At 36.9% G+C, this 72089-nt stretch overlaps 1 pseudogene across 1 annotated transcript; it reads left to right on the top strand.

Annotated features, from left to right (window-relative positions):
* The first annotated feature begins 7538 nt into the window (after positions 1-7538).
* LOC308440393 (cAMP-dependent protein kinase catalytic subunit PRKX-like) lies at positions 7539-12456 on the top strand (annotated as a pseudogene). The gene is made up of 3 exons: positions 7539-7565; positions 10015-10256; positions 11905-12456. The product of its transcript is annotated as a cAMP-dependent protein kinase catalytic subunit PRKX-like (transcript).
* Positions 12457-72089: the final 59633 nt, after the last annotated feature.

The following is a 72089-nucleotide window of genomic DNA, read 5'->3' on the forward strand; positions in this document are numbered from 1 at the left end:
TTCCAGTTTAGCACCTAGTCTTCACTCTAGAGTTTGCCAACTTCTGCTTGGCTAAGCTTGTTTTGTGGTGCTGTTATAATATGCTGACTTGTCTCTGAGTGATTACTGCATAGCATATGGTCTTCTAACAGACCATTCTTCTCTATTCAGACCACTCTCTGGTTCAATGGCAATTTCATTATAAGTCTTTAATTTCTTCTTCACTACCATATAATTGTAGTGACTGGACCTATTCCATACAAAGAATTAAGGGTTTCCAAGAATGAAAACTACATAAAAATTCTCCTGTTCCCAGGAAGGCATAGTACTATACACTCCATAAAAACAAATGAACCGAGATGACAGAAGGGCCAGGGATGGAAAGACTTTGCAAGAAGCAGCACACGAAATCCCCTGCAGTCACTTGGAAGTCCCCACCCATCTGTTCTTTATTCTAGTTGCGACATCTTGATGAAAATAGTGAAATAAAATCTCTATTAAAAAAAAAAACAAACATAGAGATTGCTTTTTAATTAGATTTCTATAAGGATTCTCAAACATCATAAATCCTCTCCTATTAAAGCTATGTTGAATATGAAGCATAATTTATTCTTAGGTGGGAATAACTTTTATCTTTGGGGCTGTTTTGCGACTTTATTTTATGTCTGCTGAGATGGACATATCCTAATCTACAAGAATTGTCATGAAATTTTCTACTTAGAGCTATTACATCCTGCTCTACTTTATAAGTCCAGTTTTTACAAAAGATTCAGATGATTATCTATATCTATCTATATCTATATCTATATCTATATCTATATCTATATCTATATCATCTATATCTATATCTATATCTACATCTACATCTACATCTACATCTTCATCTTCATCTACATCTACATATTCATCTACAACTACATCTACATCTTCATCTTCATCTACATCTTCATCTACATCTATATCATCATGTACATCTACATCTTCATTTTCATCTACATCTACCTCTTCATCTATATGTATATATATATAAAATAAATGTAGAGGAAGAGGTACATGTTCAGGTATAGATATAGATAACAAGATCCTATATGATGCAGTTTTGACCTCCTTGTGTTTCCTACCTTTGCTATAGCATAACTGGTTTGTTAAACCCACCAATTTAAATTTTACAAAGCTTGAGTTTCTTTGTGGATCAAGGATATGAATCTTATATTTTTCCTATCATGGGAATTTTTATTAAATTACAGGATAATATAAAATGTAAACATAATATAAAAAATGGTTTACTGTCCTCAGATTGTTCAGTCTAACATTTATTTAGTACATACTGCTGCATCTAGCACTATTAAAACCTATGATAAATTCTAAATTATGCAGGACACAGTTTCTGACCTGGCTGAATCGCTTTGGGAGACTAAGTATATAAACAGAAAACAGAAGTGTTCGATTAAATTTCTAAATATGTGAGACAGACCATGGATAGCAATAGAAGAGACAAGAGACTAATGTATGTTCTTATGGAGGAATGATGGCTATGTTTGTGTTACAAAATGATATTGATTTAAGCTGGCAGTGAGGCTTGCTGATGGTGTCTGCCCAGGCAGTTGAATCATGCAGAGAACCATATGTCAAATAAGGCCCGTGTAAGGAATGCTCTGGCTGTCTGCAGTAAGCCTTTGTCACAGACAAAGTTACTTTAAAGAGTTCAAACTAGAGTTCAAAACCATTTTGTTAATTTTTTTTCCCACAAGACTTTTAAACTAGTGTCTTATATCTACCACCTTATTTCACTTTATCACCAGTTTAAAGGTCATTTTAAGTCTCAGTGGATGAGGAAAACTAAGGTAGGAAAAGACAATTGAAATCTGAGTGTTCTGAGACACAGATCTTCAAATATACCTATGTAAGTGTTTAGAAAGTCCATGCTTTATGCTTTTCAGAATGAATGTGGAGGACATATCCACAGGGACATACACATACACACACACACACACACACACACACACACACACAGAGAGAGAGAGAGAGAGAGAGAGAGAGAGAGAGAGAGAGAGAGAGAGAGAGAGAGGGAGAGAGAGATCCCCCTAAGCATTAGATCTCCTGGGAGCTTCAATAGCTCTTCCAATCTTCCTGCAGGATGGGGAAACTGACTTTTTTTTCATGAGTGTGTTCTGATGTGAGGGGAGCAACAATAGAACAACATAAGAGTCTTAATTTTTTACAGGAGACTTTTAGATAAATCATTTTTTTGCCAAGATTACAAAAATTATAAGAAGAAAAAGAGCTTATTCCATGAGAAGAAAATATTCTGTATCAAGGACATGAGATTTTAAAAGCCCAGAGTTAATATTTTAAAAGTATACCTGAAAGACATTTGAGTTAAGACTCATCTGCCTGCAGGGGACATGCTATATGTCTTAATTCCCGTGAAAGATAAAAATAGACATTTTCCTGGCAATGCCTAATGTAAACTTTGACTTTAGTTATTCATTTCAGCAAATTGGGCTATATCATTGCTAGGTGTCCTAAAAGCCTCAGAGTTGGTTGTACTTTGTGCAGTCTCATCAGTGGATAACACTTTGGTCCACTGTATATTTAAAATTCATTTAATGAGAAAACCTGTAATGATTACATTAGTTAAAATGTTATGGAGATAAATCTTAAAAAACAGAAGTAAACATTGGAAAATGATTTCCAGATAAATAAATCAATAATGAGGATGATGCCTTTTATTTCTTGGGATTACAGGGAACATGGAATGGCTAGCACATTCCTGGGAACATGATACAAAGAAATGAGAAGGAGGAGTAATTGGATAAAAATAAACTGACTGGGCACTTGTGAGGTTTCCCATGGTCTGTTTGTCCAGTGCGGCTCCAGCCAACATTGGTGTATCCAACTGTGCAGGGTTTGTGTGGAACACTCTTTCAGCAGATGGTCAAGAAGGGCACATGTGGGGAGAAGCCATGGTGACCCACATAGCCAAAAGCTTCTGAGAATGCAAAACAAATCTGTCATATAGACATTTGGGAGAAAAGTCACAAATTGCTTGACAGAAAGCCCTAAACATTTATGCAGTTATTGAGTAAGAAACTTCAATGCAACACAAGGAGGAAAAACTAAACTCTAGGAAATACAAAAAAAAAAAAAAAAAAAAAAAAAAAATCTTGTAATAAAGCCAAAAGAAGATATCCACATAAATCCACATATAACAACAAAATAACAGGAAACAACAATCAGTATTTCTTGATATTACTAAACACCAATAGACTCAATTCCTGATAGACTAATAGACTACATACACAAACAGGACCCAAAATTTAGCTGGATACAGCAAACACATCTCAGTGACAAAGACAGACACTAACTCAGAATAAGAGCCTGGGAAACAAATTTTAAAGCCAATGATCCCAAGAAGCAAGCTGGAGTAGCCATTCTAATATTGAATAAAATTAACTTTCAACCAAAATTTATCAAAATATCTGGAAGGACACTTCGTACTCATCAAAGGAAAAAAAATCTATCAACATAAACTCTCAATTGTGGACATCTATGATCCAAATGAAGTGCACCCACATTCATAATAAAACAAGCAAAAAAAAAAAAAAACTTTACTAAAGCTCAAAGCATACATTGTACCACACAAAATAATAGTGGGAGACTTCAGCACCCCACTCTCATCAAGGGCAAAGTATGGAAGCAGAAACTGAACAGAGATACAATGAAACTAACAAAGTTATTAACCAAATATATTTGACAGATATCTATTGAACATTTCATCCTAAAATAAAAGAATATGCCTTCTTCTTAGCACCTCATGGTATCTTCTCCAAAACTGACTATATAATCAGTCACAAAATAGGCCTCAACAAATAAAAAAAAAAATTGAAAAATTCCCAGGCATCCTGTCAGATCACCATAAACTAAAGTTGGTCTTCAACAGTGACAAAAACAAAAAGAAAATGACATATACATGGAAGTTGAACAATGCTTTACTCAATGATAACTTGGTCAAGAATAATATAAAGAAGGAAATTAAAGACATTTTAGAATTTAATGAAAATGAAGGCACAAAATATCTAAACCTATGGGACACAATGAAAGCAGTGCTAAGAGGAAAACAAAGGGCTTTGAGTGCATACAAAAAACAAAACAAAATAAACAAAAACAAACAAACAATCTAATAAACAAACAAAAAAAGAGAGTATACACCAGCAGCTTGACAGTACACCTGAATGCACAAGAACATAAAGAATCAAATAAATACAAGACAGGTAGAGGACAGCAAACATTCAAACTCAGAGACAAAATCAACTAAGTAGAAACAAAAAGAACTATACAAAAAATTAACAAAACTAAGAGCTGGTTCTTTGAAAAAAATTAACAAGATATACAGTCCCCTAGCCAGACTAACCAGAGGGCACAGGGACATTATCCAAATGAAGAAAATCAAAAATGAAAAGGGAGACATAATAATAGAAAACTAAAAAAAAAAAATCATCAGATTTTACTACAAAAGACTATATTCAACAAAACTGGTAAACGTGGATGAAATGGAACATTTTCTAGTCAAATACTGGGAATGAAAGTTAAATTAGGAAAAAAATAAACTAACTAAACTGTCCCATCACCCCTAAAGAAATAGAAGCATTCATCAAAAGTCTCCCAATCAAAAAAGCCCCGGACCAGACAGGTTCAGTACAAAATTCTATCGGACCTTTAAAGAAGATCTAATACTAATATTTTCAAGCAATTTAACAAAATAGAAAGAGAAAAAAAACTACCTAATTTGTCCTATGATGCCACAATTACGCTTATACTTAAACAACACAAAGACTGAACAAAGAAAAAGAACTTTAGACCAATCTAACTTATGAACATCGATGCAAAAATACTCAGTAAAATTTTTGCACACTGAATCCAAGAACACATCAAGACAATCATCCATTATGATCAAGTAGACTTCATCTTGGGAATACAGAGATGGTTCAACATAAGGAAATCCATCAACATAATCCACTATATAAACAAATTAAAAAAAAAAAAAACCCTACATGATCATCTCATTAGATGCTGAGAAAGCATTTGACTAAATTCAATACCCCTTCATGTTAAAAGTCTTGGAAAGATTGGGAACTCAAGGCTCATAACTAACTTATTAAAATGATATACAGCAAACCAGTAGCCATCATTAAACTAGAGAGAAACATGAAGCAATCCCACTCAAATCAGAAACTAGACAAGGCTGCCCACACTCTCCTTACCTATTCAATATAGTAATCAATGTCCTAGCCAGACACATTAGCTAAAATAAAGTGGTCAAAGGGATAAAAATTGGAAAGGAAGAAGTCAGGCAGGTAGCATAATGGAATAAAATTGAAGACCCAGAAAATATCTCATACATCTATGGTTACTTGATATTTGACAAAGGAGCTAAAAGCATCCAGTGGAAAAAAGCATTTTCAAGAAATGGTGCTGGTTCAACTTGAGGTCAGCATGTAGAATATCGCAAATTGATTCATTCTTATCACCTTGTACAAAGCTCAAGTCCAAGTAGATCAAGGACCTCTACATAACCCCCTAAACACTGAAGTTAATAGAAGAGAAAGTGGGGAAAATCCTCAAACTCACTGATACAGGGAAAAATTTCCTTAACAAAAAACTAATTGCTTATGTTCTATGTGCAGGAATTGACAAATGGGACCTCATAAAATTGAAAAGCTTCTGTAAGGCAAAGGACATTTTTAATAGGACAAAATGGAAAACAACAGATTAGGAAAAATATTTAGCAATCCTACATTCAATAGAGGGACTATATCCAACATGTACAAAGAACTCAATAAGTTATACCCAAGAGAAACAAATAACCCTATTTAAAAATGGGAGACTAAGCTAGACAAAGAATTCTCAACTGAAGAATATTGAATGGATGAGAAGCACCTAAAGTAATGTTCAACATCCTTAGTCATCCAAAAAATGCAAATCAAAACAACTCTGAGATTCTACCTCAAACAGGTCAGGATCAGAATGGCTAAGATCAAAAACTCAGGTGATAGCAGAGCCTGGCAAAGATGTGGAGAAAGAGGAACACTCCTTTATTGTTTGTGGGATTGCAAGCTGGTACAACTACTTTGGAAATCAGATTGGCAGTTCCTATGAAAATTGGACATAGTACTACCTGAGGACCCAGCTATACCATTCCTGGACATATACCCAAATGATGTTTCAACGTATAACAAAGACTATGTTCATAGTAGCCTTATTTATAATAGCCAGAAGCTGAAAAAATACCAGATGTCTTTCAACAGAGGAATGGATACAGAAAATATAGTACATTTACACAATAGAGTACTACCTAGCTACTAAAAATTATGAAATTCTTAAGCAAATGGATGGAACTAGAAAATATTATCCTGAGTGAGGTAACCCAGCCACAAAAGAAGACACATGGAAAGCAATCACTGATTATTGGCTAATAGCCCCAAAACGCGAATTACCCATGACAGAATCCACAGACCTCATGAAGCTCAAAAATTTGGAAGACCAAAGAGGGAATGCTTCACTCCTTTTTAAGTGAGGCAACAAAATACTCAAGGCATACTCAGTACAGATAAAAGGTTTGGAGCAGAGACTGAAGGAAAGGCTATCCAGAGATGGGTCTTCATCTGATATACTATCATCAAACCCAGACAATATTGTGGATGCCAAAAAGTGCATGCTAACAAGTGCCTGATATGGCTGTCTCCTGAGAGGATCTGCCAGAACCTGAAAAATACAGAGTTGAATGCTCATAACCAACCCTTGTACTGAAAATGGAGGCCCCAACTGAACAGTCAGAAAAAAAAAAAAAACCTGAAGGAGCCAAGGAGGTTTGCAACCCCATAGGAAGAACAAGAATATCAACCAACTAGAACCCCAGAGCTCCCAGAGACTAAACCACCAACCAAAGAGTACACAAGGAGGGACCCATGGTTTCAGCAACACATGTACCAGAAAATGGCCTTGTCAGGCATCAAACAGAGGAGAGATCCTTGTCCCTGTGAAGGCTCAATACGCCAGTGTAGGGGAATATGGGGGGCAGAGGTAGATGACAGGAAGTGGGTGAATGGGGGAACACTCTCATAGAGGCAGGGGAAAGAGGGAAGGGATATGGGGATTCCAGAGGGGAAACTGGAAAAAGGGATAACATTTGAAATGTAAGTAAAGAAAATATCTAAAAAAAGAATATAAAATAAAAAAGGAGTCTTCAAATATACTGCCTAGTTAGCAATAAATTCCCTGATTAAAAATAATTGAACAGAATACTTTTGATAGTTCCATCAGTGACTACATACATCTTAATTTTGTGCTAAAAGTTTCTTTAATAATACGAAAGACAAATATTTAGAACATTGTTAGCAACTATACTTGTTTAATAAGATGACAGTTAAAGGTTTTTCTCTAAGATCCTGAATTTTATGGACTGTAGGGTGTTAGCTCCTTTTCTAGTACCAGGGCATATTTACCTCTTGTTGAGCTTGTCTGAAGTCCAAGTAGAGAGTTGTTGGTGACACCAAAGAATGCATGCCACTAGTGTATCCACACAGGTAAGTGCAATCTTCATCTCTCACCAAGAAACGTTCTCCTGTTCTCCTTGCAACAGAGGGAAATTTTATAGAAAACCACAATGAATCAAATTCAAAACTTCTAGAGGTTAGACATACTCATGCATCAACAAAACTTCTATAGCTAAAGATCAGAAATATTGTATACCAGGGGCCACAAAAAATCCTCCAGATTCTAAGAGGTAATGGAACAGGAGATTGCTGTGAGACTATATATTCTAAAAAGGTTAGAAGCTCGAATCTTTTGGTATCACCAAAATGATTGCTTAAATATAAGCTGGACCAAAATGACACCAATGGACATGCTAATATGGATAGGAGAAAGCCCGCATGGCCTCAATCCCAGAATTCTTAGAATAAGAGGAAGGGTCTTATCCAGTGAAGAGCACATCAACTAGTTATCCAATACCAAATGAGTGGCTCAAAAAATATACATTCAAGTAACATTGTACAGATGGGGCAGGGTGTACTTATGTACTTAGGCACACACACACACACACACATACCCCCCACACACATACACACACATACATACACACACACCCACACACAAAAATGTTTAGATTTACATTTAAGAACAATCGATGAAAAAGAGCCAATGAACATAAAGAGGAGCAGGAAACAGTATATAAAAGAAACAAGAAAGACTACTGTGAGATTTTGGAGAGGGGAGAGGGGAAATTGTTTAATTTTATTATAATATCAAATAATACAAGGAATGAAATGTGTATGGTGACACACACCTTTATTCTTATCACCCATGTGGCAATGCAGGTAGATTTTTGAGATTTTGAGGCTCTATGTAGTGAGTTCCAGTACACCAGATTTATGTAGAGAGATCCGGTCTTAATAATTATGGATTAATTGTAATAAAAAACCAATAATACACAAGAAGGGATGCTTTTTGTTTTTACAATGAGTTCTATACTGAGACAATTAGATGAAAGATGAAGGGTTTTCTTTTCCTGTATGCACCTGAGAATTATTCTTATATCAACTAAACCTTTAGAATTTAAAACCCAAAGTAAAATGCTGTGTGCCATTTCTGGTTGAACATTTCATAAATAAAAATTCCAAATTTAGAAATATCCTGAGAATCAACGAACCACATGGAGAGTATTCTATTTCATGAGTCCTTATTCAATATATAATGTTACTAAGAGTCTGTTGAAAATACAGCCCTTAACTTTGATTTGTTGTGGTTTTCTATAATGATCGCCATCTCTTGCAAGAAGTACTTTCCTTGGTAAGAGATTGGTAATTCCCTTGGTAAGGACTGCAGTTATCTGGGTGGATGCAGTAGAGGCATGCATTCCTTAGTGTCACCAAAAAAACTGTCTAATTAGACTTCAGACAAGATCAACAAAATTGAAATTTTAAAAGAACCTTTGTATATGGGTTTTCCTTATTTCTCTTGGTATGCAGCTATCTGAATATATATCCATATCTTTATACACACACATCACTGTTCATGTGTTTATTTTGGATTATAATTTTTCTATCATTTACTAAACTGCCATCTGGAACTTTGTGAGGGAAAAGCTAATAAGTGAAGGAAGGAAAGAAGCAAGGAAAGAAAGAAGAATACTTCAATTAAGGGAGAGTATACCGAAAGCAAATCAGTGACTGGAGGGAATCTTCCCATGACAGAAAAGAGAAATATAGTGTTGTAAGAAATAAAGGAGAAGTAAAAGGATTAAATTGAAGGGAATGAGAGGGCAGGGTAGAGGAGGGGATATAGTAGGGGAGTTCTAACACTAAAGACCTTTAAAAAGCATATGGAATCCTACTGTTCAAAGAGCTTGCTCAAATATATACATATATAAAAGGGACCCAAGCAGAAGCAACATATAATAGGGGAGAAACCTCCACTGGCAGGAATGGGTTACATCCTGTTGACTAATCACCCAAAAGGTAGCCTAAATACAAACCAGACTTCACAGGCTATTGACAAAGATCTTTGTAATCTTCATAAAGTGATGGTTAGATCCTATTGCTGAAGATAAGAACTTTTTTATGTTGCTGACCATGGAGAAATTAAGCTGTAGTCTACCTAAAGCTTCACTCCCTACTGACTAACATTTGTGGACCTGGGAGGTACTTTGCATACTACCAAAGAAGAGAGACAGTCATCAGTATCACCCAGATACAAACCCTGTGATGTAAAACAGTGACCATCCTTTAAGATATACCGGGGCAAATGTTTGGGGAGTAACCAAACAATTTTTCATTTTAATTTCATTTACAGCCCACTCCATACAATGAAACCAAGTGTCTAAGTGACCAAGAGCCTAGGGTCAAATAAGCCATGAGGTAATGTTACTATTCTGCTCAAGGAAATGTAACATTAAAATGACTCCTAGTGACCTAGTGTCATACCTATAGACAAGGGCACCATTCAAGTAGCATTAGAAGTTTCTTCTTGAAGTAGGTAGTAACTCACAGAGATCTACAACTAGAGAATGTGCACTCAGCAAAAGTCTTTGAGGCATCTGATCTAAATGAGTGGTCTTCATCCAGTGATTCTGCCCAAGGCTCAGAAAATTACATGAAAGAGGTTGATAGATTTCAACAGCAAAAAGTGGTGGATGACTCCAGTGACATGGTGTCATACAGCCACGACAGGGCTCATGTACATGAGATAGAGTGTGGACATGCACAGGAGCTGTATAGGTACAAACCAGACAAAAGTCCAACATAGAGAAGTGGACACCAAATCCCAACCCTAACTAAGAAGTTATTTTCAATGTAAACATCCTGGGAGATTGAAAATCAGTTTATCAAAACCACTTCTTACAATGTTTAGGAGTTAGCTAATAAAACTGGCTCTGTGATTTTGTTTTTTGAGCTTCCTTTGCTGTTTTTATAGGTAAGGTTTTATTGTCTCATTGTTTATGTATTTGTCATTTATTAGGTTTAGCCTGTTTTGAAAGAGAAAGAGAAATATAGCATGATTTCTGGTAGGTAAAATCTTGGAGGAGTGGGGACAAAGGAGAATATGATCAAAATCAATTTTATTTAAAATTTAAAAACTTTAAGTAAAATTAATAAATCCTATGAAAAATGAATAGTCAATGTTTTAACATTTTGCCTGTAAATTTGTGTCCTAAAGTAATTTTAAGACAAGGTATTCTAAGACATATAGCAACCCAGCCCTTTTTAAGACACACACACACACACACACACACACACACACACACACACACATACACACACACACACACACACACACACACACACACAGAGAGAGAGAGAGAGAGAGAGAGAGAGAGAGACATTATATATCCCACTCCTTCTCACCCCAAGCCCATATTTTTTTCTTTTTAATACATTTACATTCCAGTGAAAGGCAAATAATGGCAGGGTTGACTAATAATATGTTGGTGGCTACTTCTGCCTTCCTGTGTAGTCTTACTGTGTGCTAGTCTTAGCTGGTGCTTCACACTATCCGTTGCTAAAATAAAAGGATATAGTAAGTAGGAGCACTTAGCAAAGTTATGAATTTGTAAAATCATCTCAGGAGTAATTTGATTTCAAACATTTTTTTTTTTTTTTTTTTTTTTTTTTTTTTTACCATTCACTCATCTCTCTGCTGATCTTTTTACTCTTTATTTGTGGGTTTGACAGGCTCCTAAGCAGGCTCCAGGCCGGAGTCATTACCTGTTGCTCCATTTTTGTTTTTTATATTTGTGGAGACTTTCACTGGACTCCTTTGCTTTTCACTTTATTTATGGGTCCTGAATAGTCTAACTTGATCCATGGCTTCACCTTGCCCAGGCTCCTAGGAGAAGAAAATCAGGTTTTCAGGTCCAACCGTGAGTTAGCACTCTGCTCTCTAACCAGGACTGTTACCTTTATCCTAAGGAAATTCACCCTTCTTTCCTAATTTGTTTTTCAAAGACAGTGTTCGTTTTTTTCTATAACAAACACTGTTCTTACATTTTTTATGAGCATCTCAGATATATTAATCACTGTCATTTATATCTGCCTGTTAAACACAATTTTGTATTGATTCTTTGTGAGTTTCACACTATCCACCCCAGTCCTGCTCATGTTCCTGTCCCCTCCTATCTGCCCGTTCCCCTTGCAACACCTCCCCCCAGTTACAAAACCATACACATAAACGAACAAACACACAAACAAACAAACAACAACAACAAAACCAAAGCATGTCACTGTGGAAGCTGTAGTTTGTCACAGTGTGCCACAGTAGATTCCTCTGTCCAGACGTCCTCCCTTGCAAATATTCATTGGGATGAGTCATTAGTCCTGCTCAAGATTTCTGGCTTCTTTGATCTCATCAATATTGGATCCTCACCAGGATTCCTCCTGCTTATCCCAGTTGCCTTTTGTCAAGGAGATCTTTTATTTGTGGATCAGCAGGACTGGAGGACAGGACGCGGTCTCTCTGCAGGACACCAGAATTCCTCGCCCCGGAAGTCATTCAGAGCAAAGGGTATGGAAGGATTGTGGACTGGTGGGCACGGGGCATCCTTATATTCGAGATGCTGTCTGGATTCCCCCCGTTTTTCGATGACAACCCGTTTGGCATTTACCAGAAAATCTTTGCGTGCAAAATCGATTTCCTAGACAACTGGATTTCACCTCCAAGGACCTCATCAAGAAGCTGTTGGTGGTGGACAGGACCCGGCGCCTGGGCAGCATGAAGAACAGGGCAGAAGACATCAAGCGGCACCGGTGGTTCTGAGGTGTGGAGTGGGAGTCTGTGCCACAGAGAAAACTGAAGCCACCCATTATGCCTAAGCTATCCGGTGATGGCGACACCTCCAACTTTGAAACTTACGCAGGGGGTGAGTTGGACAAGACACCGTCTGTGTCTGACAAAGACCTGGAGACGTTCAAAAACTTCTGAGGATAAGAACTCATGTCCGCAAGAAGCATGAACCGCACAGATGATCGGGACCATTTTATTGTTGTATGTTTCAGTCTCTTGCTGTGAAAATAGAAGGTTTTGGTGTGTGTCTTCAAGTTTCTGCAAGGTTCACACATCATCCTCGGGACCCAGCCAGCCTCATTTCAAGCACTGGAAATCTGCGTGGTGAAAACTTCGAAAAAACTGCTAAATTTTAGGTTTTCTCCTTCTTTGTGAATCTTGTGTTTGTGTTGTGAATTTGGATTGTTTGTTTATTTGTTTGTTTTTCTACTGAACTTTTAAAGTTTGATTTTGACACATGTGATTATAACTGTTAGTGCGTATGTGCACAGGAATTGTGCAAACTGGAAGTTTTGACACTTTGCTGTGCCTGTAACATGTACATTTTTCAAAGCTTTCTGAAAAATCTGTCACCTTGCAGGCACAAAATCCAAAAACACCTGGTGAGATATATGCATTTTTAAAAATGTCTTTCTTTGCTGCATTTTGAAAAAAAGAAAGGAAAGAAGAAGAAGAAGAAGAAGAAGAAGAAGAAGAAGAAGAAGAAGAAGAAGAAGAAGGAGAAGGAGAAGGAGAAGGAGAAGGAGAAGGAGAAGGAGAAGGAGAAGGAGAAGGAGAAGGAGAAGAAGAAGAAGAAGAAGAAAAAGAAAAAGAAAAAGAAGAAGAAAGGAATACTGAAAAGATTGAAAGGAAAAAAAGAGAGAGTAAATCTAATCTCCACTATTCTATGTAAGGTCCTGTTCTGGGCCATTCTGAAAACCACCATGAAGTATGGGTCATGTTTTCAGTCACCAGTCCACAGCATCCTGACCTCCCCATCCAGTAAAGCCCAGCCTCCCTGGTAGACACTGCATCTGCATCAGTCAATAGGTTCCAGGTGAATCCTCACTGAGGTGGTGAAGCATTGGCTCAGAACAAGGAAGGTTTGTAAAGTTTTCCTCTAAAAAGCCAGGTGATAAACCTTTTTTTATGAGCGCCATAAACATCTCCATTGCAAATACTCAATGCAAAATGCAGGCTAATAATATGGCTCAGTGGCAAAAAGCATCAACCCCTGGCTCAATCCTCCCCCCCCCACACACACAAACGAGATGCAATGGTGTGTGCATCTGTAATTCCTGCTCTCCTATGGCAAGATGAGAGGTGGAGACAGGAGGATCATCAAGAAGTTTGCTGGCTAGCTAGCTTGGAATACACACTGTAACAGAAAAAGGAGAGACTCTATTCTAAAATAAGTAATAATAGAACAAACCCTCCCAAAATGTTCTTTGGCCTCTACACACATACTAAATTTAAATTTAGTTTTTTTTTTTTAAGTGCTAAAGTAGTTGTATGAATGGGTATGGCTGTATGCTAATAAAGCTAATAAATACATAAAAATACTATTAATACCATACTTTCTCTGACTGTCTAATGTTGATTGTTAAGTATTTTTGGTTATCAGAGTCTTTCTTCCAATTATAAGAAAATATATATTTATTCCATTTTTCTTCTTAAATACAAGCAATTAAGGGTCAAATACAGGCAGTAATTGTTAAATTTTTTTCCTTGAAAATGGGAACCTCTCACCTTTAGATTCACAGACAGCTATTATCATTTCTCACATGATGGTGTCATGAGTAATTGACGCAGTCTGTGGTAATAATTGCACATACTTTCCTCCAATCTCGGAATATCAAGTCTTTGCACCAAATGAACTTATAATTACTGTAATAAAATAGAAAACAATGAAAGGCTCTATGTACTCATTTATCTTTGATAGGCCTGTGATATTTCATACGGGCTCGCTCAGAAGAAGATGAATGAACCTGACAAAGTAAAAGACAGGAGCTGATAACTGGTGTCTCCATGTTCATTTCTGCTCATTGAAGTCAGTGCAGGAGGAGATTCGGATCCGAGGAAATTCTATAAATAGCTGCTTAACTTGTGGTTAGAAAGACGAGTGCCTTGAGATTATAATGGGAATAATGAAGAGAATGCATGAGAGAATATTTGGTGCAAGCAATAAGAACTGTTAATGATTCTTTTCTTTTTTGGAGATTGAGGAAGCCAAGGTGCTACTTTGTATCTCAGACTAAACTACAATCTGTAATGCTCCTGCTTTATGCTGAGACTACAGGAGTCTGTCAGCACAAGCTTCTGTCAGTTGAAAACGCAAAAAAAAAAAAAAAAAAAAAAAAAAACCAAAAACATTCAAGTAAACATATTGATAGGTTCTTTAAAATCACTTCACTGTAGTGCAGGGCTAATTATCTTTAGACTTATCAATAAACATTTATTTATAATTGGTTCTTATAATGTATGAAGTATATTATGTACAAGATTTCTAATATATATATAAATTACATATATATATTAGAAATATATATTCTAATATATAAAAATACTTATAGTTATATTTAGTCTTAATTACAAATAATTTGGAAATAGTAGTATTTTAAACAACACCATGCCTAATTATAGTTTAATTTTCATAATTTAACATTGAATTTCCCTTTTCTGTTCTTGCATCTATTGTATTTACTTAAGGTGTCCTATAATAATCCTTTTTTCTGTTTTTATAGAATTGCTGTGGCTCCTGTAAGTTAACAGTTCTAGAGTCTAGGAGAAAATGTGTGAGTGTGTTTATGATTGAGTATGTATTTCAATGTGTTTGAGAATGTGTAGATGTGCATGTGTGAGAATGCATTCATGTTAATGTGTGTGTATGAGTGTGGATAGGTATATGTGAGTACATGTCTGTGAGGGTGGATGAATATATGTATGAGTGAGTTTGAGTGTGTATGAGAATACATCTAAGTATGGATGAGTGTATGTGAGTTTGTGTTTGATCATGTGTAAATTATTTGGAGTGTGTGTCTTTAAAAATCTTGTATTTTTAAGGGTGTGTGTTAGTGTATAAATGTGTATGAATGAGTCAATATGTTTGTGACATCTAAATATACTAACTATAAGTGAACATGTATACCACAAATATTATTTTCACTGTGGACCAAGTAAATCTATGAATAAAAGAAATTTGATTCAAAATTGAAATTATATAGCAAGTGTGATGAAATTCGCACAGAAAGCATGAAGTAAATATGCTCACATACACTGATTTTCTTCTTAGATTGGAGCTTAAGAATCATAATAATGTGCTTGCAAAACGTTTCTAATAGTGGATTAAGTCAGATCTTTAAAATTTGATAAGACTGTTAATATTTGATTAAATGAACCTTAAAAATTAGCAACCTAATTCACACCTCGGTGACTCTTGGAACATTAAGAAAAATATCATGCAGTTAATGATACAAAGTAAGTAAATGGAAGCCTTGTTAAAAGATAGCTTTACTTATTTGAAGATAGATATGAGAATTTTTAACTATTAAAAAGATTCTTAAATCAAAAAATTAAAAAATAAATTATGGTGCAAAAGAAACTCATTTCACTTTGAACTCTTATAAATAAAAATTTAACAGCTGAACAGAACATTACACTCAGCTATTATTCTGCTGCTAAAGTCACATGTCTCAGATCCCTAGATATTTGGTGTCTCAGGCCCATTTATTCATTGCCACCTATAGTAATTGCTGAAATAATCAAAGAGAAGATCCAATAGAACAAAGCTCTTTTTAAATTCATCAGCCTCCCTTTACTGTGAAGACTTCACAAGTTAATCCTACAGTATAAAATAAGGATGATAAAGATACCCATTTTGTTTATTAAATGAAAGTTTTGACTTTAAAAGCTACCTGACACACACACACACACACACACACACACACACACACAATGCATAAAATACTCCTTCTCCTTTGGATATATACTAGAGTAATAATACTCTTTTATAAATGGACTTAACGGGAAAGAGATTTGGTATGGAAGCACCTAAATTTGAATGTCCCAAACCCATGCTAAACATGTAACAGAAACATTTTGATCAGTGCTCCTGGGAGATATAGAATCTATGTACAGAATCCCTGGAGGCTCAAAGGCCAGCTAGCTTGATATGAAAAGAAGAAACAGACCATTTCAAATATGTAAAAAGTGAAGACACACACACACTCACAGGACTGCAGTCGTAAATGAGCATGCATAGCCATCACATGCAAGATTTATTTTATTTTTGAGACTAGATCTCACTCTGTAACCCTGGCTAGCCTGGACTTTGCTATGTAGACCATTCCTGCTGTCAATTCAGAGATGTCTGCCTGCATCTGCCTCTCCAGGTCTGGGGTTAAAGGAATGCACAACTACACTTGGTACATGAAGATTTTAAAAGAGCTCTCTTGCTCCTGCACTCTTGCTCTCTTTCTCTCTTAGTTATCCCCCTCTTATTCCTCCCTTCCCCTTCCCTTCCCTCTTCTCCTCCACATGCTCATGGTCAGCCTCTCTCTCTCTCTCTCTCTCTCTCTCTCTCTCTCTCTCTCTGCCTTAACTCCCCCATGACCTGAGTAAACACTATTCCATACTGAGAGAGAGAGAGAGAGAGAGAGAGAGAGAGAGAGAGAGAGAGAGAGAGAGAGAGAGAGAGAGAGAGAGAGGGAGAGGGAGAGAGAGAGAGAGAAGATTTTAAAGAGAAAATGTTTTCTTAGGAGGCAGATTGAAGAGATAAAACATATGCATATATAATGACATAGAAAAACATGTTATATAGAATATTTACCAGCTAGATTTCTTTTTCATTATTTTTATAAAATAGTCTCTGAATTTGCATTTTAAATGTTATCTCCTCCCCCCATGAAGGTGCTCCCTCTCCCACCCACCCACTCCCACCTCAGAGCATTGGTATTCTCTTACACTGAGTAAATGAGCCTTTACCAGACCATTATGGCATCTTCATTTGTGGATAGCGTCTACTTCGCTCACTTTCATACAGACACAAGTCTGCCATAAAACTTAATCCATGAGGATTGAATGGATTATTTGGACTTTTGTTCTTCCTGTGACTCTACTAGCCCTCTGACACTGCTCCAATCTGAGGAACAGTCAAAACATAGCCTAGGGATTAGAGTTAACAAAATGAATGCACACTGAGAGACACTAGTGTAAGGTTTGCTGAGTTTTCCAACTGAAGATTTGCAGAACTGTTGCAGTCCCTAATTTTAGTTATGCCATAAGCACATGTAGTAGGGATGAGGTTTGCAGAGTCATGAGGTAGAATTGAAGAAGACAGTGCTACAGGGTGGGGAGAAAGTGTGAGGAGGGTGAAGAGTCAAAGGAAGAGGTCATATTTGTGAAAGCAGATGAGTATCCAGAATGAGCACACATACATTATGTCAAATATATTTAAACAAGTTTGAGTTGAGTGCCTTCACTTCTTGACAAGAGCCTTTTTTATTACCTAAGCTTTAACAACTGCCATAGGAGATTTAGAAGCAACATAGTTCCTAATGTTCCAATGTTAAAGGGAACCTAATCCAGAGGCTCTGCACTTAAATAGTTATAAAGGTTTAATATTTCTAGGCTTTTAAGGTTTGACTCATTGCATTTAGAAAAGAAAATCTGTTAGTGTTTCAATAGTACTTTCATAAGACAGCTTTTCTGTCATATTACGTCTACATATAAACCCCACAAGGTTTTCCATTATTACATTTTCATTATTGGTTTCCTAAACACTGTTCATTAAGTCTTGATTGAAGATCACCTGACTTGATCTGAATTATGAATTTCTACCTGGTCTCCGAGTGAAGTATATATAATGTCATATGAATACTTGTCTGTCTGTTTCTAAGACAAATTCTGCATTAAATCTGCTAAATTTCAAGTTTCATGAACTTAACAAAGAAGTGACAGTGGCCATCATCAATTTAAAAAAATATTTTACTTTTAAGTTTGGTTTTGAATGTTTTCCTTCCTGCATACATAAGCAGCTTGCATGTGCCTGGTGCCCACAAAAGACCGAGGTGGTGTTGAGTCACCTGAACTGGAGTTACAGAAAGAAATCCATCACCTTGTGGGTTCTCATGGCATAATTCCTGATCCTTCTCTCCAGACTAAGCACTTTACTTATTTAGTTAAACATCCATGAGAAATCAGGTGAGATAATTTGCTGGAATAACAGAGCCCCAGAGGTCAGTGTCTTACCCTTGGCTTGTCCTTATTGGCTTCAAGTTTTGTCACCTGTGCTGATTATGACTATGTATAGATTTCAGTCCTTATAAGGATACATGTTAGAGTAGATTAGGCCCCATTTTAATATCATTACTCTTAGGGCAGATCCTATTGTGAAGCCCAGCACAGTCAAAGCGCAAAGCTTAGTTAATTCTCTGGCTCATCCTTTATCTGTTCAGCTCTTCCTCACACTTTGAGCTCATTGCTTTATTCCAAAGATCTTCATATGTCAGTTTCTGCTTCTTTATGCACATTATAACGTTTCACCTTCTGTTCTATGCATCTTCCTTATCATCTACTACCCAAACACAAGCATACCTTCTGCTCTCTCTTGCTGTGCCTTTCTTTCTGCCTTAGGCAGAATAAATTAGCCTGTCTTTATTACTATTTGAGTGTCCGACTTGACACAAAGAGGTGGCAAATTTTGAATCTGAATTTCTTTGAAGAAAAGAAGAATCACGTTGTAATCAAGATCTGATCCTGCAATCTTCCCAGACTCACAATGGATCAACTAGCCCTGCTACATGACACTGATTTTGTGCTAAAGACCACATATGAAAGACACAGAACTGGTTTAGTAAATGCTCATTGCTGTGACTCATTACTGAAAGAGTCAACCGAGAAGGAACTCTTGATTCCGTTTCAAATGTTTTAGTCAATAGTTGTTAGAATCAATTGTTGTGGGCCTAAAAGATAACATTTCAGTAAGTGTATGTGTTTCTTGACACCAGGGAGCAGAGAGAGAGACAGATGAAACCAAAGACAAGGCACTCTTCAAATACAGTTTTGCAGTGATCAACTTGTTTCAACCAGTTCACACATTGTAAAGTTTCCATTATCTCCCAGAATCTTGTAACTACTGATGAATCAAGGTTTATCTGTGAAAATGTGGGAAACCCATCTTCAAATCATAACCAAACAGGCCACAGTTGAGGCTGCCATTATTTTGTGATATATTTTAAACTTTATGTTTGCCAGATAATTGCTATGATGTAATTCATGCAAGGATCACTATTTTGAAAAATGTGTGTCATCAGTTAATGAGACTAAGATGCACACAACTCACAGAATAAACCTAATCCTGATGGAAAAGTTATTTTATTTAAACTAGTGAACAGTGGGGTCAACAGCATTAAGTTTATTACAAGAGACAGCAAGATTACTTCAGAATTCTAAGGATTAATGACATAGAAATTTATAAACATATTTCTTAAGGACACCGTTTATATCATTATTTTGAACATTTTATTTTCCTTTAGGTTTTATAGTCTTTCAAACAATCCCTGATTTTCATTCTAGTGGGAGTGTATCTTGATGATGGTGGTAGCACCCACCATAGGAATAGTCAGTAATAGTGCTGACTTTCACTATGCTGGTGTCTTTTACAGGGAATGCAGTCCTCTTAACCTATGTTGTTATTTGAGGCGTATAATTATGAACATTAATTATGTTAATTTATCCTCATTTTATGAGTAAAGAAACTAAATTACAACTCTTGAGATTAATAATGGGCTCAAGTTCAAGCCCAATAATGGGCTGAAGGTAGCACCTTCAGAAGCTATTTTTTTTCATGTGAATTTTGACTCTTAGAGTCAGTGCTCTTGGAACTGTAACAGAAATTATCAGGCAAATTACAGAACACTTTCTATAATGTTAAATTGGACTTAAGCAGCCAGCAGTAAACAGTTGCAGGAAAAGATTCCCCTGACTTTTCCTGCTTCCTCTTTATATCAGGATTGGTTCAGAGTAGAAATTACTATGTACTCCTGAGGATGTAGGGCATGGCCCCAGTTAATGAGTGGTTTCTGTCAATATGCTAGAGACTTTGAAGTACCTGGACTCCACTTAAATCATTAATAGCATCCAACAGTCAAAAAACCTGGTGATCTTTAATTAACCTTTTCATTACAGTTTCATATGTGGGACACAATGCCAACTTCAGGGAATCCATTTAGCATGGTAATATGCTATGCCAACAGGAGAGATCGAGCAACTTTCAGAATAAATTATTTCCTGAGTAGTCAAGTTTTTCTGCCTGAAGATTGCTTTAAGCTCAATATACCATCAGCAATTCTGCAGCCACCTCTTCCACTTGCAAGAAGCTGAATGTAATAAGTTATGGCTTCCACTTTATCCCAGGGGCATCTACACTGATAAGTAAGAATTTTTCTGCAATCAATGTACTATTGTTTTAGTAAATAGGTAGATAATCATCATGGTATCTGCCTGTTAATGCACATACAAGCACACTCACACACACACACCTTATACATATATAGGCTTGGTGTGTGTGTGTGTGTGTGTGTGTGTGTGTGTGTACTTACTCATCTATAGGAAATAATATCCCTATACAATAATGAATTTAGAATATATATTTAAAATGTCTCTTGAAATGTATTTTGAAGTCATATTTCAAAGTTGTTGAGGTTTGGTCTTTTGTTATAGATTGTAATGCTAAATTCCATACCTGAAAGTCTAGAACTATGAGTGACTTCATGTGTTTCCAAGCTTTGGTGGTTGTAAAAACTTTATTCCTTGATTTAAAGCTGTTGGTTAAATTAAATTGGCCGCAGCCAGTTATTGGAGGGATTACAAGTAGGTGGGTTTGGAGTGACCTGGTTAAAAGAGGAGACACCAAAGGCAAAAGGGAGAAATTAAAATGGACGGGAAACTGCTTTGAGGGGAGAGAACCATGAAGACATGGCCAGGAGAAACAGCAAATAACTGTGGTACACCACTATGGAAGTAACCAGGCCTGCATTTAGAAGATTAGATTGGGGTAACCCTGAGTAATTGTTAAATCTAAAAATAAAATAAATAACCCTAGTCTGAGTCTCATTTAATTTGTAGGCTAGTCGTGGATTTTCTTAAATTGTTTGTCCTACACAATGTCTTAAAAGAATCACTAATTTTTATGTTATATATAGAAAAAGATCAAGTAAGCATACACAGGAAGAAACAATAGTCTATCATTGATATTTAGAGCTCAATATACATACAGTGAAAGCCAAGACATTGTGGTTTCATCTTCAACTTTCCTTTGGTTCTTTTGTTTTCTCTATTTTATCGTTCTTCTTTTTGCTTCTAAGTTTTGTTTTTCTCACAAAAGATAAAAATGTAAAGAAGTGTGTAGAATTCTACTCTTCTGGCACACAGGTCCATGTGTGGTGTGCAGATATGTGCTCCTTGCCTTGGAGTGCTATGTAGACTCTTCTGCAGTCAGTTTTTGCTTTCAGTTTAATTTCCTGACCTGATCTTAAAGAAGCTACCCAAAGATGTTGAACTATTTTATTTTACTATTCACTGCATGATTACTAATCCTGAAAAAAAATGGTAGAGCAGAAGCTAGCTACATGTGAATATTTGCAGTGTGTATAATCTAGTTTCACAATCAGTTTTCAGATGGATTAATTCTGAATATTTTGTTGTCTAAGTAAATGAATATGTGTGTAAAGTCTATTCTCTCTAACTTAACTGATTATATGAGCCATTATTTCTGGTCATATGATTGGAAGATATTGATCACTTTTTATTTTGAATTTATTGAGACAATGTCATATGTTGAGCTTACATGCTCTTTGTTCCAGCTACTGGGTAGTGAAAACAGATATTAACGGTCCAATCTACTCTGCTGATAGAACTTTCCAGATATCCAAGAGAAGGATTTATTATCTAACATTAAAATGAGGAACTCCCCTAGAGCTCAAGCAACTAAAATTATTTTTACAACATATAAACCAACCAACCAACAAGAAATTCCAAGCATGCTGATTGACAGATGATAACACGTCTTCTTATAGATCTTTAGCTACAAGATCTGAAGCTTAGACAATAGCAGAAAGAGGTGCACATACTACAAAGAATTTGATGGGAATTGGGTTAGCCAAATTCTGCCCCTGAAGACACGGCTTCAGGGAAATATCATGAATAGTTTTAATATTCAGGCTAAAAACCCAGTTTCTGCTTTTTCCTTTTCTGCAAGTTATACCACTTAATTCTGTGATTCAAAAAATTTTAGCCATAGGCTTAGGTAGCCTAAGCCCATAATATTTGAATGATGCTTTACTAATTTTCTAGAACTGAGAATGTCATAAAAACATTGTGTAAAGCAAAGTGGCCAATGAATAGGCAAAAAGAACACATGCTTCGCTAAGAAACAATTCATCACCCATAGCAATAGCTAAGCAGATAGTAAGGATCCTGTGAGAAAGAACAAATCCTGAGTCTCATGCTGGGTTATTACTTCATGCATTATTCATCTGATGACATCATCTGGATAACATCATTGTTTGCATGATTTTACCACTACCTATATCTCATAATTTTTGTCTGCCTCTTTCCTCTACTTCATCAGACTCATACTGCTCCCTGGAAAGATAGTAGCCAGTATGGTAGGATATTGATGATTGAAACAGGTACACAGAGTTAACATTTCAATTAGTGCTAGAGAAAATTGCCAGTTTTTGAGAGGAGAGTCTCGTGGAACACCCTGCCTTATTGCATTCAACACAAGTGTACACATGCTGCAAGTTCTACAAAACAGCGCATAATGCAGTGAAACAAACAAAAAACATTCTTTGAAGCTTTGGTTAATTTTAAGTTTGTTTAAAGGTGTAATTAAATATTACTGCTTTCTTCTGTACACATAAGGTAGGATGGCATGAATGAAAATAGTCCCCAGAGTCTTACATGTTTGAGTACTTAGTCCAGTCAGTAGAACTGCTTAGGGTTGGGAAATGTGGTCTTTTTTTTTTTTTTTAACGACTTTATTTTGCAAAAAAAGGATAAATGTAAGGATTTTAAACATTTTTTGCTTAAAATTATACATTTTTGTCAGTACTGTTTTTTCAGACATTAAAATAAATTTTACATAAAACCATGTGAATATATTTTTTAGTCAGTACTTGATTTTTTTCAAGGGCTTGACAGTATGCATTGAAAACCTACTAGTTGCAATAAGCATAAAGTACATGCAAAACAAAACGCAACATGGAAATAGTCAAAGTCTTCTTGTTTTGTGAATATATGTATATTTTTTGTTTTCTTTATTTCTTGGACTTCATACAGTCTGTGAGTTGTTTCTGGGGGAGTGAAAGCCTCTGGGGTTAGCATCCCACTATCAGTGACTTCATATTATGTCTGTTCTTTTGTGACTGGGTTATCTCACTCAGGATGATCTTCTCTAGATGCAGCCATTTTCTTAAGAATTTGGTTAAGTCATTGTTTCTGGTGGCTGAGTAGTATTCCATTGTGTATATGTACCACAATTTTTGTATCCATTCGTCTTCTGAAGGACATCTGGGTTCCTTCCAGCTTCTGGCTATTATAAATAGAGCCGCTATGGACATTGTGGTGCATATATCTTTGTTGTGTATTAAAGTGTCTCTGGGGTATATGCCCAGAAGTGGAATAGCTGGGTCTTCAGGTAGTACTATATCCAATTTTCTGAGGTATCGCCAGACAGATTTCCAGAGTGGTTGTATTAGCTTGCAACCCCACCAACAGTGGAGAAGTGTTCCTCTTTCTCCACAGCCTCGCCAGCATCTGCTGTCATCTGAGTTTTGGATCTTGGCCAATCTGACTGGTGTGAGGTGGAATCTTAGGGTTGTTTTGATTTACATTTCCCTGATGGCTAAGGATGTCGACCACTTCCTCAGATGTTTTTCGGACATTTGGTGTTCCTCAACTGAAAATGATTTGTTTAGCTCTGTACCCCATTTTTATAGGGTTATTTTATTCTCTGGTGTCTAGCTTTTTGAGTTCCTTGTACACCTTAGATATTAGGCCTCTATCTGATGTGGTGTTGGTAAAGATCTTTTCCCATTCTGTTGGTTGCCGTTTTGTTTTCTTGACGATGTCCTTAGCCTTACAGAAACTTTGCAATCTCATTAAGTCCCATTTGTTAATCTTTGACCTTAGAGCTTGAGCCATTGGTGTTTTGTTCAGGAAATTTTCTCCTGTGCCTATGTGTTCTAAGGTTTTCCCTACTTTCTCATCTAATCGTTTCAGTGTATCTGGTTTAATGTGGAGATCTTTAATCCACTTAAACTTGAGCTTTGTACAAGGAGATAAGAACGGGTCTATTTTCATTCTTTTGCATGTTGAGTGCCAGTTGGACCAGCACCATTTGTTGAATAGGCTGTCCTTTTTCCATTGAATGTTTACTGCTTCTTTGTCAAAAATCAGGTGACCATATATATGAGGGCTCATTTCTGGATCTTCTATTCTATTCCATTGATCCACCTGCCTATTTCTGTACCAGTACCATGCAGTTTTCAGTACAATTGCCTTGTAATATAGCTTGAGGTCAGGGATAGTGATTTCCACAGATGTTTTTTTTGTTGTTGAGGATGGATTTCGCTATTCTAGGTCTTTTGTTATTCCATATGAAATTGCACATTGATCTTTCCAATTCCATGAAGAACTGGGTTGGAATTTTGATGGGGATTGCATTGAATCTGTAGATTGCTTTTGGTAGGATGGCCATTTTTAAGATGTTGATCTTTCCAATCCATGAGCTTGGGAGATCTTTCCATTTTCTGAGATCCTCCTCAACTTCTTTCTTTAGAGGTTTGAAGTTCTTGTCATACAGGTCCTTCACTTGCTTAGGTAGAGTCACACCAAGGTATTTCATAGTTTTTGTAATGATTGTGAAGGGTACCTTTTCCCTAATTTCTTTCTCCACATGTTTGTCCTTTGAGTATAGGAAGGCTACTGATTTGTTTGAGTTGATTTTGTATCCAGCCACTTTGCTGAACTTGTTTATCAGCTGTAGGAGTTCTCTGGTGAAATTTTTGGGGTCACTCAAGTACACTATCATGTCATCGGCAAAGAGTGATGTTTTTATCTCTTCCTTTCCGATTTGTATCCCCTTGATCTCTTTTTGCTGTCTAATTGCTCCAGCCAGGACTTCCAGTACTATGTTGAATAGGTAAGCAGAGAGTGGGCAGCCTTGTCGAGTCCCTGATTTTAGTGGGATTGCTTCAAGTTTCTCGCCATTAAGTTTGATGTTGGCTGTTGGTTTGCTGTATATTGCTTTTATTATGTTTAAATATGGGCCTCGGATTCCTGTTCTTTCCAGGACTTTTAACATGAAGGGGTGTTGGATTTTGTCGAATGCTTTCTCAGTGTCTAGTGAGATGACCAAGTGATTTTGGTCTTTAAGTTTGTTTATATGGTGGATTACATTGATGGATTTCCTTATGTTAAACCATCCCTGCATCCCAGGGATGAAGCCTACTTGGTCATGATGAATGATGGTTTTGATGTGTTCTTGGATTCAGTTTGCAAGGATTTTGTTGAGTATTTTTGCATCAATGTTCATAAGTGAGGTTGGTCTGAAGTTCTCTTTCCTTGTAGGGTCTTTGTGTGCCTTAGGTATGAGGGTTATTGTAGCCTCAAAAAATGAGTTGGGTAATATTCCATCTGATTCTATCTTTTGGAATAGTTTGGCGAATATTCGTGTTATATCCCCAATAAATGTCTGATAAAATTCTGCACTGAACCCTTCTGGACCTGGGCTTTTTTTGGTTGGGATGCTTTTGATGACTTCTTCTATTTCTTTAGGTGTTATAGGGTTATTTAGATGATTTACTTGGTCCTGGTTAAACTTTGGGACCTTGTATCTGTCTAGAAATTCATCCATTTCTTCCAGATTTTCGAATTTTGTGGAGTATAAGTTTTTGTAGTAGGATCTGATGATTTCTTGAATTTCCTTAGTTTCAGTTGTTATGTCACCACTTTCCTTTCTGATTTTGTTAATTTGGATACTCTCTCTTTGCCCTTTAGTTAGTCTGGCTAGGGGTTTATCAATCTTGTTGATTTTCTCAAAGAACCAACTCTTTGTTTTGTTGATTTTTTCAATGGTTCTTTTTGTTTCTATTTGGTCTATTTCTGCCCTAATTTTGATTATTTCTTGCCGTCTACTCTTTTTGGGTATATCTGCTTCCTTTTGTTCTAGGGCTTTTAGCTGTGCTGTCAGGTTTCTGATGTGAGCTCTCCCCAGTTTCTTTTTGGAAGCACTTAGGGCTCTGAGTTTTCCTCTCAATACTGCTTTCATTGCATCCCATAGGTTTGGGTATGTTGTGTTATCGTTTTGGTTGAATTCCAGAAAGTCCTTAATTTCTTCCTTTATTACTTCTTTAACCCTGCTATCCTTTAACAGAGTGTTGTTTAGTTTCCATGTGTATGTGGGCATTTTGTTTTCTTTGTTGTTGTTAAAGACCAGCCGTAGACCATGGTGATCTCAGAGGATGCATGGGAGTATTTCAATCTTCTTATATCGATGAAGGCTCGTTCTGTGTCCAATTATGTGGTCAATTTTCGAGATGGTTCCATGGGGTGGTGAGAAGAAGGTGTATTCTTTTACTTTAGGATAGTATGTTCTGTATATATCTATTAATTCTAGTTGGTTCAAAGTCTCTGCTAGTTTTGCAGTGTCCTTGTTCAGTTTCTGTTTCCCTAATCTGTCCATTGGTGAGAGTGGGGTATTAATGTCTCCCACTATTATTGTGTGGGGTGAAATGTATTTTTTGAGCTTTAGTAGAGTTTCTTTTATGAATGTGGGTGATTTTTTATTTGGAGCATATATGTTAAGGATTGAGAGTTCCTCCTGACAGATTTCCCTGGTAATGAGTAAAAAGTGTCCTTCTTTATCTTTTTTGATAACTTTTGATATTCGATATTAGAATAGCCACTCCAGCTTGCTTCTTGGAGCTGTTTGCTTGGAAGTTTTTTTCCCACCCTTTTACTCTGAGATAGTGTCTGTCTCTTTCTCTGAGATGAGTTTCCTGTATGCAGTAAAAGGCTGGATTTTGTTTATGTATCCAGACTGATAGTCTATGTCTCTTTATTGGGGAGTTGAGACCATTTATGTTAATAGATATCAAGGAATAATTGTTTCTGTTTCCTGCCATTTTTGCTTTTTTAGGTTGAGTTGTGTCTGTGTTTTTTTCTTCTTTTAGTTTTCTTGTTTAGGAGTTTTCTTGTTTTTATTAGGCTGTATTTTCCCCTCTTTGTATTGGGTTTTCCACCTATAATTCGTTGTAGTGCTGGGTTTGTCGTCAGATATTGTGTGAATTTTGATTTGTCTTGAAATATCTTTGTCTCTCCATTGATGGTGATTGATAGTTTTGCTGGTTATAGCAGCTTGGGCTGGCACTTGTGCTCTCTTAAGGAGTGCATGATGTCTGTCCAGGCTCTTCTAGCTTTCATAGTCTCAGTTGCTCAGCCTGTACGAGCCGCCTTTTTGGCTGGCAGTTGGGCCAGGCTCTGCTCTGTGTCCTGAAGTCGTCTCCGGGTGGGAACAGAAGTTCCTAAGATCTGTTCCCGGTCACAGTTGCTCAGCCTGTACGAGCTGCCTTTCCGGCTGGCAGTTGGGGAAAATGTGGTCTTGTTGAGAGAGTTATGCTACTTGGTATAGGTTTTCAGGTTTCAAGGATGTCATTCCAAGCATTTTTGCTGGCCTCCTTTTTATGTAATCCTTAGTTGCCTGTGGTTATTCGTGTAGTATTGAGGCTTTTTGACCATTTTCTCATCAGTGTTAACATGTTTGTTGGTGTTATCCTTATCCAACTCAGGCTAAGCAGTCATACTGATAAAATTTTATGGGTGTAGCTTCTCACATTACTAGAAGAGGCACATCTCACATCAAATTCCCTGTTCCTTTAACGTTTGAAATCTTCCTGCCTCCCTCTTCCAATTAATTCTAAGCTTTAGGTATAGAACCTATATTATAGATGTATCCATTGAAGTGGCTCCACAACTCTGCATTTTGATTTATTTCTCAATAATTTTCTCTGTCCATTTCAAAAAGAAGATTCATTGATAAGAGGTGAGGATTACATTTATCTATAAGTATAAGAAAAAATAATTAAAATATACCTATGTGTCATGCTGTTTAGCAAAGTGGTTCTATTCTAATATCAATTATTCACTAGGCCTAGGTAATGCCTAGGCTTCCAATAGCATCAATAATTTGCCTCTTGTTGTGTAGGTCACAAGGCCAGTTATAAAGCCTTTGGTTAACACTGTGGCTACTGTTGCACCATTAGGGTTACTGGGCCATAATGGTTATTATTATGGTTCATAGGAATCATACCAGGGTAGGACTATTAGTTGCTTACCTCCTTTGGAAGCTTTTATGGCATCTTCTGGTCACAAGAAAGCTTATCCTCATAGAGAAGGCATTCAGGCTGCCCCAGCTCAGGGCCATCTAGGCCCTGTGTCTGAAGTACACAGTGGCAGTATCTTCTAAGTGCTGCTTCTCTTCTTGTTCTCTGTGGTACTGAGATCATTTCATTTCTTGCTTTGCGAAAGATTTACTTTGTCTTCTCATCATATCTTAGAAGAAACCAGGTGTCAGAGTCTTTACTCAAAACAGTTGAGGGCGTGACTATTGTCAAAATATATTGTAAGAATCCTCAAAGAACTAATATAAACAGGAAAACAGAACTGTGAGTAGAGGATATGTGGGAGGGAATAGTGCTTTTAGGTTAGAGAAGGGCTTTCCAAATATCATAACTAACTTAGTATATGTCATTCACTTTCAAAACACCTTACAATCATAGTTGTACTTAATCAATGTTATCAGCTGCTACTACTATTACTCCTCGTCCTCATCCTCCTCCTCCTCCTCTTCCTACTACTACTACTACTACTACTACTACTACTACTACTACTATTACTACTACTACACACACACCAAGCACTAGGACACCCACATGCACGTGCACATGCACACAACATTCTTTCTTATTTCAAAGTATGTTTCTTGTGGCATCTGTGTTGCTTTACTTTTCCTTAAGTCAGACTGGGATGAAAAAAATGAAGGAAGAGCAAGTTGGTAAGAGTCAACAAACTCCCATTAATTAGTAACATGGCATTTTGAAAGCATCTATTAGTCATGGAATAAGGAGAGTTTAGCACTACATACAAATTCACATATGCAATTATATGTGTAGCTATCTGTGTATGTACATTGCATTTATGCATGTAAATGTACATATAGTACATGTGTATTCCTCATGCATAGCATCAGCTCATTAAAAACATTCACAAGAAAACTGTCACATCTGTAGTGAAGATTAGCAGACTTTGTCCTTTGTCATGCTCTCCCCTACCCAACACAGTAAACAGCCCCTCATGCTGTACTGTGTATCTTATAGAAGGGATTATATGGTTAATAAAAATACAGTAGCACATGTCATATCATACAATCGATTTGTGTATCAGCTGGTTTTTATATCCACACCAAGGGGGAGAAAGATACTAAAATCCATCTCCTGTGGATACTAAGGCATGATTCTCTGTAATTTCTAATTATTAAAGTGCTACAAATACCTTCTCATTATGCCTTTGAGTGAAAGAAGCCAAAGTTAAATTAATAAAAATCACCATGAATAATACAAGTACTGTAAAGATATTGATACCTTGTAAGAAGTACTGTGTTCTTTTCATCATGGACATTTTAACTGGGATGATTGTGTCTCCTTGGTATTTTTATTTTAATTTCTCTGATGATTAGTGATTTTTAAGTATATCCTCAGACATTGCTGTAAAAGTCACATGTTTAGAACATTAAAACAATGTCGAGCTTCTCACAAATTTCATGGCCCAGAAGACTAAGCTCCACTTGGCTGATTCTTCTGATCAGGGATTCACAAAGTTGAAGAGAGTCTTCTATTGTTCATGTACATGATGATATCTAATCTATAGACTAAAATTCTAGTCTTCTTTCCTGTACCCCGAGCACATATCTAAAACAATGAAGACCCTCCTGTAGCTTTCTCTCCTTTGAACACATGCCACACAGTCTCTGCTACTCCAGCTTTGCCAGCCCCTCCCCTGGGCTCATCTAACTTGGAGGGAACTGGATAGAAAAGTGCTGAGATGGGCAGTTGGCCCAGCTGCTGTTGCAGCTTCAGGTCCTTAGTACTGCAATTTGACACTGGTGTGTCTCAGCACTTCTTAATTGTCAACTATAAAGTTCTGCAGCTGCTATGGTCAAATTTGACCACTTTCTCACAGAATTCCTTGGGAGGCTGGCTGGCTAAGACACCAATACACATTTTGACTTGTCCCGTAAGCTCTGCTTTATTTGCACTAAAAGCTAACAGTACTTTTAACTCTCCTTGGGGTTCTCCACGCATCTGTTCTTCCTCAAGGACATCACTACAGTTTGGAACTGTCCATGACTCCTCTGTTTTGCTTAACAATGTACACGGAAGCTTGTTAAACATAGGATTTAAGGATCTAAGTTATCTCCACGGGGCTGAGAATCTGTTGGAAAGATTGGCATTGTCAATGGTATTGTATGGATTTATTTTATATTATTTTAAGTTTTTTATTGGGTATTTTATTTATTTACAATTCAAATATTGTCTCCCTTCCTGGTTTCCCTTTTGCAAACACCCCATCACATCCTCCTCTCCTTTGCCTCTATGAGGGTGCTCTCCTACCCACCTACCTACTCCCATCTCACCTCTATAGCACTCTCCAATGCTGGGGCATCAAGCCTCCACAGGACCAAGGGCCTCCTATTCCAATGATGCCCTATAAGGGCATCTGTATGTAACTGGAGCTATGAGTCTGTCCATGTATACTCTTTGCTTGGTTTGTGGGAGCTCTGGGTGGTTTTGTTAGTTGATACTACTGTTCTTCCTATGAGGTTGTAATCCTCTCCAATTTCTTCAGTCCTTCTCCTAACTCTTCCATTGTGGTCCCCATGCTCAGTCTGGTGGTAGACTGTATCTGCATCTGTATTGGTCAGGTGCTGACAGAGCTGAGGCCTATCTACTGAAGGTGGTCTCTAAAGGTTCTATCTCCTCTTTGATGGATATTTCAGCTAATGATCCTGAGAACCTGTTGCTTCCCTGATATCTAGAACTTTCTAGTGGTTCTCCCAGTTCTCCATACCCCACTGCTACATATTTCTGTTCAATTTCCTGACCTTCTCCCCTGTCTCTCCCCATACCCGAATCTCTTCCCCTTTTTCCTTCTCCCATCTCTCTCTCTCTCCCAGGTCTTTCCCTCCTTCTACCTTCCATGATTATTTTTTAATTTTCCCCTCTAAGTAGGATTGAAGCATCCACACAAATTGACTGAAAATGTGTGAGGACCCTGGTCTTTAAGATGACAGTAGGATAGCAATGACCCCTTAGCTAATCCCTACACTAAATCAACTATTTAAAAAAGACCACATACTATATGAGAAAGGTCTTATTGTCAAGGATTTCTTGCTACTATATTTTCATAAATACAAATTGATGTTTTGGGATCTCCAGAGGAAATTATATGGGAAGCTTCTATGTAAACAGCATATGCTTTCAGATAATCATTGATTGCCCATAATGTGGCTTATAAATTTACCAAAAGACCACAGTTCATATCTTGTTTCCACATTTTTGCTTTTGTTGCTTTTTTTTTTTGGTGGTTGTTGTTTTGTTTTTCTGAAGACAAACTTTTGAATTTACTCTCACATGTCATAAATTCAGATTTTTTTTTTCCTCAAGCCCAATGGGCAATATATTACTGCTTCTTCCCAGAGTGGGAGACCCAGGGACAGTCATGTTGAAGATGTTTTTGCTAAGTGAAGATGTCTGCTCAGAGCATAAATTATATCTTTTTGTTGGACTGCTGCATTTAGGATAAAGAGAAGGTGTCTGCCTATTTATTATTGCTTTAAAAATAATGGGCTGTATAGATATCTACAGCAAAGTTAAATTTCCCTAAAATGATCCTCTTCCTACAGATGATAATATAGTAGCATATTTAGAAAGTTATAAGGAAATATTAGGTTGTTTGTTGCTTTTTAAGGTAAAAGACATCCATGTCTTTCTCCTTTTCTTATTTATTAATTTATTTATCAATTTGTTTCTTCTCATTTACATTATCCTTTCAGAGTGAAAAATTCTAGATGCAGATATTTTTGCTTCTCTCTCACAATTAAAATTAATTAATTAGTTGAGTGTGTGTATTATGACTATAAGTGCCTGCTTGTCATAACTTGTATATCAAGTTTCAAGAGTAGATTCCCTTTTGCCTGTTTGTGGGATTCGGAAATTGAACTAGGAATATTAGGTTTGTATCCAATGCCTGTAGCTGCTGAGTCATCTTACTAATCAGAGACTTTGATTTGCTTATGTGTGAGTTATGGGGGTTCCACCAAATGTCTGTCTTACACACTTCCTGAGGATTTAGATCATGTTATATCATAACTATAAGAGTATATCAGCAGACTATCAAATATATAGTACATGGGAAAAGCTGAGAAGAGACTTAGAGTTAGTTGAAACATCTGGGAACATAAACTCCATTATATATAGAATGAGGTTAACAATGAAATCATCCTCATCACAAAAGTGGAAAAGTAAAATATGGAATCTAATAAACAGGAGCACATGGCAAGTTTACCAATGTTTATTTTGCCTAAATATGAGTTAATTATAATAAAATATGAGCTAATAAAAATGAAAATGATGTTTAATATAGCTGATGATTTTAAACTGAAATCTTAAGAATTGAATTTTGTTTTCCAAAGTTATAATAGTCGATTTAAAAATTACATTTATTTATTTTCTATGTGTTTTTGTCTTTTAATTTTTATTTTTAATATCTATTTTTGGCAGGAACAGTGCATGCCAACATACCCACATGTCCATCAGAGAACTGTAGGAGTCAGTTCTCCCTTTTCACCATTTGGGAACCAAGGAGTGCATTCAGTCTGTCAGGCTTGGTGGCAAGCACCCCAACTCCCTGAGCCATGCAACCTGCAATAGTCAAATTGTTGAGAGATTATGTTTATTGAGTTATAAATGATATAAATGCAATACTAATATATAGAATAAAAAAACAAGTTCACAAAAGCCACTTATTTTATTAGGTATTTTGATTCTATTCTTGCTATGAATAACTATTCAACACTCAAAGCAACCCATCAAGAAAGGAAGGCAGTCCTTGAGCTGAGGAACATGAGACCCAAAGAGGTAAGATGATTTAACCAGATTTGAATAGTAGTAGGTGATAAAGGATGCTGGATGTGTTCTGCCTTTTCATTTGTATAAATTTCATTTGTATGTATTTTAAGTTGCTTCTTTAGTTGTTCAACTGATGTGTTTTAGTAAATTCCAAGATCCTCTTCATTCCTAACATTCATTGATGTCTTTCTCTAAGCCAGTGGTTCTTAACCTCCCTGATGCTGGAACTCTTTCATATAGTTCCCCGTATTATGGTGATGCCTGATTATCAATGAGAAAGGGAAGTAGATTAGGGATCAGCGGTGGATGTGAAGAAGGGACTGGATGGGGGGGATAGAACAGGAGAAATGGGAAGAAGGAAGGTGTGAGAGGAGTAGGAGAGACAACTGGATTAGGGGGTATTTTTGTGATGAGCTAGAAACCTAGGGCAATGGAAGCTAACAGGAATCTATGAGGGTGACCTGACATGAATATTCCAAGATATGTCAGGTGATACATACTCACATGGTGTTTTGATAAGGCAAGGCAGGTGGGAGGACTGGTGATGTCTTGGAGAGAGCATAAATTGGACTCAAAGAACATTGATGCTCTTGCATAGCTAGCTTTGCAATGCCTCATTGGTCTTGAGTCTTCATCCTCACTGATATTTGCATCTCTGAGCAAGGCATGGCAAATAACTTCTGGCAACCTAGCAGTTTCTGCTGGATCATGCCATTACTGCTGATTCCTGTTTTGTTTCCTCACATTGCTATACTGGACTACTCATATCCTAACAAATGGAAATTGGAATTGCCCCAAGGAACAACTTCTAAATAGGTTTACATCCCCTTGTCATCTTTGCCATTTTTTCTCCTCTACTTTTGGACAGTGGACTTGAAGCATTTGAGAACCCTTAATAAGAGTAGGCTTTTATAAATGTAGCTAAGACTCCTAGTAATGGGAGATATGGAAACTAAACAGGCTGTCTCCTGAAACCCAGAAATACTTTCATTATAGACAGTGGGACACCAACATGACCACAAATTTGGAGCAGAATTTGAGGGAAGGACCAAGCAAGGATTGGCCCCATTTGAGATCCATGTCTTGAGAGGGAGCCCAGCCCTGATGCTTCTATTGCTATTTTCTATCCTTGAGGACAGGAGCTTAGCATATCTGCTATCAAAGAAGTTTCACCCAGTAACTGATAAAAACAGTGTAGGGGGATGCCAAGGAGCTGAGGTGGGGGAGGATGGTTAGGAGAGGAAGCATCTTTATGGAAACAATGTGAGTGGGGAAGGGGCATGGGACTGGGGGGAGGGGATAACACCTGAAATGTAAATGTAGAGAATATCCAAACAAATTTATAAAAAGAAACAGATGCACGGACCCACAGCCAAACATTAAGTGGAGCTTGAAGAGTTCTGTGGAAGAGGAGAAAACAGGATTAAAGAATCTAGAAGAGTCAAAGACACAGACAATTTAGAGAATCAACTAAACCAGGCCTATAGGAGCTCATAGAGACAGAATTGCCAACTAAAGAGCTTTCATGGGATGAACCTAGGATCTCTGCACACATATAACAGTTGTGCAACTGTGTCTTCATCTGGGACTCCTAAAAACAGAAACAGGAACCATTTCTGTCTATACTGCCTGGCATTAGATCTCTTTCCCCTAACTGCACTTCTTCTTCTGCCTCAATAGGAGTAGTTGCACCTAGTCTTATTGCAAGATAGTATGCCAAGGCTGGTTGATATCCATGAGAGGATTCCTTTTTTTTTTTTTTCAGGACAAGGGGAGGATTAGTGGATGTTGGAGGTATGGGGAGAGAGTTAAGGACTGACAGGAGTGAGGGAAGCTGTGATCAGAATATAAAATAAATAAATAAGTTAATAAAAATTAAAAGAATTCTTTAAGAAACGAAACCAGAAGGAAACCACTCAAATTTGTTTATTTAGAAATCTACTTTCTTTTTTGCCAACTTTTTTTTTCTCAGGAGGCTCCTGAGCACAAGACTATAAATTATTCTCCTGTTTATCTGTTCATCTTATTTTGTAAACAGAACTCTTGAACAGATTGTGTTTTTTTCATTCTCTAGTACCAAATATGACATTTGCTTGAAGTTTGGAAAACAGACATTGTTTGGTGTTTAGGCAGGTATAATTCTGTATCATGCTTTGCTCCTTGCATTATGAATTCAATTCAGAGTTTTGCTGACAGCTGCAGTGAAAATAGATACAATTAGGTACAATTTGTCAAAAGCTAATTTTGAGTTATTGCATTGTTTCCCATTTCTTGTAAGAAATACAGACTTCAGGAATAAACTTGTTTTGTTTTTTCTTTACGTTTCAGCATTTTGGACACCCAGAGAGCTGGGAATCCCACTGCTTTTGTCCCCGAGTATAGGTGGAGATAATGATCTCACATTCTAAATATTTCTAATTCATCTAGGGAATCAAGGGACAGCCAAATATGACAATAACGTGTTTGAAGTACTTATGCTATATCTTTACAAGTTACTGATTTAAAAATTTCAGTAAGCTCTTTATAATTCCATGTTTAAGCATACTGCCAAGAAGGACTTACATGAACCATGCATTCATTTTTCTCTGGAAAAAGAGTTATGCCTTCAGTGAATTATTGATACCTTATGGCATTATAATCTCAATCTTTCCATTTCCCCTCTCTCTTTTTCCCTTCAATCACTGACACTGCCAGTTTTTAAGCTGTGCCTATTCAGCAATTTTCCCCTTCCTGCTGTTAAGCATTTTAGACCTTAAAACTTTTAAATACAATTCATATTTGACTCAATGCACTAATTTCTCAGAAAGCATGTTTTTCTTCTCTGAATACCCATAGAGCAGAATGCCAGAATGGGATTTCCCCTTGGAAGTTAAAGGTGACATTTTCTCAGGTAGAAAGTTATTTTAAATAAATAGACAGAGACACACATATTTCCTCTCCTTTCTTCAGGTAATAGGTTAATTATATTCATTTTTTAACAGTTTTCTGGATCCTATGAACCAGTTCATTAATATAGAAGCTATTATCTGTTTATCTTCTGTCTTGCATTTTACATATAAATTTAACCAAATAATGGTAACTTTGTTGACTTATCTTAATTCAACTACATTTTGATCCCAAAGTTCTAAAAGGTTATTATCTAAATATACACACGACAGTGAGTTTTTTCAATGATTTATTATAAAATATTAAAATATCTTGGTGTTGAGACACTGAGATTTATAATAATAAAAAATGAGAAGAAAAGCAAATAGAAAAGGGCAGAATGAGAAAGAAAAGAGGATAAACACAAAAAGAAGAAGGAATAATTGACACTATCAGAGACATCATGGGGTGTGTCTGGCTCCTGGGGAGAGGCTGTGTTTGCTCCTTTTCTAGAAGCAATGTGGAATGGTTAATCAGTCTCATGACACAAAACAGCGCAATGCTTACAGTGTAGAAGATTGAGACCTTCATCTCTTGACTATTGGTGTCCTGTGATATTTTGGATTCATTTCAAGATTTTTCTATTACAAGTAATTTTAAAGGGAAAGAAAAGCCAATGAATTTAAAGAAAAAAAATGTGGGGTCATACTTTAATTTGATTGATAAACTTTTAGGTTTGTAATTTTAGAGATACATCTTCTTAAGTACATTATAACCCTGTATAGTTTAAATTATCTGTAGTTGATACTTGAGACGAAAGTCTTGAATGAAAAAATACCTCACAAATTTTTTAAATAAAGGATTTCAATTTTTGTATAAATCAGTAGACTTTATGTTAGGTTCTCTGAGCATTAGCCATTGAGATATAGATATATATGAAGGTACCCAACAATAATATTTATAGAACCGAGTGAGATGATTAAGTAGGGGAAAGATTCAAACTCAGTATTGTTGCAATAAGAAGCCAGCCTCATTGTTCATGTGTTGGGAAAAAACCTACATGCACAATAATATCATTCCATATCCTGGGATCAATAGTCTTGAAATACCAAGATGTTTGTTATTAAACATTAAAAAAATAAAGTTAATGCTAAAAATGTCATATAACCTCTTTAAAGAAAAGACTAATAAAATGATTACAATGTTTAGTAAGTTGCCATTCCTCCTAGGGGCTTAGCAAGTTTTATTTTGTACATTCAATCCAAAATCTGGCCTAGTTATTATTTGATGAGTAGACAGGGAGAAAGTAAAAATGATTATGATATTTATTTAGAGGCAAGTTTCTTCTTGACTCACTCTGGTAGCAATCTAAACTGTTTTGGGAGCCTTTTTATATTTGTCATTAGGTGGGGCCTGATTATGACACATTTATTTCAAATATAATTTATGAGTCATAGAGGAAAGACATTATTGACATTGGTTATGGATGTGAGACAGGCCCTATTCATACTCCAGTGTTATTGCTTATGTCTATCATGAATCTTCTTGGTCTTCTCACTGTACACTGTCTTCTGGCATGTTTTCAGGTCTTCTGTTGTGTCAGTAACTTTCTGCTGCTGTAACAAAATGTATATAATAAAAGTCCATATACTATGAATGAAGAGCATTTCCTTAGGTTCTCACTGTTAGAAGCTCATTTCATGATCAGCTCGCTTACATTTGGTGTTTGAAACATATGGCAGAACAAAACCTCTCACTTGAAGGCCAAGAAGCAAAAACAGACAAGAAGGAATAGGTGTTCCATTCTCCTTCATACTTTCTACCACCTTCTAGTGGTCTCCTGTTGGGACATTCAACATCCAAACAATGGCATTCACTTTAACATGGACATTAAGCTTTTTTTCTGAGTCATTTATCATCCTATTCCATCATCCTTTATAGGAGTTAGAGAATTTTATTTTCTTTCTTGTGGTCCAATGCTTTGTTCACACTTTCAAGAGTAATATTTCAGGAAGTTCTATCTCTAGATTATTTGTGTGTTACTTCTTATGTCATAGGAGACGGCTCCTATATCAATATGTTTTGCTATATACAGGAGTTTTAGTTTTCTTTAGTGCTTGCCTATGCTTACTGTCACATTTCTGGGAAGGCTTTGTCTTTCTTTGAGAAACCATTACAAAAAATATTCCTTTTGGATTTTAAAGGTAGTTTCTGGTAATCTCTTAATAATTTTAAATTAACTCTTCTTAAGGGTATACATTGAGCTTAGTAATAACTAGCCAGGTTTAATTACTCCATATTTTCTCCAAAATTGATTATGCCAGCTAATATGTTTCTTTTTATTGTGATGATATATCCATTCACTTTTTAAATCTCTCTCTCTCTTTCTCTCTCTCTCTCTCTCTCTCTCTCTCTCTCTCTCTCTCTCTCTGTGTGTGTGTGTGTGTGTGTGTGTGTGTGTGTGTGTGTATGCTTGTGGTAGAGTTGTGGTAGAGATAGGGCACTCTTTGGCACCATTCTTGGGAATGGAACTCAATTTCATTGAGACAAGATCTCTTACTTGCCTAGGAATAAGCTGCTAGTTTAGGTTTATTGGCCAGTGAGCCTTGGGTCTCTGCTTATCTCTGTGTCCTTAGCACTTGAATTAAAGACTCATACTGCATTTGTCTAGCATTTTTTAAAATCCAGTTCTGAGAATCAAGCTCATGTCTTCCTGTTTGTGAGCCTAGTCTGTTGCTGACTAAACCACATACCTCACCCAGAGAATTGTAATAGTTACCATGTTACAATATTCAAAAACCTGTTCTATGATGTATGGGATACTTATATTCAAAACTTCATAAGTTAAATTCTGAAAGGAGAAAGGGCAGGTAATACACAAAGCAGACCTAGTTACACTAGACACCTCAACAAGGACTCTACAAGCTAGAAGAGCCTAGATATCCCTTGCAACCACTAAAAAACACAGATGCCATCCTTGACAAATATACCCAGGAAAACTCTAAATTACCATAGATGGAGAAAGCAAAATATTTCAAGAAATTCAAATTTAAACAATAATTATCTACAAATCTAACTATACAGGAGATGACACTTTACATTAATCTAAGGAAAATTCTACCAAGATGATATCTCAGTTCTGAAAAATCATGCCCCAAACACAAAGGCGCCCACATTTGTAAAAAAAAAAAAAATTACTAAAGCTAAAATTCACATTGAACTTTACACATTGATAGTGAGAGATTTCAACAACCCATTTGCACCAATTAATAGGTCATTCAGACAAAAGCACAACAGAGAAACAATGAAATGAAAGGATATTGTGAATCAAATGGATTTAAAAGACATCCACAGAATATTTCACCTGAACACACACACACACACACACACACACACACACACACACACAAACACACACACAATAACGTCTTCTCATTACCTTATGGATCCTTTTACAAAGCTGACCAAACCAAAGCAAGCCTGAACAGATGCAAGTAAACTGAAATAATGCCTGGAATCTTATCAGACCACCATGGATTATAATTGGACTTCAAGAACAGAAACACCAAAAAGCCTAAAGACTCATGGAAATTAAACAACTCCCAACTCAATAATTTCTGGGTGAGGGAAGAAATAAAGAGAGGAATTAAAGAATTCTAGAAATCAATGAAAATGAAAACATGACTTACTCAAATTTATGTGACACAATAAAATGGTGCCAGGGTAAAAGTTTATAGCACTAAGAGCCTCCATAAAGAAACTAGAAATTCTCATAATTTAAAAGTATACCTGAAAGCTCTAGAACAAAAGCAAGAACACCAAAGAGGAGTAGAAGGCAGAAAATAATGAAAATCAGGGATGAAAATCAATCAATTAGAAACAACATCAACAACAAAAAAACATAATAAAGACTCAATAAAACCAAGGTCTTTTTCTTTGAGAAAATCAACAAGATAGGTAAACCATCAGCCAAATAAATCAAAAGTCAGAGGGACAGTTTCCAAATAAGCAAACTAGAAACTAAATGGGAAATATAACAATATGCATTGAAGAAATTCAAAGAACCAGGCCTTAAAAAAACAGTACGCTAAAATATTGGAAAATGTTATTGAAATTGATAATTTCTCTAGGCAGACACCACTTACCAAAGTTAAATCAAGATCAGGAAAACTATTTAAACATCCTTATAATCCACAAGGAAATAGAAGCAGTAATCAAAAACCTCCCATTCAAAAAACAAACAAACAAATAAAGAAACAAAACCAGATGTTTTTAGTGGAAAATTCTTCCAGACTTTCAAAGAAGAGCTAATACTAATACTCCCCAAACTATTCCACAAAATACAAACAGAATGAACACTGCCATACTCTTTCTATGAAGTCATAGTCACCCTGATATATAAACCACAGAAAGATGCCGATGCAAAAGTACTCAGTAAAATACTTGTAAACCAAATCTAGAAACATATCAAAAGAAAAAAGAAAAAAAAAATCCTTCACAATGATCTTAGGGTAGGCTTCATCCCAGGGTTGTAGGCATTGTTCAATATTTGAAAATCTTTCAACTTAATCTAACATGTAATCAAATTTTAAAAAATCATGTGATCATCTCATTAGATGCTGAAAAGCCTTTGAAAAAAATCAGTACTCTTTCATGTTAAAAGTTTTAGAGAGATCAGGACTATAAGGCAGTTACCTAAATATAATAAAAGGAAGTGCACAGCAAGAAAATAGGCAACATCAAACTAAATGGAGAAAAAGTTAAAGGAAGTCCACTAAATTCAGGGACAAACAAGGCTGTCCACTCTCTCCCTCTCTATTCAATATAGTACCTGAAGTTCTAGCCGGAGCAATAAGACAGCTGAAAGGATCAAGGAAATACAAATTAGAAAGGAAGAAGTCAAAGTGTTGGTACTAGTGGATGATATGATAACATATAAGCAACTACAAAAATTCAAGAGAACTACAGCCATAAAAAAAACCTTCAGCCAAGTGACTGGATCCAAAATTAACAACAACAATAAAATCATTAGCCTTCCTTTTACAAACAGTAAAGGTGCTCAAGAAATTCAGAAATTAGGGAAACACTAAGTAAACAAGGGAAAGACCCATATGAAAAAAATTTTAAGTCACGGAAGAAAAATGTTGAGAATTATATCAGAAGATGGAAATATCAACATGCTCATGGATTGGTAGTATTAACATATAAAAATGGCCATTTACAAAGGAATTTACAGATTCAATCCAGTTCCCATCAAAATTTTAACATAATTATTTACAGACTTTGACAGAGCAATTTTCAACTTCATATGGAAAAACAAAAATCTCAGGAATAACAAAAAGAATACTGAACAATAAAAGAACTTCTGGAGGAATCACCATTCTTGATTTCAAGCTCTAATATAGAGCAATAGTAATGAAAAGGTGTATGATATTGGTATAGGAACAGACAGGTTGATCAGTGGAAAAGAATCAAAGACCCTGAAATAAACCCACTCACCTATGGACACTTAAGTTTTGACAAAGAAGCAAACACATTCAATGAAGAAGTAAAGCATCTTCAAGAAATGGTGCTGTTCTTTCAGGATGTCTGCATGTATAGGAATACATATAGATCTATGTTTATCCACCTGCACAAAACTCAAGTCTAAGTGTTTCAAAGACCTCAATGTAAAACCAGATACACTAAATCTATTAGATTAGTAAATGAAGAATAGCCTTGAACTCATTGATACACAAGTCAAGCTCCTGAAAGAAACACTAATGGTTCAGGCTCTAAGATCAACAATTGTGATAAGCAGGGTCTCATGAAATTGAATTGTGTCTGTAAGGCAAGGACACTATCAACTGCAGAGTACAGGTTGGGAAGAGACCTTTACCAACCCTACATCTGACAGAGGGTTATTACCTACAATTTATAAAGAATTCAAGAAGTTAGACACAAACAATCCAAATAACCCAATTAATAATGGGACAGAGATAAACAGAGAATACTTAACAGAGGAATCTCAAATGGCTGAGAAGGCTGAGATACACTTAAAGAAATGTTCGAAGTCCTTAGTCATCAGGGAAGTGCAAATGACTTTGATATTCCATCTTATTCCTGTCAGAATAGCTAAGATCAAAAACACAAGTGTTAGATGATGCTGTGCAGGATGTGGACCAAAGGGAACACTACTACATTGCTGGTAGAATTTCAAACTGGCACAATCAATTTGGAAATCAATTTTGGCAATTTCCTAGAACACTGGGAATATTTCTACCTCATGACCCAGCCATATTACCCCAGAGTGGAGCATAGAGTCAAAAGATGTTCCACCATCCCATAAAGACACCTACTTAACCATGTTTATAGCAGATTTTTAAAATTTGTAATAAACAGAATTGGAAACAACCTAATCTTTCCACTGAAGAGTGAATAAAGAAAATATGCTATACCTACACAGTGGAATACTATTCAGCTTATAAAAACAAAGGCATCAGGAATTTTGCAGGCAAATGGATGGAGTATCAGCCTGTGTGAGGTAACCCATATTCAAAGGGACCTGTATGGTATGTATTCACTTATAAATGGATATTAGTCATAAAACACAGAATATCTATGCTACAAAGTAGCTAAATAAGATATCCAGACCCAAAGAAGCTAAGAAGGAAGGTCCAAGCAAAGATGTGTGAAAGAGAGAGAGAGAGAGAGAGAGAGAGAGAGAGAGAGAGAGAGAGAGAGAGAGAGAGAGAGAGAGAGAGAACTTAGAGGGAGAGGGGATAAGGAAATGAATAGGAGTAGGGTTTAGGATCAGGTCTAAGGAATGACAGGAAAGATGGCCAGATGGCCATGAGAAAGAATCAAAATGAGCAACTGTCTATAATGGAGAAGTCAGAAATCTTGAGTGTGCCAGAGACTGGGGATCGGGGAGGCACTTAAGTATCAATGAACATGACCATAGCTGTGACTCACAGCCGGGGAAATATGGATCCTGCAGAGGCTACCTCCTGTATCCAGGCAGGAACCCCAGTAGTGCAATAAGGACAGCAACCCACCTACAAAACCTGCAACCCCAAATTTATCCTGTTTATAAGAAATGCAGGGACAAATAGTGGAACAGAGACCAAGGGAAAGACCAAGCAATAATGGGCCAAACTAAAAAACCATACCATGGGAAAACACCAATTCCTCACAAGAATAATTATACTCTGTTATGCTTGAGGTCACAAGTCTACATTGGTTATCCTCTGAGAGGCTCCACCCAGCAGCTGACTCAAAAGAATGCAAAGAGCCACAGTTAACTAATAGGAGGAGCTTGAAAACTCTTATGAAAGGATTAGAAGGATTGAGAGGCCCTGAAGGGGACAGTAAATCCATAGAAAGATCAATAGACTCAACTAACCTGGAACCTTGGGGCTCTCAGAGACTGAATGACCAACCAAAGAGTATACACCAGCTAGATCTACCCCACAATTCCGCACACACAAACACACACACACACACACACACACACAAACACACACACACACACACACACACACGTAACATATGTGCAGCTCTGTCTTCATGTGGATTCCATTCTGGAGTGGGGGCTACCCCTAAAGCTGTTGCCTATCTGTGGTATATGTTCTTCTAAATTGGCTGCTTTGTCTGACCTCAGTGGGAAAGGATGTACCTAGCTTCTAGAGACTTGATGTACCAGGGTGTGTATGGGGTGGACACCCTGGGTCTCTCTCCTTTCAGAGGAGAATGGGAAGGGGTAGGGAAGAGATTGTGGGAGGAGGGCAGTGATCAAGATGTAAAGTGGAAGAAAAAGGAGACTTCAGTTAAGTTCTTGAAGGCTCCTAGAATTCATTGTTCTAGGCTATGTTCTCTTGGAGGCATTACATGAAATGGAATTGGAGGACAGGATCAAAGAAAATGCTAATCTCTATGCCAATCATGTCAGGAGGCCCAGGTAAACTGAGCTTTGTGTTGTCACAGTTGTTCATACCAGTCTGTTAAAAGTTGTATGTACACTCCATTCCTCAAAGCTATATGTTGAATTTAGCAATAGCCAACCAGTTATATCATTCTTATGGCTGCCAGCATCGGGATGATAGAATCAGAACTTTCTATCCCTGTGTTGATCACCAATGGCTGATCATGTACAGATCATGTAAAGAAAGTGTGACCTTGGGCAATGTAATTTTCTTGAGCTGAGGGAGCTCATACAGAGATTTACATCTGTGGTAGTACTCACAGCATATAAGAGCGTGATTCTTTGATGACATTTCTGTTAGGTATCTGGCATGACAGCAACACAGTCACTATCTCCACACTTCCTTCATCCTCCAGCATCCCCAATTCCCACATCAGAAAGACAGCAATAAGACACTCACATATGCTGCCCTTTTGATTGTTGAGGATCAGGAGCATTCCATCATTTTTGCTTTTGAACTTGATCCATACATATACCCTTTTCTCTCTTCTTAGCTGAAGGTGTGAGTGGAGACAGTGCAGATCCACATATAAAGGGGACTATGTCTCTCATGTGATGATTCACTTATGTCATGCCACAGAGCTACATATTCTGTTTTCTGTCCTTTATTTATAAAAAAACAATATAAAATATTTCCCATTGAAAATTTTCGAAGTCAGAAAATTGCTCATATTTGCATTCCATGAGCAATAGTAATTTTAATATACATCATGCTAATTTCATTCTTTCTTCCTCTTCACGGTATTGTTGGCACATGGGGAGAGCCTCAAGATGTGCCACTAATGAAAGTTGTACTATAACAATCAGAGCTGCATAAATCCAAGCTGAACTTGACTGTGATTCTCCGATAAAGATAACAAAAATACACAACGAAGTGATTAGAGAGGATTTTATAATCACTCTTCTATGATGGTTTATGGAAGGGTTATGAGTATGTATGACATTTATAAGGGTATGGAAGGTAGACGAAAGCTCATTTGGAAGAAAGAATGAACTAATGAGTTAAGTCGTTGTATTGGGCCATCCTTGGATGGGTAGTTCTATAAGAAAACAGGCTGAGCAAGCCATGAGAAGGAAGCCAGTAAGTAACATCCCTCCATGGCCTCTGCATCAGATCCTGCTTCCTGACCTGACTGAGTTCCAGTCCTGACTTCCTGTGGTGATGAACAGCAATGTGGAAGTGTAAGCTGAATAATCTCTTTCCTCACCAACTTGCTTCTTGGTGATAATGTTTGTGTAGGAACAGAAACCCTAAGATAGCTATTGTCCTCAGAACCAAAGATGTTGGAGTATTAACAGTTAGAAGTGGCCACAAATCTCTTGTAAAATGTGTGCCCACACATCAGATGGTGGCATACGGGCAAGAGTAAAGTGAAAACAACACTCCTGGGCCAATAATTCTTCCAGCAGCAGCCCTCAGACTGAGTCACTGAAGACGTCTTCCAGTTATTTTTACCAGCTTTGCTCATTTAAGCTCCACTGTTTCTTCTTTTTCTTACAGGCTACCAGGAAGTCGATGCATCTAATGAATGAAAAGATGGCCCACAGAAACTGAAATCCTACTAAAGGGAATAGAGTTGGAACTGGGTATGAAGAAAGAGAGGACTAAAAGAAAGGTCATGTAATTTGACAGGTACCATTACCAAGGAAGACTTTAGGACAGGTGATACAATGCTAAGGCTAATTAACATTTAGATATTTGGTTTATCTACTGATCATTTACATGGAAACAGAAAAAAAGCACATGCAATTCTTTATCTTTGTGTGCTTTACATCATAGAAGTTCAAAGTAATGACAGATCTCACTCCCAAAACTTTGTATTCATTCAGAAAACTTAGGACCACATTTTAGAACAGAGATCTTCTAGTATATGTGGTAGTTCCCATATTGGGATTGGACAGAGAATACCTTCCATATATAGTAAAGTGATAGTATCTAAACCATGTGAATTAAAGATTGATTAATAGAAACAGATTTATTGGATCATTTATAATATATGTACATTCTACTTGATATTTTGTCAAAATTTTTTAAGTACTAAGGAATACAAAGAAACCATTTTAGGCTTTTTTTTTCCTTTTTTTTTTTAATTGGAATTTTTTTGCATTTACATTTCAGATGTTATCCCTTTCTCACCATCCAACCCCCTCCTCCTCTTATTGCCTCCATGAATATGTTCCCTCTCCTAACCATCCTCTCCCATCCCAGCATCTTGCCCTCCCCTACACTGGGAAAACAAGCCTTCCCTGGACCACAGGTCTCTCCTCCCATTGATGACATAGAATGCTATTCTCTGCTGCATATACACCTCAGGCCAGGGAACTCTCCACGTGAACTTGTTGGTTGGTGTTTTAGTCCCTGGGAGCTGTGGTGAATTTGGTTAGTTGATAATTTTGTTCTTCCCATGGGGTTGCAGACCCTTTCAGCTTTCTCAATCCTTTCTCTAGAGCCTTCATTGGGGTCCTTGTGTTCAGTCTGATGATTAGCTGCAAGCATCCTCCTCTGTATCAGTATGGCTCTGGCAGAGCCTCTGAGCTTCTTGGCAAGAACCTAATATGCATTTTAGGCTTTCTTTGTTGAATGGTAACCCTAACTTTAAGAATAACTTAACCCTAACCTTAAGAATATCAAAATATGGTATAAATTTCATAAGAGAATGTTTCATAAAAATATTAAATCTGTATCTAAAAGAAATCAACTTGATTCAGGTGATTAAAAATACTAAGGACTTTTTTTTTCTAAAATGAGCAATTTCTTTTTTTTTATAAGCAATTACTTGATGAGTGAATGTTGTATGTGATTTTTATTAATAGGACCAATAGTTATTTTTTTCTAACAACTTCAAGTAAAATATGGCTATAATGTGCCAAGTCTGTAAGAACATATTGAGTTATAAAATTTCTTTATGTTTTTCATAAACGTGCTATTAAGTTTAATCCTTGGTTGATTTTCTTACCCCACACTTCTGTACTTTTAAATTTTCTTCTTTTGATTTTTAACAGGGAGAAAAGCACAGAGAGATGGAAACCTTCACATTGACCATGTACATTTGTGACTATGGTAAGTCTAGGTTTCTAATTGTGGCCATATGCATATAAGCAGTCCTTGATCATTGGTATTTATTAGTACTTTATTCCTGGCATTTTGGTACACACATGTAATGCTTCCTACTGCACTTCAGCAGAGAACATATGTTTTATAGTAGTTGCTCATCTCTCTACTAGGTTGTTCAGGTTTGATGGTTTTACTCATGAAAGTCATAATTCATAGGAATTACTCTACTGAGGTTCCAATAGCTCAGGTCAGCTTCACTCTAGCTAAGTTATAATCAATTATTTGATTATTGATAGAATGGAGTAGCATCCAACAGGAATTAGCAGGGTGACAACCTTGTCTTTCAACTAAACAAAGCAAGGAAACAAACAAGACACATAGAGCTCTTTGCTCAAATCTATCTTAATTATGAGTCATTAGAGACATCAAACCAGAGTCTGCTGGGCTTGGAACAGAAAGAACTAGAATATAAAAATTTGAACCCTTGGTATCTATTTCTCCATCCTGTCTTTTTTTTCTGTCCTTTACTTGTAATAAAGGCTCTTGGAAAACTAGCTTGTTGAGGAAGTATGAAACTTTTAGGCTAGCATTTTTCTCTAACAATGCTATACCTGACAGTGCATGCTAAAATACATAATCTTGCGAGTGATAAATAATTCACACAATGGCACTTATTATCTGGACCTTTTCTATCAGAAATTGATAGCTCTCCATTCACTGGAATCCTAATAATCACTGCCCTTACTGTACTTATATATCATCATAACAAGGGTAGACCTTTCTCTACAAATTATTCTTCACACCAATTTCTGTACACATATATCTTTAATAAAAGTCTTTAGTCACAAATTTTTATTTCTTTTTGCTTAATGCATTTACAGCAAGCATTGAGTAGAATCTGGAAAGTCATATTGAGAACTGACCATTTACTGTGGCTAGCTAAGAATATTCTTTTTTTTATTGGATATGTTATTTATTTACATTTCAATTTTATCCCCTTTCTTGGTTTCCCCTCCACAACCGCCATCTCATTCTCTCCCATGCTTCTATGACAGTACTCTCCCACTTGCCTACTCTCACCTCACCAGCCAAACATTCCCCTACACTGGGGGCATTGAGCTTTCACAAGACCAAGAGCCTCCCTTCCCATTGATTCCAGATCAGAGCATCCTCTGTGACATATGTAGCTGGAGCTATGGGTTTCTCCATGTATACTCTTAGGTTGGTTGCTTAGTCCCTGGCAGCTCTGAGGGGTCTGGTTGGTTGATATTGTAGTTCTTCTTATGGGATTCTAAACCCCTCAAGCTCCTTTAATTCTTCTCCTAGCTCTTCCATTGGGGTCCCTGTGCTCAGTCCAATGGCTGGCTGTGGGCATCTATATCTTTATTTGTCATGCTCTGGGAAAGCCTCTCAGGAGTCAGTTGTATCAGGCTCCTGTCAGCAAACATTTCTTGGCATCCAAAATAATATATCGATTTGGTGTTTGTATTTGGGATGGATTCCCTGGTGGTGCAGTGTCTGGATGCCTGGTCCACACTTTGTCCATGTATTTCCATTAGACAGTAGCAATTCTAGGTTAAAAATCTGTAGATGAGTGGGTGGCTCCATCCTTTAACTGGGGGCCTTGAAAACTTCGGATATGATCTCTATAGATTCTTCCTCCCCTTTGTTGGGCACTTCAGCTAATCTCATTTCTTTTGTGTCTTCAGGGCCTATTGCTTTCCTAGCTTCTGGGGACATTCTGGTGTCTACCACCAGTTCCCTATCCCTCATTGCTACACACCTCTGTTCAATTTCCTGACCTTCTGTATATCATCCCCATCTCCTCCCATACCTGATACTTCCCCTCTTTTACCTCTCCACCTCCTGTCTTTCTCCCAAGTCCCTTCCACCGTATACCTTCTGTGAGTATTTTGTTCCCCCTTCTAAAGAAGACTGAAGAATCCACACTTCTGTCTTCCTTCTTCTTGAGCTTCATATGGTTTGTGTGTTGTATCATGGGTATTCCCAGATTTTTGCCTAATATCCCCCTATTGGTGAGGACATACCATGTATATTCTTTTGTGACTGGGTTACCTCACTCAGCATATTTTCTTGTTCCATTCATTTACCGGAGAATTTCATGAAGTCATTTTTAACAATGGAGTAGTATTCCATTAAGTAAGTGTGCCACATTTTCTGTATCCATTCCTCTGTTGAGGGGCATCTGGGTTCTTTTCAGCTTCTGGCTATTATAAATAAGGCTGCTTAGGTAAAGTCATTTCAGAAAAGAAGAAATGCTAATGATTATATCACCAGAAAGAAGACAGATGCTGATGGCCTCATAATTTATTTTGGGCAAGTAACTAAAATTCCACTAAAAGTTTGGTACTTGTAGGAATAGAAGGGGAAGTGAAACATCTCATGACACAGATTTCAATGAACTTCTTTGACTATTCCATAATGACATTAAACCCAGGTCTATTGAGAAGACCCTGAAGAAAATACCTTATATGTAGAAACTAAATTAAACAGGCTTGGGGTATTCTCCAAAGCTTTGTGTAAAAACATGCATGTGCATTTGCATGCACCCACACATGCAAACACGCAAACATGCACACACACACACATACACATACATACACACACATACACACACACATACATACACACACACACACACATACACACACACACACATACACACACACACACACACACACACACACACACACACACACACACACACACACACACACACACACACACATACCTCCAATTAAATATCACCAAAACAGGGCCTTCGTTTTGCTTAATCTGCAGTAGCAACACATTTTTCAATATTATAGAGAAAAAAAATTTCATTTTAACTTCATTGATTTAGTGCCACAAATAAATATTGATTAATCTGACAAAATAAATCATTTTCAGATGTAGGGACTCCACGTTTTTCTGGTTTCAGGGCCTAGATACAGATTTATAGTGGAGAGGAGATCATTGCTTCTCTTATTTTTATTATCTCCTGTCATAAGTATATTAATGAAAGCAATATTTAATTAAGAGACACTGCAGGATAAAACTGAGTGCACACTTTTAATTCCAACCTTGTGATAGAAACTGGGGATTTGGTTGTAAACAGCAGAGGTGACAAATTTTGTTTGTATACCACTTGCCTCCTAGTAGTACTTCATAGTTTTTTTGTCATTTGAAATTTGAAGAAATAGGTTTTTCTGATTTCATATAAAATTTCCCAAATGCTGAATTTGGGACAACATTATTAATGAGACTTTTGATAAATGAAGAAGTAAAAACTTCATTAAATAATTTCCTCCAGTTGTACATATATGAAATAAATAAGGGGAAAAAGAAAAATGAAAAAAAGAAACAAAAAAAACATGATATTCCTCAGCAATTCTAACCCCAAAATCAGAGCCAGGTAAACATAGGTCAGCAACCTGGGAAGCCTCTTTATTTGTGATAGTTAAACACTTCAATGATATTCCAGAAATACTTGATGTACAAGAGGGGCAATCTGGTTTAGACTGTTGGAGTACATGCTCAACAAGGTGAATTATGTCCTCTTGATGATCTCTTAAGGATAACATATGATTTAAAATCTTATGTGTAAGTGGATAAGCATATGATTCAAACCCAATAGGTCATGATGTGCACAAGAGAGCAATTGTTTTATAACTAAAGTCTGTTGGTAAAAATAAATAAATAAATAAATAAATAAATAAATAAATAAATAAATAAATAAATAAAAAGAGTGCCACCCAGTTATTCCCCCAGTGATCAAGCCGGAAGCCTTTTACTCCTTCAGATCCTGTTAAGTCATCCAAAGGTGATAAGCTGGAATCCTGAGTGCTCTTTCATTTATGAGCTCGCTTGTCACTCTTGACCTTGATTCTGACCTGTTCTACTGCTTTGCTTAGCTAAAACTACCTCGTATATTTTAAAATGTGTGCATCTTTATTTTATCTTGAACAAGTCACAAAGACTTCAAAATACCTGAAAAAGTCTCTGAGAGCAAGACTAAGCCTTTCCTCTGTCCTGCTTTTCTTTTAGCTTTTTTTCCTGGATATTCTCTGTATTTCCATTTCAAATGTTATTCCCTTTCATCCCACTCCCATCTCCTCCCTTTCTACTCCACTTGCTTCCATGAAGATGCTCCCTCTCCCAACCACACTCTCCACCTCAGTGCCTGAGCATTTCCCCTCCACAGTGAAAAAAGAAAAAAAAAAAAAAAAAAAAAAAACGCACCTTCACTGGACCAAAGGCCTCTTCTGCAGTTGTTGACGGACAATCCTATCGTCTGCTACATATGCACCTGGAGCCATGGGTCTCTCCATGTGTGCTCATTGGTTGGTGTTTTAGTTCCTAGGAGTTAAAGAGGGTTTGGTTGATTTATAATGTTCTTCCCATGGGGTTGCAAACCCTTTCAGCTTCTTCAGTTCTTTCTCTAGCTCTTTAATTGAGTTTCCAATGTTCAGTATTATGGTTTGCTGCATGCATCCTAAAATGGCATCTGTATGACTTTGGCAGAGCTTCTAAGGAGGCATCATCCAAATCTGGCTCCTGCCAGTAAGCACTTCTTAGCATCAGCAAAAGTACTTGTGTTAGGTGGCTCCATATGGGGTGCATCTCTAGGTAAAGCAGTCTCTGAATGATCTTTTTTTCAATCCTTAACCAATGTATTTCCTTATACATTTGTCAATGTATTTCCTCTTGTGATTGTTTTTTTTTTTTTTTCCTCCTTTCTAAGAAGAACTGAGGCATCTATATTCAGGCCTTTCGTCTTTTTGGACTTCATGAGTCTGTGAATTGTTTCTTGGGTACTCAGACCATTTTGGGGATAGTATAAGCGTTTTAGTGAGTGCACATCATGCGTGTTCATTAGTGACTGGGTTACCGCACAGGGGTTAAAAGCTTCTAGTTCTATCCATTTACCTAGGAATTTCATTTGAGTAGTGCTCCATTGTATAAATGAACCACAATTTCTGCATCCATTCCTCTGTTGAAGGACATCTCTGTTCTTTCCATCTTCTGGCTATTTTGTTATGTAATAAAGGAAATCAATTTATTCTGTAATCATTACATGACTAAGTGGTATGTAACCAAAATTTAATGCGTTTTCTTGGCTGAAGATCATGGCTTTTCAAAAGAGAGCTTACAATGTGGGGCAGAGATGGGAGAACTAGAAGTTATTTATCTTGCTGAGGATTACCAGCGTTAGCATTAATTTTAAAACAAACTAGCAAATGAACGAACAAAACATTTCCTTCATTTATGAGACTATAGTGTAATTAAATTTTTCCCTGACCTTTCCTCCTTTCAAACCTCTCTACATACCCTCCTTGTTCTTCTTAAGAGTCCATGGCACTTTTAAGTTGTTGTATGATGCTTGTTCCCTGGACTGCCCATTGCCTTACCCTACTTGGCCTTGGGGGTTGGAGATGAGGAGATACGGAATCAATGGCTCAGACACCAGGAGCAGGTGAAAATGCCACAGCAAACTTTTATGAACCCCAGTGTAAGCTCCTGTATTAGTCCTCTGTGGCAGGCACCCTTTATACCTTACACCCAGGTATTGTTTGTCCCAAACAAGCCTCTCTTCCAAGCAGAAGTTCCTAATTGGCTGTCCTTGCCTGCTTCACCAATCCTTAGTCTCTCAGGCATCTTCAGTTAGGTCCTCATGCAGTAATTGCCTTTGCAGCTAGGCAGCCCCTGACATTCATGCAGAGGCAGCCACAGCCATTCCTTCTACAGACACATACCACATAGGTACACAATACACAAATGCATTTCTTGTGGCTATTATAAATAAGGCTGCTATGAACATGATCAAGCATGTGTCCTTGTTATATGTTGCAGCATCTTTGGGGTATATATCCAGGAGTTGATGGGTCTTCAGGTAGTATTATGTCCAATTGTCTGAGGAATGACCATACTGATTTTCAGAGTGGTTGTACTTGCTTGGATCCCACCAACAATGCAGGAGTGTTCCTCTTTCTCCACATCCTCGCCAGCACCTGCTGTCACCTGAGTTTTTTGTCTTAACCATTATGGTTAACTGGTATGAGGTGAAATCTCAGGGTTGTTTTGATTTGCATTTCTAGATGACTAGACATGTAGAGCATTTCTTTACATGCTTCTCATCCACTCAGTATTCCTCAGCTGAGATTTCGTTTAGCTCTGTACCCCAATATTTAATAGGGATATTTGATTCTCTGGAGTCTAACATCTTCGTATATATTGGATATTATCCATCAATCAGATGTACAATTGGTAAAATTTTCCTAATATCTTGATTGCCATTTTGTTCACATGAGAGTATCATTAGCCTTACAGAAACTTTGCAATTTCATGAAGTCCCATTTGTTGATTCTTGATCTTAGAGCATAAGCAATTGGTGTTCTGTTCAGTAAGATTTCCCCTGTGCCTATGGATTCTAATCTCTTCCCCACTTTCTGTTCTATTAGTTTCAGTGTACCTTGTTTTATGTGGAGGTCTTGGATCCACTTGTACTTGAGCATTGTACAAGGAGACAAGAATGAATCAATTTGCATTTTTTGCATGATCAATGCCAGTTGAAAAACTCTTTCCTCCCCAACTTGCTTCCTGCTCATGATGTTTGTGCAGGGACAGAAGACCCGACTAAGACACTAACTCTAGGAAAAATTGAATTGGAATTTTGATGGGGATTGCATTGAATCTGTAGATTGCTTTCTGGAAGATGGCAATTTTTACTATGTTGATCCTTCCAATCCAGGAGCATGGGAGATCTATCCATCTTCTGAGACTTCCGATTTCCTTCTTCAGAGACTTGAAGATTTGTCATACAGATTTTTCACTTGCTTGGTTAGGGTCACACAAAAGTGTTTTATGTTGTTTGTGACTATTGTGAATTGTGTCCTTTCCCAGTTTCTTTCTCAGCCTGTTTATGCAGTAGCAGAGGAAGGCTACTGATTAGTTTGAGTTAATATTATATCCATCCACTTTTCTGAGATTGTTTATCAGCAATAGGAATTCTCTGGTGGAAATTTGGGGGTGACTTAAGTATACTATCATATCATCTGCAAATATTGAAATTTTAACTTATTCCTTTCTAATTTGTATCCATTTGACTTCCTTTTGCTCTCTGATTACTCTGGCTAGGAATTCTAGTACCATATTGGAGAGGTAGGCAGCCTTGTCTAGTCCCTGATTTTAGAGGGATTCCTTCTCACAATTGAGTTTGATGTTGGCTACTGGCTTGTTGTATATTGTTTTTACTACGTTTAGGTATAGGGTTTGGATTCCTGATCTCTCAGAGACTTTCTTTTTCTATTTCTTTTTTTTTTTTAACTTACATATATATTTTTAATATTATAACTCAATGTGAATAGAACATATAGCAAATTACATGCATATATCATGTATCATACACATATTTAAAAATAAGTATAAATAAACCGGTTCTACATGTGTGGAATCCCAGTAGCAAGCTTGCTAGGGTAAAACAATGGAGTTCCAGGCCAGCCTAGGATATGTAGAAAAATACTGTCTTAAAAGCAAAAAGGAAAAATGTAGAGAAGAAAAAAAATTACTAAGGAATATTAATTTGTCAGAATCTGTCATTTGAGCAGTTACATGAGTTATGTAATTCTGAATATTTTCTTGAATGAACTCTTGTTTTACTAAATCGCAGTTAAGATGATTTTCTGTGTACACTCTATGTTTATTTATTTTTTTTATTTAAACAACTTTATTTTACAAAACAAAGATAAATGTACAGATTTTAAACATTTTTTGCTTGAAATTATACATTTTTGTCAGTACCTTTTTTCAGATTTTAACATAAATTTTTACATAAAACTATATGAATATATTTTTTAGTCAGTACTTGATTTTTTTCAAGGTTTGATAGTATGCCTTGAAAACTTAATAGTTACAATGAGCTAAAGTACATGAAAAATAAAATGTAACATGGAAATAGTTAAAGTTTTCTTGTTTTGTAAATATTTTTTTTGGTTTGTTTTGTTTTCTTTATTTCTTGGACTTCATACAGTCTGTGAGTTGTTTCTGGGAGAGTGCAAGCCTCTGGGGTTAGCATCCCACTGTCAGTGGCTGCATATTATGTCTGTTCTTTTGTGACTGGGTTATCTCACTCAGGATGATATTCTCTAGATGCAGCCATTTTCTTAAGAATTTGGTTATGTCATTGTTTCTGGTGGCTGAGTAGTATTCCATTGTGTATATGTACCACAATTTTTGCATCCATTCATCTTCTGAAAAACATCTGGGTTCCTTCCAGCTTCTGGCTATTATAAATAGAGCCGCTATGAACATTGTGGTGCATATATCTTTGTTGTGTATTAAAGTGTCTCTGGGGTATATGCCCAGAAGTGGAATAATTGGGTCTTCAGGTAGTACTATATCCAATTTTCTGAGGTATCGCCAGACAGATTTCCAGAGTGGTTGTATTAGCTTGCAACCCCACCAACAGTGGAGAAGTGTTTCTCTTTCTCCACAGCCTCGCCAGCATCTGCTGTCATCTGAGTTTTGGATCTTGGCCAATCTGACTGCTGTGAGGTGGAATCTCAGGGTTGTTTTGATTTGCATTTCCCTGATGGCTAAGGATGTGGAGCACTTCCTCAGATGTTTCTCGGCCATTCAGTGTTCCTCAACTGAAAATGTTTTGTTTAGCTCTGTACCCCATTTTTTAATAGGGTTATTTGATTCTCTGGTGTCTAGCTTTTTGAGTTCCTTGTACACCTTGGATATTAGGCCTCTATCGGATGTGGTGTTGGTAAAGATCTTTTCCCATTCTGTTGGTTGCCGATTTGTTTTTTTGATGATATCCTTAGCCTTACAGAAACTTTGCAATCTCATTAAGTCCCATTTATTAATCTTTGACCTTAGAGCTTGAGCCATTGGTGTTTTGTTCAGGAAATTTTCTCCTGTGCCTATGTGTTCTAAGGTTTTCCCTACTTTCTCATATAATAGTTTTAGTGTATCTGGTTTAATGTAAAGACCTTTGTTCCACTTACACTTGAGCTTTGTACAAGGAGATAAGAAAGGGTCTATTTTCATTCTTTTGCATGCTGAGTGCCAGTTGGACCAGCACCATTTGTTGAATAGGCTGTCCTTTTTCCATTGAATGTTTACTGCTCCTTTGTCAAAAATCAGGTGACCATATACATGAGGGCTCATTTCTGGATCTTCTATTCTATTTCATTGATCCACATGACTATTTCTGTACCAGTACCATGCAGTTCTCAGCACAACTGCCTTGTAATATAGCTTGAGGTCAGGGATAGTGATTCCCGCAGATGTTTTTTTGTTGTTGAGGATGGATTTCGCTATTCTAGGTCTTTTGTTATTCCATATGAAATTGCACATTGACCTTTCCAATTCCATGAAGAACTGGGTTGGAATTTTGATGGGGACTGCATTCAATCAGTAGATTGCTTTTGGTAGGATGGCCATTTTTAAGATGTTGATTTTTCCAATCCATGAGCATGGGAGGTCTTTCCATTTTCTGAGATTTTTTTTGATTTCCTTCTTTAGAGGTTTGAAGTTCTTGTCATACAGGTCCTTCACTTGCTTAGTTAGAGTCACACCAAGGTATTTCATAGTTTTTGTGACGATTGTGAAGGGTACCTTTTCCCTAATTTCTTTCTCCACATGTTTGTCCTTTGAGTATAGGAAGGCTACTGATTTGTTTGAGTTAATTTTGTATCCAGCCACTTTGCTGAACTTGTTTATCAGCTGTAGGAGTTCTCTGGTCGAATTTTTGGGGTCACTCAAGTACACTATCATGTCATCGGCAAAGAGTGATGTTTTTATCTCTTCCTTTCCGATTTGTATCTCCTTGATCTGCTTTTGCTGTCTAATTGCTCCAGCCAGGACTTCCAGTACTATGTTGAATAGATAGGAGGGGAGTGGGCAGCCTTGTTGAGTCCCTGATTTTAGTGGGATTGCTTCAAGTTTCTAGCCATTAAGTTTGATGTTGGCTGTTGGTTTGCTGTATATTCCTTTTTTTATGTTTAGGTATGGGCCTTGGATTCCTGTTCTTTCCAGGACTTTTAACATGAAGGGGTGTTGGATTTTGTCGAATGCTTTCTCAGCATCTAGTGAGATGACCATGTGATTTTGGTCTTTGAGTTTGTTTATATGGTGGATTACATTGATGGATTTCGTTATGTTAAACCATCCCTGCATCCCACGGATGAAGCCACTTGGTCATGATGAATGTTTGTTTTGATGTGTTCTTGGATTTGGTTTGCAAGGATTTTGTTGAGTATTTTTGCATCAATGTTCATAAGTGAGATTGGTCTGAAGTTCTCTTTCCTTGTAGGGTCTTTGTGTTTTTAGGTACGAGGGTTATTGTAGCCTCAAAAAATGAGGTGGGTAATATTCCATCTGATTCTATCTTTGGAATAGTTTGGCGAGTATTGGTGTGATATCTTCAATAAATATCTGATAAAATTCTGCACTGAACCCGACTGGACCTGGGTTTTTTTTTTTTTTTGGTTGGGATGCTTTTGATGACTTCTTCTATTTTTTTAGGTGTTATAGGGTTATTCAGATGGTTTACTTGGTCCTGGTTTAACTTTGGGACCTTGTCTGTCTAGGAATTCATCCATTTCCTCCAGGTTTCACAATTTGTGGAGTATATGTTTTTGTAGTAGGATCTTATGATTTCTTGAATTTCCTCTGTTTCAGTTGCTATGTCACCACTTTCATTTCTGATTTTGTTAATTTGGATACTCTCTCTTTGCCCTCTAGGTAGTCTGGCTAGGGGTTTATCAATCTTGTTGATTTTCTCAAAGAACCAACTCTTGGTTTTGTTGATTTTTTCAATGGTTCTTTTTGTTTCTATTTGGTCTATTTCTGACCTAATTTTGATTATTTCTTGCCGTCTACTCTTTATGGGTATATCTGCTTCCTTTTGTTCTAGGGCTTTTAGCTGTGCTGTTAGGTTGCTGATGTGAGCTCTCTCTTTTTTTTTTTTTTTTTTCTGGAAGCACGTAGGGCTATGAGTTTTCCTCTCAATACTGCTTTCATTGCATCCCATAGGTTTGGTATGTTGTGTTTTCGTTTTCGTTGAATTCTAGAAAATCCTTAATTTCTTTCTTTATTTTTTCTTTGACCCTGCTATCTTTTAACAGAGCGTTGTTTAGTTTCTATGTGTGTGTGGGCTTTTTGTTGTCTTTGTTGTTGTTAAAGACCAGCCGTAGACCATGGTGATCTGAGAGGATGCATGGGAGTATTTCAATCTTCTTATATCGATGGAGGCTCGTTCTGTGTCCAATTATGTGGTCATTTTTCGAGAAGGTGCCATGGTGTGGTGAAAAGAAGGTGTATTCTTTTACTTTAGGATAGTATGTTCTATATATATCTATTAATTGTAGTTGGTTCAAAGTCTCTGCTAGTTTTGCAGTTTCCTTGTTCAGTTTCTATTTCCCTGATCTATCCATTGGTGAGAGTCAGGTATTAAAGTCTCCCACTACTATTGTGTGGGGTGAAATGTGTTTTTTGAGCTTTAGTAGGGTTTCTTTTATGAATGTCGGTGATTTTTTATTTGGAGCATATATGTTAAGGATTGAAAATTCCTCCTGACAGATTTCCCCGGTAATGAGTAAAAAGTGTCCTTCCTTATCTTTTTTGATAACTTTTGGTTGGATATTTACTTTATTCTATATTGGAATAGCCACTCCAGCATGCTTATTGGAGCTGTTTGCATGGAAGTTTTTTTCCCAACCTTTTACTGTGAGATAGTGTCTGTCTCTGTCTCTGAGATGAGTTTCCTGTATGCATCAAAAGGCTGGATATTGTTTATGTATCCAGACTGATAGTCTATGTCTCTTTATTGGGGAGTTGAGACCATTTATGTTAATAGATATCAAGGAATAGTTGTTTCTGTTTTTCTGCCATTATTGCTTTTTTGTGTTGAGTTGTGTCTGTGTTTTTTCTTCTTATAGTTTTCTTGTTTAGGAGTTTTAATGTTTTACTAGGCTGTATTTTCCCTCATTGTATTGGGTTTTCCACCTACAATTCGTTGTAGTGCTGGGTTTGTGGTCAGATATTGTGTGAATTTTGATTTGTCTTTAAATATCTTTGTCTCTCCATCGATGGTGATTGATAGTTTTGTTGGGTATAGCAGCTTGGGCTGGCACTTGTGCTCTCTTAAGGAGTGCATGATGTCTGTCCAGGGTCTTCTAGCTTTTATAGTTTCTGTTGAGAAATCGGGTGTGAGTCTGATTGGTCTGCCTTTTTATGTTACCTGACCTTTTTCCCTTACTGCTTTTAGTATTCTTTCTTTGCTTTGGGCACTTGATGTTTTTACTATTATGTGTCGGGAGGTATTTCTTTTTCAGTCCAACCTATTTGGAGTTCTGAAGGCTTTTTTATACTCGTGGTCATCTCATTCTTGAGGGTAGGGAATTTTTCTTCTATGATTTTGTTGAAGATATTTACTGTGCCTCTTAGTTGATACTCTTCTCCCTCTTCTATTCCTATTATCCTTAGGTTCGGTCTTCTCATTGTTTCTTGGATTTCCTGGACATTTTGGGTTAGGAGCTTTTTGTTTTTTGCATCTTCTCTGGCTGTTTTTTTCTATGTTTGCAATGTTGTCTTCTGCCCCCGAGATTCTCTCTTTGATCTCTTGTAATCTATTGGAAATGCTTGCTTCTGTGACTCCTGATTTCTTTTTTTGGTGTTCTGACTCTAGGGTTATCTCTTTTAGCGTTTTCTTTATTGTGTCAATTTCTGTTTTAATTTCCCTCTTCCATTCCTTTATTTCTTTGGTTATGTTTTCCTCTAGTTCTTTGAGTGTTTTTCTTGTTTCTTCTTTAAAAACTTCTGAATCTTTTTGCTTTTCCTCCTTTTCTTGTTTACGTATCTCTATCAGCATTTTGAGGTATGATTTCAGGTCTGTGTCTTCTTTTTCTGGAGTGTTTGGAATTCCGATGTTTGCTGTTATGGGAAATCTGGGTTCTGGTGTTGCTAGATTGTCTTGGTTTCCTTGGGATATACTCTTTCGCTTTCCTCTTGCCATTTTGTTGTCAGTGATATGTTCTTGCTTTTCCCTTGTATCTGGTCTGTGTCCCTGGTTCTCCACTGGTTCAGATGTTAGATGGGCCGAGCCCTCTTCTATGCCTCAGAGTTGTCTGGTGTGAGCAGAAGTTCCGACGTTCTGTTCTGGTTGCTGGATCAGGCAAGGTAGGGCAGGGCAAGGCAGGGGGTGCACTTTCCATGTGCACTCAGCAGAGATCTCTCTGCTCCCCTGCAGCCTAGGTCTCCCATTCACCAGTTGTTCAGCCTTTACGAGCTGCCGTTCCGGGTAGCAGATGGGCCGGGCTCTGCTCTGTGTCCTGAAGTCGCCTCTGGGTGGAAACAGAAGTTCTAATTTTCTTTTCCCAGTCGCTGGATCGGGCAAGGCAGGGCAGGGCAAGGCAGGGTGTGCACTTTCTGTGTGCACTCCGCCGAGATCTCTCTGCTCCCCGGCAGCCCAGGTCTCCCACCCACCAGTTGCTCCTCTCAGAGACTTTCAACATGGAGGGTTGTTGAATTTTGTCAAATACTTTCTCAGCATCAAATGAAGCCATCATGTGAACTTATTCATATAGTGGATTTCATTGACAGATTTTCAAATATTGAATCATCTCTGCATCCCTGGGATAAAGCCTACGTGATCATGGTGAATAAACATTTTGATGTATTCTTGGATTTGGTTCATAAGAATTTTACTGAGTAATTTTTTTTATCAATGTTCATGAAAGAAATTGGTCTAAAGTTCTTTTTCTTTGTAGGGTCTTTGTGTGGTTTAGGTATGAGCATAATTGTGGCTTCCAAGAATGAGAGGGTTAATGTTCTTTCTGTCTCTATTTTGTGGAATAGTTTGGAGAGTATTCATATTAGATCTTCTATGAAGGTCTAATAGAATTCTGCTAGAATATTTGTGTAGTTCTTTTTGTTTCTTCCTTGTTGATATCAGCTCTGAGTTTGATTACTTCCTGCCATCTACTCCTCTTGGGTGTATCTGCTTCTTTTTGTTCTGGAGTTTTCAGCTGTGCTGTCACTCTGCTACTGTATGCTCTCTCCCGTTTCTTTTTGGAGGCACTCAAAGCATGAGTTTTCCTCTTAGAATTGCTTTTCTTGTGTCCCATAAGTTTGAGTATGTTGTGTCTTCATTTTCATTAAATTCTAAAGAATCCTTAATTTCTTTCTTTATTTCTTCTTTGACCAAGTTATCATTGAATAGAGCATTGTTCAGCTTCCATGGGTATGTCAGATTTTGTTGTTGTTGTTACTGTTGTTAATAAGGACCATCCTTAGTCCATGGTATTCTGATAGGAAGCATGGGAGTATTTCTATCTTCTTTTATCTGTTGAGGCCTGCTTTGTGTCAGACTATATGGTCAATTTTGGAGAAGGTGTTGTGAGATGCTGAGAAAAAGTATATATATATATTTTTTGTTTTAGGATGAAATGTTCTATAGATGTCTGTTAAATTAAATTGGTTCATAACCTCAGCTAATTTCATTGTGTCTCTGTTCAGTTTCTGCTTCCATGAACTATCAAGTGATGAGAGTGGGATACTGAAGTCTCCTACTATTATTATGTGTGGCAGAATATATGCTTTGAGCTTTATCAGAGTTTCTTTTATGAATGTGGGTGCCTTGTATTTGGAGCATGGATGTTCAGGATTGAGAGTACATCTTCATATATTTTTCCTGTGCTGAGTTAAAAGTGTCTTTTATTAACTTTTTTTGATAACTTTCATTGACAATATTTTTTAATTGATATTAGAATGGCTATTCCAGCTTGCTTTTTGTGACCGTTTGCTTGGAAAGTTTTTTCTTTTACTCTGAGATAGTACCTGTCTTTGTTGCTGAGATGGGTTTCCCGTGTGCAGCAAAAAGCTGGATCCTGTTTATCGATCCAGCCTTATAGTCTATGTCTTTTGTTTGGGGAGTTGAGTCTATTGATATTAAGAAATATTAAGGAATAGTGACTGTTGTTTTCTATTATTTTTGGTGTTAGAGGTAGAATTTTATTTGTGTGGTTTTCTTCTGTTTTTGTTTGTCTGTTTGTTGCAAGGATATTATTTTCTTGCTTTTTTTAGGATTCACTTTCCGTCCTTGTGTTGAATTTTTTCATCTATTATCCTTTGTAGGGCTGTGTTTGTGTACACATATTGTGTACATTTGGTTTTGACTTGGAATATCTTGTTTTTTCTATCTATGCTAATTCAGAGTTTTGCTGGATATAATAACCTGGGCTGGTATTTGTATTCGCCTCTAGTCTGCATGTTGTCTATCTAGGCTCCTCTAGCTTTCTTATCTGTGTTGAGAAGTACGGAGTAATTTTAATCGGTCTCCCTTTATATGTTACTTGTCTTTTTTCCCTTACAGCTTTTAATATCCTATCTTTGTTTTGAACATTTGATGTTTTGATGATTATATGTCTGAAAGAAATTTTTTCTGGTCCAGTTTATATGGAGTTCTGTAGGTTTCTTTTATACTCATGGTCATATTTTTCTTTAGGTTAGGGAAGTTTTCTTCTATAATTTTGTTGAAGATATTTGCTGGGCCTTTTAGTAGGGAGTCTTTGCTGTCTTCTATAACTTTTATCTTCAGTTTTGGTCTTCTCTTTGCTTCCTGTATATTCTGGATAATTTGGATTAGGAGCCATTTTAAATTTTGCATTTTCTTTGACCTTGTGTCAATGTTTTCTATGTTATTTTCTGCCCCAGAGATTCTCTCTTCCATTTCTTGTATTCTGTTAGTGATGCTTGCATTACTATTATTATCTATTTCCTACGTTTTTCTATATCCAGGTTTGTCTTTTTTGTGATTTATTTATTTATATTCTATTTCCATTTTCTTTCTATTTTATTTTATAACTCTCTGTATTTACATTCAAAATGTTATCTCCTTCCTGCACGCTGCTCCCATTCGCCCTCCCTCTCCACTTTTCTTTGGGAAGAACTCACTGCTAATCACCATCTCCAACCCAGTGCCATGGCATTTCCCTACATTGGGAAAATGTGCCCTCTCTGGAACAAAAGCCTCTTTTCACATTGATGCCAGACACTGCTATCTTAAGCTGCATATGAAACTGGAGCCATGGTTCTCTAAATGTGTGCTCAATGGTTGGTATTTTTCTCAGTATCAATAGGAGTTGTGGAGGGTTTAATTGGTTGATAATGTTGTTCTTTCCATGAGGTTGCAACCTTTTTAAGGTACTTCAGTCCTTTCTTTAACACCTTCATTGGGTACCCCATGTTCAATCCAATGGCTAGCTGCAAGCATGTTCAGCTCTCTTTGTATGACTATAGCACATTCATTGAGGAGGCATCTCTATCTGGTTCCTGTCAGTTATTACTTTTTGCATCAACTATAGTGCTTGGGATTGTTTGCTGCATATGGGGTGAATCCCCAGGTTAGGCAGCCTTTGAATGATCTATTCTTCAACCCCTGTTCCTCTATTTGACCTTGTATTTCCTCCCATGAGTGTTTTGTTCTCCCTTCTAAGAAGGATCAAGGCATCCACATTTTGGCCTTTCTTCTTTTTGAGCTTCATAAGGTCTGTGAACTATTTCTTGAGTATTAAGAGTATTAGTGACTGGGTTACCTCACAGGGAATGAAATTTTGTAGTTCCATCCATTTACCTAGGAATTTCATTCGAGTAGTACTCAATTTTGTAAATGTACAACACTTTTTGTATCCATTCGTCTGTTGAAGGACATCTGGGTTCTTTCCATCTTCTGGTTATTATTAATAAGGCTGCAATGACCATGGTGGAGAATGTGTCCTTGTTATATGTTGGAGCATGTTTATGATATATGCCCAGGAGTTGAATAGCTGGGTCTTCAGGCAGCACTATGTCCAATTGTCTGAGGAACTGCTAGACTTATTTCCATAGTGGTCGTAACAGCCGAAAATTCCACCAAGAGTGGAGGACTGTTCTTCTTTTTCCAGGTCCTCCCCAGCATCTGCTGTCATTTGAATTTATGCTCTTAACCGTTCTGACTTATGTGAGGTTGAATCTCAGGGTTGTTTTGATTTGCATTTCCCTGATGACTAAGGATGATGAACATTTATTTAGATGCTTCTCAGCCATTCAGGATTCCTCAGTTGAAAATTCTTCTTTAGCTCTGACCATATTTTTAATAAAATTATTTGATTCTCTTGAGTCTAATTTTTTTAAACTTTATTTTAAATGACAAAGATAAAAAATTAAATATTTTTGCATAAATGTATACAATTGTGTAAGTGCTTGGCTTTTTTTCTCTTTTTTTTAAGGATTGATATTCTGCATTAAGGTGTTACTATTTACAATGAGCAAAAAGTACATGTAAAACAGTGTATAGCCCAGAATTAGTCAACGTGTTCTTGGTGTGTAAGGATTGAGCATGACATTTTTTTTTTGTTTTGTTTCGTTTTCTTTTCTTTTTTTCTTGAACTTGACAGAGTTGTTTCTGGGCAGTCTGAGCCTCTGGGGTTAGCATCTCACTATCAGTGACTGCATATTATGTCTGTTCTTTTGTGACTGGGTTATCTCACTCAGGATGATATTCTCTAGATGCAACCATTTTCTTAAGAATTTTGTTAAGCCCTTGTTTCTGATAGCTGAGTAGTACTCCATTGTGTAAATGTACCACAATTTTTGTATCCATTCATCTACTGAAGGACATCTGGGTTCTTTCCAGCTTCTGGCTATTATAAATAGGGCTGCTATGAACATTGTGGTGCATGAGTCTTTGTTGTATGTTGGAGCTTCTCTGGGTTATATGCCCAGAAGTGGAATAATTGAGTCTTCAGGTAGTACTATGTCCAATTTTCTGAGCAATCACCAGACTGATTTTCAGAGTGGTTGTATCAGTTTACAGCCCCACCAGCAGTGGAGAAGTGTTCCTTTTTCTCCTTCCTCGCCAGCATCTGCTGTCATCTGAAATTTGGTCTTAATCATTCTGGTTGGTGCAAGGTAGAATCTCAGGGTTGTTTTGATTTACATTTTTCTGATGGCTAATGATGTCAAGCACTTCCTTAGATGCTTCTCAGCCATTTAATATCCCTCAATTGAGAACTTTTTGTTTAGTTCTTTACCCAAATTTTAATAGGATTGTTTGGTTCTCTGGTGTCTAACTTCTTGAATTCTTTGTTTACCTTGGATATTAAGGCTTTATCAGATGTGGGGTTGGTAAAGATCTTTTCCCAATCTGTTGGCTGCTGTTTTGTTTTCTTGACAGTGTCCTTAGCCTTACAGAAACTTTGCAATCTCATTAAGTCCCATTTGTCAATATTTGATCTTAGAGCACAAGCCATTTATGTTCTGTTCAGGAAATTTTCTCCTGTGCCTATGTGTTCTAAGGTTTTCCCTATTTTGTTTTCGAATAATATTAGTGTACCTGGTTTGAAGTAGAGATCTTTGATCTATTTGCACTTGAGCTTTGTACAAGGAGATTCGAAAGGGTCTATTTTCATACTTCTGCATGCTGCGTGCCAGTTGGACCAACACAATTTGTTGAATAGACTGTCCTTTTTTTATTGAATGTTTACAGCTCATTTGTCAAAAATCAAGTGACCATATATGTGAGGGCTAATTTCTGGATCTTCTATTCTATTCCATTCATCCACATGCCTATCTCTGTACCAGTACCATGCAGTTTAGCACAATTGCCTTGTAATATAGCTTGAGGTCAGGGATAGTGGTTCCCATAGGTGTTTTCTTTATGTTGAGGTTGGAATTTGCTGTTCTAGGTATTTTGTTATTCCAGATGAAATTGCATATACCTCTTTCAAAGACTATGAAGAATTAGAGTTGTATTTTGATGGCAATTGCTTTAAATCTATAGATTGCTTTTGGTGAGATGGCCATTTTTACAATGTTGATTCTTCCAATCCATGAGCATGGGAGATCTTTCCATTTTTGAGATCTTTCTCAATTTCTTTCTTTTGAGGTTTGAAGTTCTTGTTATACATGTTCTTCACTTGCTTAGTTAGGGAAACACCAAGGTATTTCATATTGTTTGTGACTATTGTGAAGGGTATCTTTTCCCTAATTTCTTTCTCCACATTTTTCTTTGAGTAGAGGAAGGCTAATGCTTGGTTTGAGTTAATTTTATATCCAGCTGCTTTGCTGAACTTGTTTATCAGCTGTAGAAGTTCTCTGGTGGACTTTTTGGGGTTATTTAAGTGCACTATCATGTCATCTGCAAAGAGTGCTATTTTAACTTCTTCCTTTCCAAATTAGTATCCGTTTGGTTTCCTTTTCCTGTCTAATTTCTCTGACCAGGACTTCCAGTACTATGTTGAATAGGTAGGGCAAGAGTGGGCAGCCTTGTCTGGTCCTTGATTTTACTGTGATTGGGTCAAGTTTCCCACCATTAAGTTTGATGTTGGCTGTTCATTTGCTGTATATTGCTTTTATTATGTTTAGGTATGGGCCTTGAATTCCTGCTCTCTCCAAGACTTATAACATGAATGGGTGTTGAATTGTGTCAAATGCTTTCTCAGCATCTAGTGAGATGACCAAGTTTTTTTTTTCTTTTAGTTTGGATTTCAGTGTATTAAACCTATTACATTATGGTGAATGATTGTTTTGATGTTTTCTTGGATTCAGTTTGCAAGGATTTTGATAAGTATTTTTGCATGAATATTCATAACTGAGATTGGTCTGAAGTTCTCTTTCCTTATAGGGTCTTTCTGTGGTTTAAAAATAAGGGTTCTTGTGGCCTCAAAAATGAGTTAGGTAGTGTTCCATCAGATTCTATTTTGTGGAATAGTTTGGAGAATATTGGTATTAGGTCATCAATAAATGTCTGATAAAATTTCTACTGAACCCATTTGGACCTTGGCTTTTTTTGGTTGGGAGGTTTTTGATGACTGCTTCTATTTCTTTAGGTGTTATGGGATTATTTAGATATTTTACCTCACCCTCATTTAACTCTAGTATCTGGTATCTGTCTAGGAATTCAACCATTTCCCCCATATTTTCCAGCTTTGTTTAGTATAGGTTTTTGTAGTAGGATCTGATGCTTTCTTGAATTTCCTCAGTTTCTGTTGTTATGTTTCCACTTTCCATTCTGATTTTCTTAATTTGAATACTCTTTCTTTGCCCTATAGTTAGTCTGGCTAAGGGTTTATCAGTGTTGTTAATTTTCTTGAAGAATCAGCTCTTGGTTGTTTTTTTCTTTCTTTTTTTTTGATTCTTTGAATGATTCTTTTTGTTTCTATTTGATCAATTTCTGCTCTGAGATTCATTATTTATTGTTGTCTACTCCACTTGGGTGTTTCTGCTTTCTTTGTTCTAGAGCTTTCAACTGTGTTCTCGAGTTGTTAGTACATGCTCTTTCCAGTTTCTTTTTGAAAGAACTCAGAACTATGAATTTTCCATTTTGTACTGCTTTTATTGCATCCCATAGGTTTGGGTTTGTTATGTTTTGATTTTCATTAAATTCCAGATAATTTTTAATTACTTTTGTTATTTCTTCTTTGACCATGCTATTGTTTAATGGAATGTTGTTTAGTTTCCATATATAGATATATGAGCTTTTTGTTGTCATTGGTGTTATTAAAGACCAGCCTTCAACCATGGTGATCTGATAAAATGTGTGGGAGTATTTCAATCTACTTATATCTATTGAAGCTTGTTTTGTGACCTATTATATGGCCAATTTTGGAGAACGTGCCATGAGGTGCTGAGGATAAGGTGTATTCTTTTGTTTTAGGATAATATGTTCTGTAGATATCTATTAATTCCAATTGGTTCATAATCTCTGCTAGTTTCACTGTGTCCTTGTTCAGTTTCTGTTTCCATGATCTGTCAATTAATGAGAGTGGTGTGTTGAGGTCTCCCACTATTATTGTGTGAGGTGCAGGATATTTTTTGAGGTTTAGTAGGGTTTCTTTCATGAATATGGGTCCTCTTGTGTTTGAAGCATATATGTTAAGCATTGAGAGTTCCTCCTGACAGATTTCTCCTGTAATGAGTAAAAAGTGTCCTTCCTTATCTTTTTTGATAACTTTTGGTTGAAAATCTGCTTTATTACATATTAGAATGAGCACTCCAGCTTGCTTCATGGGGCCATTTGCTTGGAAATTTTTTTTCCAACCTTTCACTCTGAGATAGTGTCTGTCTTTGCTTCTGAGCTTCCTTTATGCAGCAAAATGCTGAATTCTGTTTTTTGTATCCAGTCTGATAGCCTATATCTTTTTATTGGGGAATTGAATCCATTTATGTTAACAGATATTAAGGAATAGTGGTTGCTGTTTCCTGCTATTTATGCTTTTAGAGGTAGAATTGTGCCTGTGTATCTTTCTTCTTTTTGTTTTCTTGCTTATGTATTTTCTTGTTTTTAGTAGGATATAGTTTCCCTCCTTGTATTGTATTGTGTTTCTTACATATAATTCATTGGAGTGCTGTGTTTGTGGTCAGATATTGTGTAAATTTAGTTTTGCCTTAGAATATCTTGATCTCTCCATATATGGTGATTGATAGTTTTGCTAGATATAGCAGCTTGGGCTGACACTTGTATTCTCTTAGGGTCTGCATGATGTTTGTCCAGGATCTTCTAGCTTTTATAGTCTCTGTTGAGAAGTCGGTATGTTTCTGATTGGTCTGCCTCGATATGTTACATAATCTTTTTCCATTACTGCTTTTAGTATTCTTTTTATGCTTTGGGCACTCTGCTTTTTGCCTATTATTTGTCAGTAAGAATTTCTTTATTGGTCCAATATATTTGGAGTTCTGTAGGCTTCTTTTATGCTCATGGTTATCTCCTTCTTAAGGGTAGGAAAGTTTTCTTTTACAATTTTGTTGAAGATATTTACTGTGCTTCTTAGTTGATATTCTTTGCCTTCTTTCATTCTTATTATCCTTTAGTTTGGTCTTCTCATTGTGTCCTGGATCTCCTGGACATTTTGGGTTAGGAGCTTTTTGGCTATTGCATCTTTTCTTACTGTTTTTTCTACATTTTCAATGTTGTCTTTGGCCCCCGAGATTCTCTCTTCCATCACTTGTAGGCTGTTGGAGATGCTTGCATCTATGTCTACTGATTTCTTTTTTAGGTTTTCTACCTCCAGGGTTGTCTCTTTTCTTATTTTTTTTTATTGTTTCCATTTCCATTTTAAATTCTTTCTTCAATTCCTTCATCTCTTTGGTTCTGTTTTCCTCTAGGCCTTTGATTTCTTTGAGTGTTTTTCTTGTTTTCTCTTTAAAAGCTTTTATTTCTTTATGCTTTTCCTCCTGTTCTTGTTTAAGGATCTCTATCCTCATCTTGAGGTATGATTTCAGGTCTGAGTCTTCTTTTTCTGGAGTGTTTGGCATTCACCTGTTTGCTGTGATGGGAGAACTGGGTTCTGTTGTTGTCAGGTTGTCTTGGTTTCCCTTGGGTGAGTTCTTTTGCTTTCTTCTTGACATCTTGTTTTCTCTGATTATACATTGCCTTGTTGTCAGTAATTGGTTCTTGTCTTTCCTGTGAACCTGGCCTGTGTTCCTGGATCTCTGCCGTTCCTGGTGGCAAATAGCCTGCATGCAAGGGACCTTGGATTGGAAACCAATTTTCTAAGGGGGAGTTCCTGCTCCCCTGAACTAATGGGGGGTGCTGTGCTTTCTGTGCGCTTGGCCCAGTCCTCTTTGTGCCCGGGCTACGTGCATTGCCTGTTTTGCATGCACAGTCCTGCCTGGTGGAAACCAAGTTTCTATGGGAGAGTTCCTGCTCCCCAGAACCAATGGGGGGCACCCTTTCCGGGCCCTTGGCTCTGACCTTTCTGCATCCTGGCTACTAGCATGGCAGTCTCACCAGGCCTGCATCCCTGGATCTCAGCTGTTCTTGGTCAGTTGTTGGTTTCCATTGCTTAGGTTCTTGTGCTTTTTTTTTCTTGCCATCTTGTTATCTGCGATGCTAGGTGATCTCGTTGTCTCTGACTGGAACTTGTCTCTCTTGTGGGTTTGTTGGCTTGTTGGCTCTGGAAGGAGTTTGCTCCTGTATGATCAGCTCTCTGTAAGTAGGCTGTGAGTACTGATGACAGTAGACTGGCTCTTGCTCTGGGTACAAATGAGTGCTGAAACAATCTTTTTCCAGGCAGCAGTGTACTGCCTGTCCATTGATAGTTCCTGATGGTTTGCCCCCAGTAGAGAGGAACTGGGGACAAAACTGTGGCCTAGGTGGGAGAATTCTCTTGAGACTCCTTTTGGTGCTCAGCAGTCTGTGGGGCAGGCTTTAAGTCCTGGGCTATGGCCTGGCTTTTGCTCTGGGATGAAACAGCTTGTTCTGCTTTTCTAACCTAGAATGCAAGTCCTTTATTTGCATGTTCAGAGTACATTCTTAGGTATTGTTATGGTAACACATAAACAATATACAATTCCTCCATTTGTAAAGCCTAAGTATGGATTAGAGCTTAAAGATGGTTATCCTTAAAATAAAGAGATGATGGGTCTGGGTCTCTATGCTCATACATATACATATACATATACATATACATATACATATACATATACATATACATATACATATACATATACATATACATATACATATACATATACATATACATATACATATACATACATATACATACACATACACATACACATACACATACACATACACATACACATACACATACACATACACATACACATACACATACACATACATATACATATACATATATATATATGGGGGAAGAGAGAGAAAGAGAGAAGGACTGTGTTTGCGTGTGTATTCTCTCTTGATAATGCTTTTTTTCTAATAATAAATTTAATTAATTCTGTTATACACACACACACACACACATACACACACACACACACACACACACACACACACACACACACACACACACATATATATATATATATATATATATATATATATATATATATATATTGCTTTTAAGAACACTTCGCTGATGGGAGAAAATTTTTGGTTTAGGATAATAACCATTATTAAGACTTCCAGACATCAGGTACAAGGAGCAAGAAACAGCTTTTCTTGTTTATGTGGTATATTGATATAATTTGAGTTTTCATTAGATCACTGGGAGAAATTTAGAAACACATTTGAGGAATCATATAAGACAGGCCATAGGAAATAGGCTTTCAGTTCAGATCCAGCTCTTGTCATCTGAGCCCTATATTCTGAGTTTAGGGTGTCTTCCACAACAGAGATCCACCGTTCATCCTTGGGAGGCAACTAAAGGCTTATAACCACTCATATGTAGCCCCTGCCTCTTATCAAAGCTTCTTACAGGAGATGAAACCCATCACAGAAAACCACAATGGGATAATGAGCAGAGACCAATAGATTCTGAATTGGAAAATGATAATGGAATTACGTGTGCAGATGAATGAGTTTCTGAATTAAAGATTAAAAGTTTCCAGTTTTGGGGAAGTATTCAGCTGTGTCCAAGAACAATAATCTCTAATAATGAATTCAAATACTTTTATGAAGATATTACATGATGACTTCAAAATAAGAGAAAATAGTCTCAGAATATATTCAGCCACATATTACTGTAATAACTTATATCCTCCCAGAGCTATAATTTTCTAGCCAGGATTTATAGGTTGCCTATGGAAGTAATCATATTATTCAATTTCATTGCTAAAGAAAGGTTTTATTGGAAGTTGTATCTTAAAGCAGAGAAATTCAGCACAGGCATAGTGTTCATGAGTTTGA

The sequence above is a fragment of the Micromys minutus genome (genome assembly GCF_963924665.1).
Source record: "Micromys minutus genome assembly, chromosome: 1".
In the NCBI taxonomy this organism is placed as follows: Eukaryota; Metazoa; Chordata; class Mammalia; order Rodentia; family Muridae; genus Micromys; species Micromys minutus.